Below are 72089 nucleotides of genomic sequence, written 5' to 3' on the forward strand. Positions count from 1 at the left end.
CAAAGATGCTTCAAGCGAAAATGAGAAAAAAACGTCGTAGTGATGTTAGAACCGGATGTCAAGCAAAGCTTCGAATAACAAGACAGGAGGATGGGAAATGGTTGGTGGACTCGTTTAATGACACACACAATCACGACTTGACCATGACACCTACAAAGGTGATAAAGCATCGATCTCATATCAATTTCCACCGTTCAATAGTATTTTGTGAAAAAACAAAATTATGAGGGTACTTTGTGAAAAAAAACAGAAGTATGATGGTTTTTTGTGAAAAAAACGAAATTATAAGGGTATTTTGTGAAAAAAACAAAATTATGAGGGTACTTTGTGAAAAAAACGGAAGTATGATGGTTTTTTGTGAAAAAAACGAGGGTATTTTGTGAAAAAAACGAAATTATGAGGGTACTTTGTGAAAAAAACGGAAGTATGATGGTTTTTTTGAAAAAAACGAAATTATAAGGGTATTTTGTAAAAAAAACAAAATTATGAGGGGACTTTGTGAAAAAATGGAAGTATCATGGTTTTTTGTGAAAAAAATGAAATTATTAGGGTATTTTTTGAAAAAAAAAATTATGAGGGTACTTTGTGAAAAAAACGGAAGTATCATGGTTTTTTGTGAAAAAACGAAATTATAAGGGTATTTTATGAAAAAAACAAAAGTATGATGGTATTTTGTGAAAAAACAAAATTATGAGGGTATTTTGTGAAAAAAACGGAAGTATAATGTTATTTTGTGAAAAAACAAAATTATGAGGGTATTTTGTGAAAAAAACGGAAGTATAATGGTATCTTGTGAAAAAAACAAAAGTATGAGGATATTTTGTGAAAAAAATGAAAGTATAATGTTATTTTGTGTTAAAAATGAAATTTTTTTGCAATTTTGTGTTAAATATGAAAGTAGGCTGTCATTTTGGTTAGTGTTATGTTAGTCTAGACATAAGTTTGATGGTTTTTAAAGTTGTTGGACGATTTTGCCCTTGTCCCAAAGATGGCAATCCTAAAGAACTTAAGGAAAGGGAAGTTCAAGTCACAAACAATACGACCAAAAACAAAAAATTTTAATTGCTAATTTTGATTAAAAATGATAACTTTAAGTACATTTGTCATTTAAAAAAAAAAGGATAAGTACATGCTATACAACAACCACATCTACAATTCTAGAGTTTCTACAATTCTTTCAATTCTTCAAGCTTCAAGAATACTTTGTTTTTAAGAAATTCTAATCACAGACTCTATTGCAGCTATAAACACTTTATCATGAAGAGAAGGCAAAGATTCCAACAAGGCTTTGCAAATTTTACTTTGGACAAAGTTTGTTTTTGTTAAAATCCTTTGATCCCAAATATTTTGGGCTCTCAATATGTCCATTATTATGCAAAAATGATTTCCAGATCATGGAACCTGCAACAAGGGTATTTCAGTCATTAGTTAGTAAGGATGTATATAACTTATAAGGACAAGATTTATTACACGAAGGTATTTAAAGGAAAAAAATGAAATATTATCTTTTGTAATGAGAACTCAAACAAGTATGCGTGGCTTTGTTATGAATACTTTTAAAAAGATAACAGATTTTAAAAATCTACAAAGAAAAAAAAAGTTAAAAACGGGTGTACTATATAACACCATTTTTTGCATTAAAAATAATGCAAACACATGATCTATTTCCAAATATATCCCATTTTTGAAGTAACTCCATTTTTAGTGCAAACAAATGATGAGTAACTCCATTTTCAATGCAAATAAATGAATTGGTGAAAAGTAGTGCTCCAACTTTTAGTAATCTTGCTAGCCGTTACTCCATTTTTGTATTGAAAGTGGAGTTTGATTTAAGTAATCTTAACACCCACAAGGTGAATCTAAAAATAAAACTAGTACAATACAATTTCTTTAAGATCATATATAAGTAATATAACTCAAACCATGTTGGCATTAACTACCTTCCATATCATAATGCTGATATCAAATTGTTTAGCCTTGAAAGATGACCATGGTGATATTGTTGCACCTATAGAATCCTCATCTTCCATCTTACCTCTTCCTTTTTCTACTCATGACCTAGAATCAACACATAAACTGATAATTTTCATTCAACATATACACCTACAGAAAGCACCTGAATATAAAATGAAAAAACAGTTAATGTCTTGCAGGAATGAAGTATTAGAAAGATGAAAAAGGGTTAAAGTTGCAACCTTTTTGGCATGATGTTGACCGATGAAATTTCAACAAAACTGAACACACATTGTTTCAACAATTTGATTCATACAAAAATGAAAAAAAAAAGTGTATGATAGGAGATGACATTTTGTCGAACATTTGGTGTGCTTCTTTTAATATAGTTGTAAATGAAAAATCCTGTGAGATTCACAAATCACAACTTAACATAAAAAATCTATTTCCCATACTCAATCTCAATCATGAATCAATTTTGACTCCAAGTGAATAAGTCTCGATTCTTCAATGATCAAGCTTTCATCCATAAGAAATCAAATAACTTTACAGTTCTACTTTTCTGAATATGTAGCTTCAGATTAAATCAAAAAGAAATTGGGAGATTGGGAGAACAATTTGAAAAAAGAATCGACTTACGATTAGGAGTCTTGAGAAAACGAATTCGTTTGATTTTTTATGACAAATGGAAGTTGTTCTCTACCTCTGTCGTTAGCGTGTAAGCTATGTGTGCCAGCTTTGGGGAAAATCCAACTGTTAGGAAGAATCGAAGGACTCACAATAATCCAATGAGTTGCAGCAAACGCCTATCTTCGTCGTAGGAGTGAAAGAGAGTTAATCATGATCGATTTTGTCTTCTCAATTGATATCCGATAAGGTATGAGGAGTTGATATGTGATAACGTATGAGGAAGAAAGTAAAGCACGGTTAACTTCAAACGACGTCGGATAATTACTTTTGGTACCTAATGTTATATACCCTTAAGGGTATATTCAGTTTTCCATATATATATATATATATATATATATATATATATATATATATATATATATATATATATATATATATATGATACATGTGTCGTATTTATTACCTGAACCTCGAGTGCATAGATGATCCATGGCTCACTATTACTTTTTCCTTTGTACCCTCCTTACCTTGTCATTATCTTTTTATGGAACATCCGCCGTGAACTACCAAGTAACTAACTTTGCTGAGAAAACGCCTGGCGGAATCCGTTTCACCAAAGAAATTGGAATTCCCTTCACAAAGACACTAATGGGTACCATCAACAACTACGTATGGACCACCATCTTTCAACAAAGCGATCCTGCTGACCGAAAGCCTGTGCCCACTATGACCATTTACATCATAGAGTACAAAGGAGCCGAAGCTATCGCTTGGGGTGATAATATTAATGTTAGTTCTGTTTATCTAGAAGGGTATCAAGGGAACCTGAAATGGGAATTCACGTCCCTTTTGTACCATGAAATTACCCACGTTTTTCAATGGGATGGTGAGGGTAAAGCTCCACTTGGCTTGGTAGAAGGGGTGGCGGACTATACGAAATTAAAAGCGAATTATGCCCAAGTTGGTTTTGCAAAACCAGGAACTGGTAATAAATGGGACCAGGGGTATGATTTCACAGCTCGTTTTCTCGAGTATTGTGATGGGATTACCCCAGGGTTTGTGGCAAAGCTAAACAAAAAGATGAGGAAAACTTTTGACGTCAAGTTTTTTCAAGAGTTGACAGGAAAGCCCTTGGATACACTATGGAAGAATTACAAGGCTAAATATGGGAATATAAAACATGGTGATGAAATAACTGAATTTGTTAATTGAAAATATATTAAAACTGCGTTCTTTACGAATAGTAATTATAACAGGTCGCAAGATATCAAAAAAAAAATGTTATGTTGGTTTTTTATTAAACAAGAAACGTAGGTGTTCCTTGAAAGATCTATTTTTATGTGAATACTAGAAGAAATAACAAAAACCTTCACTCGCAACATGATGTCTCGAAATATAAATAATGTATAGGTCGTTGAATGATGAATAATGATGTAATAGATCTTTAGTTAGGAGATAACTAGTTAATGCTTATCAGAAATGCAAATCTAGCTAGTGTTCTTCTATCATAACTTTATTTTTAGCCAGGAAAATTAACTCAACCAATCCCGAGCAAATTGTAACATTATAAGCTGATCCATTGTCCTTATCTGTTATTGTCCTTATCTGTTATTTCATCGACAACGAATCCACGAGCCAAGAGATCGACGTCGTTCATTTTCATCTTCGATTGCAACAGTAATCGTCAAATCACATTTGTAGATCACTTCAATCTGGCGAGGGTGTCTATCTGCCTAACCTCCGAGATCAGATTTTTATGAGCTTGAATCTCACTCTAAATTTGGTATCTACTAATGAAAATTTAGCTATCATCTGTTTCTATTGTTCATTCCTTACGTTTGTTTGACCTTTATGAATTGTTTTTGCCTAATCATTAATTTGAACTTGTTTAGTCAATATGTTTTTAAAAAGAGTTAAATCCTTGTGTTGATTGTATGTATAAAAATAGACACTTGTGTTATTGAAAAATATAGATATTTGTTTGCATTCAACATGTTCGATGAAATGCCTCAATGAGAAATATCACATGTTAACTTCACTTTGACTTCATGAATGATGAACCAATTCCAATTTAGGATTCTGTCCAAGTCAACATCGGAAATGTCGATGAACTCGTTGCCAATAAAGTCATCACACAGGTACTAACTATATCATTCTACCTAAAGTGGCTGAAATTTGAGTTATTGTTTTTTTATAGTGTTATATGACTGGATAAATCTTCATTATATTCATCAAATATGTTAAAGGTTAGTGTCTTGATACATTAATCCTAGTTTTTTTACTTAACTTATTAATACATTGTGTCCAGATTAAGATTAAGTAAAAAAGAAAGTCATAATAGTTGTCTGGATTGATTGAGTTAAAAAGAAAAGGATCCTAAATCATTGAAACTTAGTAAAAAAGAGATATCCTGTAAATGTTTGAAATGGTTATGGTTGCAGCATATTGAGGTATTGACACCAATGGAGAAACTCAACTACTATGTTGTCCAACAAAATCTGATCTTGCTTTGGTTTTTTGATGTAATAGATTCAAGCAATTATTAAAATGTTGATCATGGATATTTAGCAAGTTCTTATCATTCTGGAACAATATCTGGATTTATGCTCTTGACATCATCTGGAACAACAGAAAGATCTTTTACAATCTTTTTCCTTTTCTTTTCTTTTTTTTTTCAATATGGAACTGGAATAAAAAATACATACTTTTCCAGTTTAGGGCGGTTGTAATTGGTCTTGGTGCTCTTTTTATACATATTTTTCTAAGTTAATTTTGTATTGGAAAGTAAAAAAGTTGAATCTTTGGTTACATAATAATTAGGAAACATTATGTTGGTAAAGAACTATAACCTTTTTGTGCTGTTTTGTTATAGAAAAATATTTCATGATCCACTAATCTTATTTTTTTTTCATTACAGAAGTACATTTCTGAGAGAGATTATGAACAATTTGGTATTTTATTATTGTCGTGCAATTTGAAAGTATATAAAAATCATATATTTCATCCATGTAACAGAATTTGAGATTTTTTTGGAAGTTTTGAGTGAAAATTGACATGAGACATTGGTGGATCTATTAATCGTGAGATAGCTTAATTCTTATTGATTTGATTGGCTGATGCGATTTTTGTTTATCCTTATTTTATCTTCTTTTCTAATAGGACCCTTTGGAGATTATTAAAGAATTAGATGAGTAATTTTTTCGGGCCGTGAATTCCGGCGGAAAATGTTGGCTTTGTTGGAGGTTTTGACTTGCACATTTCCTAACGAAACACCCTCAGGTAAAATCTCATAATTTAAATAAATAACTTTCAATTAAATTGCTTGAAACTTTATGTTCCATGAAATGTACAATTGCTATTGCTTTCTGTATAAGTTCTCATTGCATGACTCCTCAGAATTAGTTGATGTCAGCTCTAGAAAAGGTGTTACAATATTATCATGGCAATTTGATGAAGATAGATATGAGTTATATATTATTCACATGTAAATCGCATATAGTTCACATGTAAATCACATATTAATTACATGTGACTCACATGTAAATCACATATGAATCACATGTAATTCACATATAAATCACAAGTGAATCACATATGAATTACATGTGATTCACATGTAAATCACATGTAATTCACATATAAATCACATGTAAATCAAAAGTGAATCACAGATGAATCACATGTGATTCACATGTAAATCCCAAGTGAATCACATATGAATCACATGTAATTCACATATAAATTACATGTGATTCACATGTAATTCATATATGAATCACATGTAATGTACATGTAAATCACAAGTGAATCACATATGAATTACATGTGATTCACATGTAAATCACATATAATTCACATATGAATCACATGTAATTCACATGTAAATCACAAGTGAATCACATATGAATTACTGTGATTCACATGTAATTCATATATGAATCACATGTAATTCACATATGAATTACATGTGATTCACATGTAATTCACATATTAATCACATGTAATTCACATGTAAATCACATATCAATTACATGTGATTCACATGTAAATCACAAGTGAATAACATATGAATTAAATGTCTGTAATGCCCCGATTCTCAGGTATCGATTTTGTAAAAGAATTTCTTTGATTCAAGGTCTACTCGATGAGTTTGTTGCCCTACTCGTCGAGTAGCAGCGAGTTGGTCCACGTATTTTAGTGGCCTACTCGCCGAGTCCAAGAAGGGACTCGACGAGTAGGAGCTGGCAAATGAAACCCTAAATCCCGGGGTTTAGGGTTGAAACCGTATTTTAGTGGCCTATCATTGGCCTTCCCCAGCCTCCCCTTTATAGTTACTTGACACCCTCAAACCCTAATACGTGTGAGCATACCCCCATTTGTGTTTTTAAGCTTGGGAAGAGGATTGTTGGTGGGAAGAAGCTTGGAAATCAAGTGGCTAAGGGCAAGGAACGTGTGGAACCAGAAATCTACTTCAGTTAGCATCCTTCCTAGAAGGTATTAAGCCGTTATCCTAACCCCTCTTCTTTCTAGATCTATGTTGGGTGGATTTTAGGGCTTTTCTAGCTTATTAGGAAGCCTTTCTTGTGTTTGAGCTAAGATCTGAGGTTGCAACTTCAGATCTAAACTCTCTTGGGTCTCTAAGTCCTTAAAGTTTCCAGTTTTTGCAAGAATGAGACTCTCCTAAGGTGTAGAGCTCCATTGAAAGCTTGGATTGGTCATTTAGAGTCTCTAGGGCCTTGCATGCACATAAAGTTTGCAACTTTACGTGATAAGCATGCCCTAGGAGCTTAGATCTGCAATATGGAGTCGTTGCATGGCTTAAAAAGTACCTGAATGGTTGAAGGTCTGGAGGGGGCTCGGCGAGTTGCATAGTAAACTCGACGAGCCACATGAAGATGGTCCTGTACTCGATGAGTTGGATGAACAACTCGACGAGTCCTTTGGAGATTGTCATAGACCCGATGAGTAAGTAGAATGACTCGGCGAGTCGGTTAGGGTTTTCCCAACCTTCGGACACGTTTGAGCACGGTGAGTTGTAAAGGGAAAACTCGGCGAGTTAGCCAAGGAGTTACGTCCGCTGACACTAGGAACTCGACGAGTCACTCAAGTGACTCGGCGAGTTGGCGAGTCATGCCAGGAACTCGGCGAGTAGCTAAGGGTACTCGACGAGTTGAGGTCAACATGGACTATTGACCTTGAAAGTTGACCTGGACTTTGGCCGAGGGTTGACTTTTGGACTTCTGGGAGTATCTTGGGAATTTATGAACTTTGTGATGTGTCAGATATAGGTGGTGGAGTTTGTGGTGGTGATCCGGGAGTTGAGCTTTCTAGTTTCAGACGACAGTTGCGAGGTGAGTTATCCTCACTATACTAAGGGGTCTAAGGCACCAAGGCCGGCCCACTGAATATGTTATCCTAGCAGTGTTAGAATGTTGAGTATGAGTAGTGTTCCATGTTAGTGGTTACGCCAGTTAGGTAGATCTGTATGGCTACTTGTGTTGTTATGTGATTATCTGCAATGTCAGTAGTTATGTTATTTGTTGATGTGCTATGCGGGATGGGTTGAGGTGATACTGCTCCGTGCGGTAACCAACAAACCCGGGAGCATTCCAGATACGTGCTAAGGGAGACTCGTACTGTGGGCTCGATGGCAAGCCTGATGTGAGCTGTGGGCCCGGAAGGCAATCCAGACTTACACTGTGGGCCCAGGGGTGATCCAGTCTGTAAAGCTGTGGACCCAATACATGTTGTTGTTTATATATGTGTTATGTGCAGTGTATCGGTATTTTTGGGGGAACTCACTAAGCTTTCGGGCTTACAGTTCCAGTTTATTGTTTCAGGTACATCAGGGGATCGCGGCAAGGCGAAGGCATGATCGTACAGCTCCCCCGTTCTGTTTATGGTTCTGGGGAAAAACTATGATATAAACTATTTTGGAAAACGAATTTGTAATCATTAATGGATCTTAAATGTTTTGAAAAGTTTAAATTTGGTCTGAAATTTTTGGGTGTTACAAGTTGGTATCAAAGCCTTGGTTTGAGTGAATTGGAGGAACATGCGTGTGAATCCAGTCTCAAATCAAGGAAAGGTTTTCAAAATGATTTCTAAAATGGTTTTCAAAATAAGTAAAGGAGGATGCAGGGTGTACGATCAGCCGGAGCCAGTATGTAGACCCCAAAATACCATACAGTTATTTGATTATGTGATATGTTAGAACAGCATGCTAGAGATAGGCTAGGGATCTTCAGGAATTGCATGATAGAATTGCCTGATTATATGATGCCTGCTAGCCTAGGGTTTTCCTTATATGAGATTGACATCATTACTATAGTTTCTTAGTGTATGCATCACAGTTATACATAAGTAAGATCTTATAGCCTGATAATGTTGGGTTCGACCTTATGTTCTGTTCTCATTGATTAGGGCTTAGGGTAGGATCGGATATTCGAAAGTCTATAGGGTCCAGTGTTATGTATGGCTAGCATACACTAGTGCTACAGGGTTGGTGGAAGTTTCATGGGTGAATGGGTTATGAGATATCTAGCATTCCTCTAGGAGTGAGGATTGAGCGCTCGCTATGTTTATGTATTAGTAGGTTGTTGTGGTGATACTTGAGACAAATATGGGTAGGTGTGGAAGGTAGTATGGGCCCGTACTACTGAAAGCACAAGACCCATACGCGTATCAAGGAAGTCACAACCCCAGGGTTTAGTCGGGAGTTGGCTCCTAGTTATTTATGTGGATTATCTGATATCTTGTGGTATGTTTCAGAATGGTGATGACGAGACGCTTTGTGACTGGATCCGGTTCAGGATCAGGATCAAGAGATGGAGGCCAGGAGGGGCCAACAACACCTGAGCCCGTGGTGTAGATGGGTACAGAGGAGTTGGATGCTAGGATTCGGGAGATCCTGCATGATGAGGTTGCAGCTGCTTTCCGGGCACAACTGTCGGAGATGTTTGGGTCTATTAAGACCACCATGGTTGAGTACTTCGACGAGCGATACGCAGCCCTTGCAGAGATGGCTGTCGCTGCAGCTGCATCGACTGTAACAGTGGCAGGGGGAGGAGGAGGAGCCACTCGGGGCTTCTAGTACAGGGACTTCGATAACACGAAGCCCCCTACTTTTTATGGGACGCAGGACCCCATCAAGGCTATGAGGTGGATCTCAGATGTGGAGGGGTGTTTCTTTACCTTCTCGTGCCCTACTGACCAGAAGGTCAGGTGTGCTTTGAACTTGCTAAGGTCCGGGGCCAAGGACTGGTGGAGGTTGGCGACTGGGTCGTACACTGATGATCAGAGAGCTGCTGTTACTTGGGAGCAGTTCAGGGATATGTTCCGTTCCCGATTCATTCCACGGGTCGAGCGGGAACGGTTGTTACATGAGTTTTTGAGTTTGAGACAGGATGGGGAGTCGGTGACGGAGATCATCCGCATGTTTACAGAGAGGGCGATGTTCTGCCCAGAGTTCGCTTCCGAGCAGGCTCAGATGACTCGTTATCTGAGCATGCTCAAGGTTGACATCCGTCAGTTTGTGTCTACCCAGCGATGTGATACTCTTTTGGAGTTGCAGGAGGCCACTAGGCGGCATGAGTTGGAGATTGAGCTGCAGTCGAGGGAGCAGCGGCAGGCCCCGACACAGTCGCAGCCGGCGCCGAAGCGGTCTAAGACCGCTGATTCTAGGACCGGGGGTCAGCAGATCCGTACTTGTGGAAAGTGTGGCAAGGGTCATTCTGGTATGTGTCGAGCTGGTAGTGGGTGCCACAGGTGTGGCAAGGAGGGGCATTACGCGAAGGACTGTCGCCAGGCAGTCCCGGTTCAAGGTATGAGGTTATGTTATCACTGTGATCAGGTTGGCCACGTGAATGCCAACTGTCTGTTGCTTGCCGCCAAGCCAGCGCAGGTTTCCGCGCCAGCTACATTGAGGATTTCTGAGGGGAGGCCAGATAAGGCAGAGCCTCCGAAGGCTCAGGGGCGTGCCTTCCAACTTACGGCCGAGGAGGCCAAGGCAGCACCGGATGTGGTTGCTGGTATGGTTCTGTCTTTTATCTTATTTACTATATATGTAGTATGCTTATCTGTTGTACCTGTGATTAGGTACGTTTTTTGTGAACTCCTTACCTGCATTGGTTTTATTTGACTCGGGGACGAGTCGGTCTTTTGTATCTCAGACATTTAGTAGGGAATTCAAAGTGCCAGTAGGCGAACTAGAGTGTCCGTTATGAGTCTCTATCGCTAACGAACACGGGGTTTCTGCTTCTTCGGTCTACCGAGGATGTGAGATGGAGATCTTCGGGATACCTTTTCCGATAGACTTGATCCCGATTCCCATAAGGGATGTATGCGTGATTGTGGGGATGGACTGGCTCAGTCGATTCGGTGCCATGATTGATTGCGAGGGTCAGCGGGTGGTGGTTCGAACCCCAACTGGGGGAGAACTGATCGTATATGGTGAGGGCACCAGAGTGGGGTCAGGGTTTTGTTCAGCCGCCAGGGCTCGGCAGGACATTCAGCACGGGTATGCGGGTTATCTAGCGTATGTGGTGGATACGCGGGTCATGGATCAGATTTCAGTTTCATAGGTTCCATTGGTTAGGGAGTTTGCCGACGTGTTCCCGGAGGAGTTGCCAAGGATACCTTCGAAGAGGCAGGTCGAGTTCCGGATCGACCTTGTACCAGGTGCGGCTCCTATCGCCAAGGCGTCGTACCGATTGACGCCACCCGAGATGCAGGAGCTGTCTTCACACCTGCAGGAACTGTTGGGCAAGCAGTTCATTCGACCTAGCAGTTCTCCATGGGGAGCACCGATCCTTTTCGTCGGGAAAAAGGACGGTTCGCACTGGATGTGCATTGATTATAGGGAGTTGAACAAGTTGACGGTGAAGAACTGTTATCCATTCCCAAGGATAGACGATATTTTCGATCAGTTTCAGGGTGCATCTTGGTTTTCCAAGATAGATTTGAGGTCGGGGTATCATCAGGTCCGGGTCAGAGAGGAGGACGTGGAGAAGACCGCGTTTCGGACTCGTTATGGTCATTATGAGTTCGTGGTGATGCCATTTGGGCTCACCAACGCGCCAGCAGTATTCATGGACCTGATGAATCAGACCTGCAGACCGATGCTTGATCGCTCGGTCATTGTGTTCATAGATGATATCTTGGTGTATTCCAAGACTCGTGAGCAGCATGAGGAGCACCTCAGGGAGTTGTTGGATGTTCTGAGACGAGAACGGTTGTATGCTAAGTTTTCGAAGTGCGAGTTTTGGTTACGAGAGGTCCAGTTCCTAGGACATCTCGTGGATCAGGAGGGGATTTTGGTCAACTCGGCCAAGGTCGAGTCAATCATGCAGTGGGAGGTACCGAGATCTCCCTCGGACATCCAGGAGCTTTTTTGGATTAGCAGGGTACTACCGGAGATTTATTCGAGATTTCTACAAGATTGTGGTACCCCTCATTCGTCTGACGAGGAAGGGGGTGGATTTCCGGTGGGGCCCTGAGCAGCAAAGGGCGTTTGAGACCCTCCGTCAGCGCTTATGCGAGGCTCCAATCTTGACATTCCCGGAGGGAGTTGAGGATTTTGTGGTATTCTGTGATGCATCCATCACAGGTTTGGGGGCGGTCCTTATGCAGAGAGGCCAGGTGATAGCCTACGCGTCGCGGCAGCTAAAGCCGCATGAGACGAGATATCCTACTCATGATCTGGAGCTGGGAGCGGTGGTGTTCGCTCTCAAGATATGGAGGCATTAATTATATGGGGTTCGTTGTACCATATATACGGATCACAAGAGTTTGATACACATCATGGATCAGCCAAACCTAAACATGAGGCAGCGCAGGTGGCTGGATGTAGTCAAAGACTACGACTGCGAGATCCTTTACCACCCCGGTAAAGCGAATGTGGTTGCGGACGCTTTGAGCCGCAAGTCAGCTGGGTGTTCAACCCCAGCGGTATGTATGAGGATAGCGGTGGATTCTCCGCTTGTGAGTTTGACGGAGATGCCCAGGTTGAGGGCATGCGACCGGAGAACTGGAAGTTGGAGAGGATCAAGGGTGAGAACACCCAGTTTGTGCAGGATAGCCGAGGATTATTGACTCGGTGCGGTCGGGTATGGGTTCCGATGTATGGTGGGGTCAGACAGACAGTCATGGAGGAGGCTCATAAGTCTCACTTCTCTGTTCACCCGGGGGCCACCAAGATGTACCGGGAGTTGAGTTTGAGCTACTGGTGGCCGTGCATGAAGCGAGAAATCGCTTGGTACGTCGAGAGGTGGTTGACCTGCAGGATGGTCAAGGCCGAGCATCAGAGGCCGCATGGCAAGCTGCAGCCCCTGGAGATTCCCATGTGGAAATGGGAACATATCACGATGACTTCATTACCAAGTTGCCGAGGACGACGAAGGGATTTGATGCTATATAGGTCATCGTAGATCGATTGACCAAGAGTGCCAATTTATTGGCTATTCGGGAGAGTTCGTCGGCCGAGAAGTTGGCCGACATGTACGTCCGCGAGATCGTGTCTCGCCATGGGGTTCCGGTCTTCATTATCTCTGACCGAGATGTTAGGTTTACCTCCCGTTTCTGGCAAAAGTTCCACGAGGAACTGGGCACGCGGTTGCACTTTAGCACAACATTCAATCCGCAGACCGGCGGTCAGAGCGAGCGGACCATTCAGACCCTCGAGGATATGTTGAGGGCGTGTTTCATTGCCTTCGGTCAGAGTTGGGATTCCCACCTACCGCTTGCGGAGTTCGCCTACAACAACAGCTATCATTCCAGCATTGGCGCCCCGCCTTTCGAGCTGTTGTATGGGCGGAGATGTCGCACCCCGGTTTGTTGGGGTGAGGTCGGGCACATGGTGATGGGGCGGACGGAAGTAGTCTTGCAGACTACCGAGAAAATTCAGCAGATTAGGCAGCGATTGCAGGCCGCTCAGAGTCGGCAGAAGAGTTACGCCGACAGACGACGATCTGAGTTAGAATTTCAGGTGGGTGATATGGTACTCCTGAAGGTCTCACCCTGGAAGGGTGTGATTCGCTTCGGGAAGAGGGGGAAATTGGGTCCCCGTTACATTCGGCCATTCAGGATCATTGCCAGGGTTGGCAAGGTGGCTTACATGCTAGAGCTACCGGAAGAGCTTAGTCGGATTCACAGCACTTTCTACGTTTCGCAGTTGCGAAAGTGCATTATGGATCAGGAGACAGTGGTGTCGTTGGATGATATTCAGGTCGATGAGCGCCTGAATTATGTGGAGAGGCCTCTGGCCATACTGGAAAGGAAAATGAAAGTCCTGCGGAACAAGGAGATACCTTTGGTAAAGGTACAGTGGGAACATCGGAGGGGGTCCGAGTGGACTTGGGAGCCAGAGGCAGAGATGCGGGAGCACTACCCGGAGCTATTCGTCGCGGCAGACTTCGAGGACGAAGTCTAGTTCAAGTGGGGGAGAATTGTAACGCCCTGATTCTCAGGTATCGATTTTGTAAAAGAATTTCTTTGATTCAAGGTCTACTCGATGCGTTGGTTGCCCTACTCGTCGAGTAGCAGCGGGTTGGTCCACGTATTTTAGTGGCCTACTCGCCGAGTCCAAGAAGGGACTCGACGAGTAGGAGCTGGCAGATGAAACCCTAAATCCCGGGGTTTAGGGTTGAAACCGTATTTTAGTGGCCTATCATTGGCCTTCCCCAGCCTCCCCTTTATAGTTACTTGATACCCTCAAACCCTAATTCGTGTGAGCATACCCCCATTTGTGTTTTTAAGCTTGGGAAGAGGATTGTTGGTGGGAAGAAGCTTGGAAATCAAGTGGCTAAGGGCAAGGAACGTGTGGAACCAGAAATCTACTTCAGTTGGCATCCTTCCTAGAAGGTATTAAGCCGTTATCCTAACCCCTCTTCTTTCTAGATCTATGTTGGGTGGATTTTAGGGCTTTTCTAGCTTATTAGGAAGCCTTTCTTGTGTTTGAGCTAAGATCTGAGGTTGCAACTTCAGATCTAAACTCTCTTGGGTCTCTAAGTCCTTAAAGTTTCCAGTTTTTGCAAGAATGAGACTCTCCTAAGGTGTAGAGCTCCATTGAAAGCTTGGATTGGTCATTTAGAGTCTCTAGGGCCTTGCATGCACGTAAAGTTTGCAACTTTACGTGATAAGCATGCCTTAGGAGCTTAGATCTGCAATATGGAGTCGTTGCATGGCTTAAAAAGTACCTGAATGGTTGAAGGTCTGGAGGGGGCTCGGCTAGTTGCATAGTAAACTCGGCGAGCCACATGAAGATGGTCCTGTACTCGACGAGTTGGATGAACAACTCGGCGAGTCCTTTGGAGATTGTCATATACACGACGAGTAAGTAGAATGACTCGGCGAGTCGGTTAGGGTTTTCCCAACCTTCGGACACGTTTGAGCACGGCGAGTTGTAAAGTGATACATTGAAGAAAATATGGAAATTTTGATATGAAGAATTGACAACATTGTAAATCTTTGTAGCATTTCTTATTTTTTTTTGTATCAAATAAAATTCTTGTATTATTATGTTTATACTTTGATTAATAAAAATTAGATTTTTTATGATTTACTTACGAATATTATAGTATAAGAAATATGCATATATGCATTTGAAAAAATGTGCATATATGCACTTAAAACTTTGATTTTTTTTATGTTAAAAAAATTAGAGTTTTATTTTTTTTAAATATTCTAGCTTTTTTTAATTTTTTGATTTTTAAATGTTTACTTTTTAAATAAATGCAGTTTTTTTGAAAAAGGTTACAATGTTTTTTTTTAAATGCAGTTTTTTTAGAAAAAACTGCAATTTTTTTTTAAAATATAGTTTTTTTTTGAAAAAATTGCAGTTTTTTTGGAAAAAAATACAGTTATTTTCAAAAAAATGTAGTTTTTTGAAAAAAAAATTGCAGTTTTTTTTTTTTAAAACTTCAATTTTTTTTTTAATTTCATGTTTTCAGAAAAAATTAAAAAATCTCCATATAAAAAAAAACAAATCCAAAATTATTTAAAAAAATTCGAAATTTGATTTATTATGTTAATTTTTAGAACATTTTATTAATATTTCCAATAACAAAAAAAATTAAACATTAAATGAGATCGGTAAGATGACGATCATGCCCTTAATAAGTTAATTTTGATCTAATGCTACACCCCTATATATATATATATATATATATATATATATATATATATATATATATATATATATATATATATATATATATATATATATATATATATATACACTACAAACAAAAATAACGTTTAATGACATATTCTTTTATGTGTCACTCTATCATGTTTTTAGTGGCACTTTCTTTTTATGCCACTATATCATATGTTTTTAGTGCACATTTTATATACCACTATAAAAACTTACATATAATAATTTATATTACGTATTTTATAACACAATAAAAATTTGAATGCCATTAAAAATTAGATATGTTATATAAAAATTGGTTGTTATTGAATTTTAATAAAATCAAAAGAAAAAATTTAATAGCACCTATCAACAAAATAATTTAAAATATCATTTTATGTCAAAAATTACTTAATGCATTTTTTTTAATTTAACAAATTATTTTTATGCCACTGTAGATAAAAGGCCATTTGATTGAAGAGTATATTATATATTTTCGTCCTTTTTGTTTCTCTCCTCTTAACCTCGCCTTTTCCTCTTTGCCTACGTCTTTGCAAAGTCCCAATATTTTAAAAGAGGAAAACCCTAACCATGAAATCGATCACTAAATCGTCATTTGCAATCAGAAATCTTCTCCTATTGTCGTTCATCCTTATCCTCTCCCTCGTCCACCTAGTTGCATTGCTCCGCCCCTGCTCGCCATGATCCACCCCGCTTTCCCTGTTCCGTTAATCTGTGGCAAGTTATGCCGAGATAAAGGTAAATATCACTTTGTATCGATTACTTTATATCCGCTTTATAGATTTTCATTCGGTTATAAGTTCTTGCATTCTAGACAGATTAGTATTTAATCATTATATAATCAACACAAAATGATGATGTTTTTTTATCATTCCTGGTGCGAGAACAATGTTAATCTGATTAGGCTTTGTAAAAAAGTTTATATTTCTATTTGCACCAATCTGAAAGTGATTTGGAGATCAAACATAGACAAATTACTTTACTGAGTATGTTATATCCTCTGTTTATCACTCCTCATTTCTATCATTATAATCAACGAATCATTGGTCTGAGAGAATAGTTTAGTTTATGCTCACCTTAAGAACTCATGGTTCAAATTTTACTATTAACCTATGCTAAAATTTGTTAACCAATGTGTGTAGATAGATTAGATTTCTTTTTATATAAGAGACTAAGAATTACATGGATGCTTAATAACATTTGCTTATGATCAAACACTCATAAAGCTTATGCTTATGACTATTGATGTGTATGTTTATATTCTGGACAGACAACCAGCCACCATGATAGAAGGATATGGTAGTGTTGCTCAAAGTTAATTTACTATGGTTGCACCATATGAGTTGAAAAAGAAACTCTTACTACTATTTGATGTTGAAAAGGGCTTTCTTCCGGATCAGCCATGGATCCTTCTGAGTCATATATGGTAATTTAACATTTAGAGGTAACATTCTAATGCATATCACACCAACTTAACCAATTTTGTATTTACTTTTATGAAACTATCAGATGGTGGAACTGTCAACTTACTTAGTCGATCTTATGGAGTATACAACATTAATGAAATCGTACTACAAAAGTGCATATAAAGATTGACAAATGATGTGTAGATGAAAGAAAATATTTGCAGCTATAAGCAACAGTGCGAGAAATGTAATTTAAAGAGATAATCGTATCCTAACTCACAGAATCATTGCATTAAAGAAGATCAACATATTTGAAAAGAATCATCTTTACAAATAAACAACATTTACATGCCTTACTAATAAACAACATTTGCATCATAATAACAAGCACACATCAAGAATCATCTTTACAAATCAAATTTCATGAACCCTAATGAAATAGAGATTATAGCTTCAGATCCTTGTAATAATCTAACAAAATCTTGTTTGATTTGGAAGAAATTCGATCTCAAGCCTTTGATATCACCTAAAATTGCCCTTGAACTCACCCAAAATTGTTATATTTGATGCAGAGGCAAACAAAACTAGTTCAGGATGAGAACCAATTGTTGGAAAACATTCTAAGAACGCTACTTCAAGAGCTCGTGGTATGTTCCTTACATGCTTTCTTAATGTTCATATTTCACATGGGTTGACTAGTCAACATGTTATATGCCTCAACATCATGTAATTGTTGTTTGACCTAGTCAGCTGCAGTTCAATCAGGGAAACATACTATGCATTATGGGGCATCAATTGATGATGGTGATAACACAGAGGGGCAAGTACCTCGGCTTCTTGGTGAGTATATTTTTTATATATTTTACTCTCATGACTTATTAGTCAATGTTCTAGCACTTGTATTTCCATTTCTTGAAATCTTTTTAGACATTATGCTATATCTTTGTGAAAATGAACACATTGAAGGGGGCAAGATATTCCAGCTTTTGGAAGATTTGACAGAAATGTCCACAATGAGAAACTGTGAAGATGTCTTTGGTTATATAGAAAGTAAGCAAGACATCTTGGGTAAGGTGTGTAAATTCTCTACTTTTACAGGGTCTTTTAAGTAATTTTTTGTATCTACTCTTGTGTTCACTTCCATAAATTCATACAGCCAAAACTTTTTGCAAAGGGAAAGCTTGTAATATTAAGAACTTGCAGTCAACTTCTTCTTCGTCTTTCAAAGGTAATTTTAATTAAGGGAAAATTGCAATTTGCTTTTTTAAATAATGACATTTTTGCCCTCTCAACTTTTCAGTCAAACGATGTGGTGTTTTGTGGACGTATTATTATGTTTCTTGCACATTTTTTTCCCATTGTCTTAACGTTCAGGTTATTATTATTATTTTGTTTATTTTTATTTTTTAGTACTCTACTTCTTTCTCTGATGACATTATTATTTCTTTTGCATGTACAACTGTCAATATTAAGGGAGTTTTCAATGTTTCAAATGAGACAAAGTATCAGAAGCAAGCACCTGATGGTAAAAATCAACTCTTTTTTTGTTGTTGTAAACTAATATATCCCATATATATTTTATAAAATAATTTCTTGATTCTAGATTTCAAATTAACAATTTCTATTTGTGATCAAATGCATGCCTAAAAAACTTATATGGCTTTCAGGAATTTCTATAGACTTCAAGTTCTACCAAACATTTTGGAGTTTGCAGGTCAACTTAATGATGCCTTTTATGCAATTAATTTTTGGATACAGTTTTGTATTTTACTAAGTTATTACTTTATGTTAATTTGCATTATATTATTTTCCTGATAATTATTCTCATATGATTGTATCCTACAATTTTACTGAGTCATTACTTTTTGTTAATTTGCATTATAGATGATTTCTCGTTTGTATGTAATATTATAATGCTACTTATATATGCAATTGTTTTAAAAAATTTAGGCTCCAGGGAAAAACGAAAAAGATTTGCCTTCAGAAACGATGGTTAGTCGGGACTTCAAAAGTTAAATACGTGTAAAATTTGACAAGTGATATTTTGTTTATTATTTTTTAAACATTGTGATAAAATTGCTATTTATTAAATGCATATTAGTACACACTTTTATAGATGATATTCTTATCGGCTAATAACACTCATGAAGCTTACTTCCAACGATCGTGGGAGCTGCATTAGCAGATATTGCTTTTGAACATTTTAAAGCTAATGATTATTAAAAAAATTCTATAATTCTTATAATTTATCAATGTTTTATATGATGTATCATGGTCATATGACAGATATTTGTTCATTAGTTGGATAAACAAGAAGAAATATTATGCAAAGTTCATCTGGAATCAAGTTCTGTGTTTCTTCCAAACAACTATATAGTTTGATAGTTTTAGGTTTTGAGTAATGCATTTGTGTTTTTGGTTTTCCATTTAAGTATATAAATTGTAAGACAAGTTAAGTATAAATTTAAGTAATATTTTGGGTTTTCCATTTATTAAGTTGTTTTTTATTATATTATATTCTATTTAAATTTATAAAAAATGGACCTAATTTTCAAATACAAATATCATTTGATATAAAAAAGTGTAGCTAAAAACTGCAAAAATTGTTTTTATTTTAGTAATTATTTAGTGGCATAAAAAAAGTGCGACAAAAACCAAAAGTCCTATAATGGCATAAAAAAGTGTCACTAAAACCCAAAAGGGTTGCAGCGACAGAACCAAATTGAGCCACTAAAAGCCTTTAGTGGGAGCGTTTGTAGTCACACATTTTTTTTGTGTCGCTAATTGCCAAGAAAGCCTTTAGTGGCACTTATTAGGTTTTTTGTGACATTTTTTTTGTGCCACTAAACACCATTTTGTTTGTAGTGATATATATATATATATATATATATATATATATATATATATATATATATATATATATATATATATATATATATATATATATATATATATATATATATATATATCAAGGTTGTAAAAATCGTTCGACTTTAGCTAGTCGGTGGACTGGGGTTAAAAGATTCATCGGCTAGGCGGAGATTAATCGGTGACCTTTAATTGCTAATTTGTTAGATTTCAAAAAATTAAATATGACTAATATCATATAAAAATTTTTAGTTACCACTAATATCATAACAAAATAAGTTGATATGATAAATACAACACTAATCATACCTCAAATAGTTTCTGTTGTGATATAATTTCTTCAAAGTGTTAAAATTTCATCGTGTTCTACTGTTTTAGTCATTGTGTATGTATGGATTAATCGCTAGGCGCCTCTAATCGGTCGAGTAGCGCCTAGGGATTAATCAGAGATTAATCGGGACCTAATCGGGATTTTTACAACACTGATATATATATATATATATATATATATATATATATATATATATATATATATATATATATATATATATATATATATATATATATATATATATATATATATATATATATATATATATACGGAAAAGTGAATATATCCTTAAGGGTATAAAAGCTTAGGTACCCAAACTCACTATATTACGTCGTTTTATAATATATATATATATATATATATATATATATATATATATATATATATATATACATTGTAATTGTCAAATGTTATTCTAATTCAACTTCTAACTTAATTTAATTCCAAGATTTTTATAAATTTTACATTTATCTTCCTCTTATATAATTTTCATTTTCAACTATAATATATGATATATTATAGCCTAGTAGGTGTTCGACATAAAGATGTGATGTAAAAGGAAGATAATAATGAAATTTCAAAATTTTTGAAAGTAAATCAAATTAGGGGTTGATGTTTAAGAACATTATAATGAATATATAAAATAAAACGACATATTATGGTGGGTTAGAGTAGCTAAGCTTATATACCCTTAAGGGTATATTCACTTTTCCCATATATATATATATATATATATATATATATATATATATATATATATATATATATATATATATATATATATATAGGGCTAGGTTATAATATGGATTAACAACTATTGTGCGGACGTGTGGACAATACTATTCTATGAGAATTACTAAGAGAATAGGTTGTTTAGTAATGTGAATACGTTAAAATTCACACAACTATTGTCATTTTCATGTATTCTCACTAATTCTTATTCATTTTTGTTTTAATACATACATTTCACTCATTTTCATTCTTACAGAATATGACTCAATAAATATTCTGACAGAATGAGAATAATAATAATAAGTCTATAATAACCTTGTAGACAATTTAATTAGTGAGAATGTGTGATAATGATAAAAGTTATATAAGATTGAACGTATTGATATTATCAAACAACATATTTTATTTGTGATTCTCACATAAGAGTACTGTCTACACGTCCGCACAATACATGTCAATCCACATTTGAACCTAGCTCTCTCTCTCTCTCTGTATATATATATATATATATATATATATATATGTATATATATATATATATATATATATATATATATATATATATATATATATATATATATATATATATGGTAAGGTTCAATAGATAACCATAATTAGCCAAGGAACCAATCTTTTTTTTCAACTTTTAGAACTTATTTTTTATCAAAAAGAAAAAAACTAAAAATACAGAAATTCATAACTTTTTATCGTTTTTCCAATGATATCAAATTCGATGAAATTTTTTTTTCGTCAAATTCACAATGTGAATCTAAATTGACACGGTGAATCGGAAAAATATATTTAACATTCACAACGTTAAGTTATGAATTTAGATATTTTTAGTTTTTTTTTCGATAAAGAATAAGTTCTAAAATTGAAAAAAAAAATTTGATTCCTTGGAGAACCAATAATTATGGTTGAACTTTCCATATATATATATATATATATATATATATATATATATATATATATATATATATATATATATATATATATATATATATATATATATATATTATTTACCATATATATCTGTCAATCAAAATATTTATTGTCCATATATAAAATATTTAGAAAATATTTGAGATGCAATTAATTTTCATAATGACAAAATTGAAAAATATCAATTACACATGATACCTATATTTAGATGATGGCTGCATGTGTCGTTTTTATTACCCGAACCTCAAATAGATTATTCATGGCTCTTTATTACTTTTTCCTTTATACCATCTTCTCCTTCTCATTGTCTTTTTGTGGAACATCCGCCGTGAACTACCAAGTAATTAACGATGCTTCAAATACTCCCGGCGGCATCCGTTTCACTAATGAAATCGGAATTCCATACACAAAGCAACTAATGAGAACCATCAACAACTACGTATGGACCACCATCTTGCAACAAAGCGATCCTGCTGACCGAAAGCATGTGCCCACTATGACCATTTACATCGTAGAGTACAAAGGAGCCGAAGCTATCGCTTATGGTGATAATATTAATGTTAGTTCTGTTTATCTAGAAGGGTATGAAGGGGACCTGAAATGGGAATTCACGTCCCTTTTGCACCATGAAATTACCCACGTTTTTCAATGGGATGGTGAGGGTAAAGCTCCACTTGGCTTGGTAGAAGGGGTGGCGGACTATACGAAATTAAAAGCGAATTATGCCCAAGTTGGTTTTGCAAAACCAGGAACTGGTAATAAATGGGACCAGGGGTATGATTTCACAGCTCGTTTTCTCGAATATTGTGATGGGATTGTCCCAGGGTTCGTCGCAAAGCTTAACAAGATGATGAGGTTTTCTTTTGACGTCAAGTATTTTGAAGACTTGACAGGAAAGCCCGTGGATCAACTATGGCAGGAATACAAGGCTAAATATGGGAATGTAGTATGAAATAATTGAATTTGTTAATTGGAAAATATAATAAAACTGGCTTCTGCGTTCTTTACGAATGGTAATTATAACAGGCCGCTAGATCTCAAAAAAATGTTATGATATTTTTTTATTAAACAAGAAACCAACAAAACAAATGTGTTTGTTCCTTGAAAGTTCTATTTCTATATGAACACTTGAAGAAACAACAAAAACCTTCACTCGTAACATAATGTCTAGATATATACATAAAGTATAGATCGTTGAATGATGAATAATAGTTTTTTTAGGTCTTTTTAGAAATTAACCATTGTCAAAAGTTAGATATAACTGTTTTTATTTATTTATTTATTTATTTTTGCCGTTGATTGATTAAGATTTATCAAAATAGAGGTCAACACTTCCAGTCCTATTGAACTAATTTTTGGCAAAGAACATACATATAGGGATTTTAATTATAGAATTGGCTCATTAAGTTTATCGACTAACAGAGTACTCATCTTAGTTCCATTCATATGGATATCGAAGTTGCAAATTACGAAATACAAATCGAAAGCAATTTTATACCAGGTATTATATTTGCTTTATTAATATTAATACAAGTTTCATTACGATTAATAATAATTTTATATAGGTATAGGGATTCGCAAGTGATGTTTGATGCATCGGGTTTTATACCCATCTGGGTAGGAGTAGCAAATCAGGTATCGTGTCGTGTTTTTGTCTGATACGTACGACACGACATGGTTTTTTGTAACACGAACACGACATGACACGATGTCGTGCTTTTTTTAACTAACATGAAAACGAACCCATTAAAAAACAACAAACCTGACACGACACGACAAAGATGACATAATATAACAATTAAGTTATTTAATTAATACTTAATCATAAATAACACGACAAACACGAAAAACACAACTGACAAATGCAAAATCGTGTCGAATTTTGAACACGAACACGACACGACACGACGTCGTGTTTTTTACACGTGACATGAACACGAATTCGAATTTCAGTTTCGTCCCAATTTCGTTTCGTGTCGTGTATTTTTGTCGTATAGTGTCATCAATTGCCACCCCTACACGTGGGGCGTGAGGTTAGGATTTCAATTTTCTTAAACTACCTCTTGTGGTGCCACGTTTGGGGAATTTTTCCCTAGAAATCTCTATGGGAGCTTGCTTTGCCCTGTAAAAGAGCTCGAACTCGGGGTACTCGCTGAAATATTGCAAGTAGGCTTCTGCTTAATTCGTTTGTTGTTTCCAAAAAAAAAGGTATAAGGATTTATTTATTTAGTTGATGGTTGTCATTGAAATAAGGGGATGTATAAAGGAGTTTGATTTTGATTTGGATTCCCATTTATTTTTGTCTACCGATCTAGTTTCCTTATTCTATTTTTGCTTACTATTCAAGAAATATTCAGGTATATATTTTCAATGGTTCTTTAATAATAACACCAAGTAAGGAACGTAATTTTTCCTATTAACCTTTTCTTGTTTTTTTTATGGTATCAGAGTGGGTCTCTTGATCCGTTTGAAAACTTTGAAGCACCATGACCAGACCTATTGTTGAAGCAGGTTCATCTACAAATCCATCAAAAACACCCCAACTCACCATTATATATTCACCCAAACGATTACCCTCGCCAACTACACGTCAACGAAACACTAAATGATGGAAACTATGCAAATTGGTCTAGAAAAATCAAAGACTTTCTATTCGCAAAGAATAGGGTCGGCTTCATTGATGGCATCCTAAAACGACCAACGGAGAACTCACTGAATTTGATATGGCATGGCAACGCAGTGATGCGATTATCGAAGGCTGGTTGACCACTGCTATGGAGAAGGAGATTCGTGATAATTTAAATTATGCACGCACAACAAGAGAGATCTGGCAAGATCTTGAGGAACGCTTCGGAAAAGAGAGTGCACCTAGGGCATACGAAAACAAAAGCTTGCTTCAACGAGACAAGAAGTCCTGTTTGTGTCGGCATATTTCATGAAACTAAGAGGAATCTGGGATGAAATTCAATCCTTCTCCTCGCAACCTAGGTGTACGTATGGAAAGTGTTCTTGCAATGTTGGAAAAAGGCTCACCGAGGACAAGGAGGAAGAACATTCTACGAGTTCTTGATGGGTCTCAACGAAGATTCTGGAACTGTTAGAACTCAAGTACTGAGCGTTAAACCTATACTGACCCTTTGTATTGTTTATCACATGGTTGCAAAAGATGAACAACAAAGGAGTATTACCATGTCCCACAAAATTGTTGTTGAAGTCGCCGCCTATAAAATACGAACCTAAACAAACAAGGACAAAAGTCTCGTTAACAAGAAAGTTTAAAATGCAAACATTGCGGGAAAAATGGACACAGTATTAAAGAAATCGGATACCCAGATTGGTGGGAAACCCTTTAACGAAGACCGACAAATGATTTAAAGAAAAAGCCTAAGGCGAAACCTAAGGCTGATGAAGTTGAACTTGAGAGCAACCCAATACCCGACCTCATCGTTGAACAATCCAAAGATTCCTAATACAACTGAATGATCCAACAAAACCAGAAGTAAACATGGAAGGTAAAATCGGTTTCACTTCTGCTTGGGTTAGTGACTTTGGAGCTACAGAAAATATTTCATGTAGCGATTCCGTCTTAACATCTCTAAATAAATCCAATGTCAGGGTACCCGTTAGAATTCCTAATGGAGACAAAGTAGCAGTAAAAGGCGTTGGGAGTGTACAATTACCAAACAATTTGGATGTCAATGACGATCTATATATTCTTGATTTTAAATGCAACTTGTTATATGTTAGCAAAATCACCAAAGGGCTTAACTATTTTGTAATCTTCTTTCCCGATTAGTGTTATTTATAGTACTTACACTCGAGGAAGATGATTGGCATAGGGATATGTGGGGATGGTCTGTATCATATGGAGAAGATGGACAAAGGAGCTACTTCCATGGATGTCACTATGAATTCTCAAATCAGGCATAGAAGACTTGGTCATACTTCAAATTCTAAACTTCAACAAATTAATTCTATAGGTAGCGTAGCTAGTATTGATAACTGTAATTCCTGTGTATGAGCTAAACAAACTCGGTTACCTTTTTTTTATAGTAATATTAAAACCACTTCATGTTTTGATTTAATTCATTGTGATATATGGGGTGGGTATCGGGTACCTTCAATGAAGGGAGCTTCATATTTTCTTACAATAGTGGATGATTATACTAGAACCACATGGGTCTAATTGATGAAAAAAAAGTTTGACACAAGTTCATTCTTAGTTAAACTTTTACAATGTGGTTTTCACCCAATTCAATGGAAGAATCAAGAGAATACGTAACGATAATGGGGGATATTTCACCTCCAATGTTATTACAAAGTATTATGAAGATCATGATATTCTTCTAGACACCTCATGTGCACACACCCCACAACAAATCGGGGTTGTTAAAAGAAAACATATGCATCTTTTAGAAATTGCAAGAGCGCTATGTTTTCAAGGTAGCCTACCTATAGAACTTTAGGGAGAATGTATCCTTACTGCTACTTACATCATCAACATGTCACCTTCACGAGCTATCAACAACAAGTCACCCTTTGAAATCCTTTTTAATCAAAAACCACAATATGATCATATGCATGTTCTCGACTGCTTAGCATATATAAAGGAAAATAGTGCAGGTAATGATAAGTTTGAAGAAAAGGGGAGGGCTTGTGTCTTTATACGATATCCTCAAGGTCAAAAATGATATCGTGTATATGATCTACAAGAAAAGAATTCCATAGTGTCAAGAGAAGTAACATTCACTGAGTGGTCTTTCCCGTATCAAACTGATAAAACAAACCAAGAAGAAGAGAACAATTGTCACACCCCCAAACCAAGGATGGCGGAAACGTCCGTGGGTGGAGGACTTCATTTATAGTATCATACAACGAGTATAATAGTGATCACAGTACATACAACCAATCATAAATATAATCGAAAAGGTTACATGGTTTCATGTGTTATATGTTTCAAAATCGATTACAATATGATGTCAAAATAATTTGTCAAACGTCGTAGCGTTCCATCCTCAAAAGCTTGTAGTTACCTGATTTGATTGATTACCTGAGAATACAAGTAATTTTGAAAGAGTGTCAACAATTAAGTTGGTGAGTGCATAAGCTTTTGTATGTAGAGTTGGAAAACTTTCTTTGTAAATGTAGTGTATATTCAAGAAAAATACAATATTTTCCTTATAAAATGAATTGTAGTCTTAAAACCCAAAGACCGAAATGTACAAGTAGTTTCCATACTTATGATAGTATATGTAGTTTTAAATAAATAAAACCCCTTTGAATGTGAGAATTCCCATAAACTATATGTGTCGCTGTATCCCTATGTGAGTTATTATAACCTTGCAATTGACATAGTAGACATGTTACGGCGTTTTTCAGGCCTCGGAATGTTTTGACATTTGTCACCCCAGACCTGCCGGTCTAGCTGTTGCATGCAGCTAAGGTGTGGGATTGTCAGTCCCAATATAGATCTATACACAAGTATCACGCTCTCCCTACAGAAGACTAGGGTTATAATACAGGACTTTAACCAATATTCTAAAGAATATAATGAAGTAAGCGTCTCACAACCTTGATTCAACGAGTTTACGTATTATATTCATGAAAACCTTTTTGTAGTTTAAATGGAAACTTCCTTAGTATGTTTGTATGTTAATATACCATAAACTATACCTATTATAGTTTATCATGTGTATTTGTACTTGATGAAAATCCTTATGATGAATAACTAATTCTATTTCATGAAGGGAAACTAACATGAAACACGATTTACATGTAGCTAAACATTGTTATACACTTTGCTCAACATGTTACAAAGTGTTAATGAATGTATATACTATTTTACTAGTTTAACTTTGACTGTTATTATAAAAATCCCAGAAAAATCACTTTAAGTCGAAAATTGAATCCATAAACTATGAGAGTTTAGAAAATGTGTCTAGTTTGTTCATAATTTTTGTCATGATTTTTAGAGGTTTCTAACCAGTGTGAATATGCCCATCTTCACAGACTGGTCCGAAATCATTTAAGAAATGATAGGCTGTCTTATAAAAATCGCCATAAATTGTAGAAAACTTGTATGAACTTGTGCAAGTAGTCATTAGAACGGTATAAACCTGAACTATTTGCATGTTAAACAGTTTTGAAAGACATTAAGTTTAAGTTGGTCAAAATAGTTCGTGAATGAACCTTAACTTTTCTGTTGAAAGTTGTTGGTTGTATTAGAGTATGTTTTTGGTGTTGTAACTTGTATTCTCCCCCTTAAAACTTGAAGAAAACGTGAAAAGATAGGGGTATGAAGTCACCTTGAGTGATTCCCTGAGATGGATGTTGAAGAAATGAGGTTCTCAAGTCAAGAACACTTGGAGAATGCTTGAGGATTTGAAGATCCTAAGAACAAATATGACGATATTTGTGTAAGAAATCCATGATTTGAGTGAAGGAGTGTAGAATATTCAATAGTGGAAATGAAGAACTTACTAACAATGGGAGAGGAGCTCGTGACTTCCAGGAGTTCTTGGTTCCAGGGAGAATTAATTGAGAAAGAAAGAGAGAGAGTATTTGATTGAAGAGTGTGCTAAGTAGAACTTTTGGGAAGTGTCTGGGTGATATAGATTTTGTGTGGATTTGGTGTAAGGAGAACTGGTGGAGTGTTAGGAAGTGTAAAAGAGTAAAATGATTTGACTAGGTAAGGTGTGAATAGTGACATAAAGTGGGTATGGTGTCATAGCTTCTTGGAAAAGTCAACAACTCTTAGATAATATCTTGTACAAAAGATATTATCCATAGTAAGAATTTCCCCTAAATACGGTTAAAATATGAATTTATGGGGTCTAATATGTTAAAATATGAGTTTGGGTGAAAATCCCCCGTCAAAATCATAAAAAACGAGCTTAAGAAGAGAAAGTGGTCGAAAATCGGGAAAGAGAGGCGAACCTGTGAAGTTCTGAAGGTCTCGGTCCATGAGGCTGAGGACCGAAGGTAGGTTCAGACCGAAGGTAGTCCGAACCGAAAGCGAGATGAACCAAAAATGGTTGAACCGAAGATAGGCTGGACCGAAAGTAGGTCTCGGACCGAAGGTGGGTTTCGGTCTTAAGGAGGGTTCGGTCCTAAGTGGTTTCGGTCCTACTTTGCTGTTTTTCATAACATCTTCCCGTTTCGAGTGGTTTTTGATTAAGTTAAGGGTCAGGGATGCCCCCGGGTGTTCATAAAAAGTTAAAAGAGAGATTTGGGAGATAAAGTGAGAGAGATTGAGAGAGACTTTGTTTGTGACCTTTGTTAGTGTTTAGCCTTGTAATGCAAGGTTTGTAAACCCCATTATGCCTCGTTATGAGTGTTATACGCTTCTTAGGGTTTAGATTTTTCGAACATATGAAATCGCTAAGTGGTACTTTGTATTAAAATATAGAATTGTTCACTAGAATTTTTAGAGTAAGCCCTAACATACAAGAGGTAGTTGAGTGGACCGGTTTGACCCGTTGACTTTATTTGACTTTGACTTGACCAAAAATTGACGGTTGTCACAACAACGAAAAGGAAAATGATGATTTCATAAGTGAATCACTTCTGGAACCCATAATGAAACGTCCCAAAAATACAGTCCAAAAATTTCGTTTTTAAATCATTAATAAAACCATAAATATCTTCATCATATAAAATCATAAGTCATGTATCACAGTCACATGTCAACATATATCAGAGTGAAAACATCCCAGGTTAAACAAATGGTGTGTGCACTGCAATATTCCTGAGCTCCTCTTTTGAAAACTGAGTACCTGAAACCAAAATTGAAAACCGTAAGCACGAAGCTTAGTGAGTCTCCCCAATCTACCACATACCATGCACATATAACACACAACTAGGAGATACAAGCCCCGCCCACACTCATGGAGATACGGGCCCCGCCTACACTCCGATAACTAGGAGATACGGGCCCCGCCCACACTCCTCTATCTATGAGATACGGGCCTTGCCCACACTCAGCTACTTCGAGATACGGGCCCCGCCCACACTCGACTACTGCGAGATACGGGCCCTGCCCACACTCAGATGCTATGCCAAAACATAAAAGTATCACACAGACAATATGTATAGCTAATTTATCGTTCAATCATATATCATAATCGTATACAGCTACGAGATACGGGCCCCGCCCACACTCGACTAATAAGAGATACGGGCCCCGCCCACACTCAGCTACTATGAGATACGGGCCCCGCCCATACTCAGCTACTATGAGATACGGGCCCCGCCCACACTGAGGTACTATGAGATACAGGCCCCGCCCACACTCGACTACTATGAGATAGGGGCCCCGCCCACACTAGCATATAAATATGTACCATATCAGCTATCTATGAGATAGGGGCCCCGCCCACACTCGACTACTATGAGATACGGGCACCGCCCACACTCGCATTCCTAACAAGACATACAAGCATCAAACAGACAACAAGTATAGCAATCCAATAATCTGACTGATATCTATACTCAGATAATAATGAGATACGGGCCCCGCCCACACTCAGCTACTATCACATCTCATATACGGGCCGACCTTGGTGCCTTAGACTCGTTCCTATTGGAAGAGGACTCACCTCGTACTGCTGAAGTCCCGCGACTAAATCTCGGGCAGCTGGCTGACAGATCATCAAGCTGTCAACATCCAAATAAACCCAATTAAAAGTTGGATCCCAAATACGTATCCATAAGTCCTTGCTTGGGTAAAAGACTACTTTACCCCTAACTTAGCTTGATTCAAGCCCAAGGCCCAATCCAAAGGCCCAATAGTCTGATAATCAACTAAAGTCCAACTATGGCCCAATTTTATAAATTGGGCCCAAATCCTTCACATGGTCTTACTTTAATGGACCAACCATCTATTTTGGTCCAAACACTTGGAAATCCAATAGTCCAATACCTCATAATCTTCAAGGCCCATCTATGGACCAATTTTCCAAATTGGGCCCAAACCTGTCCAATGGGCCTTATCATGTAGCCCAGTCCAATACTCTATTCCTTATACTTGTTCCTCGATGGTCCAGCAATAGTCCAAAACATCTAGGCCTAACAGGAGGCCCAACTCCAACCCAACAAAATTAGGGTTTTCACATGAAATGATGATTAGGGTTAAGTGTTCTCACTTAACCCATTAAGTCCATTATTCCTCTAGGTCATCATACAATGGAATCAGCATGAGTCATAACTACAGTCCACTGGTCCAAACACGGGTCCGAAAAGGCCAAAACCATCAAACTCACAATTAGGGTTTTCTAAACCCTAATTAGGGTTTCTAGCCCAGTAGTGAACCAACCAAGCCCAACATTAATCTTTTAGGCCCACTAGGGTTCTACTAGGTCGGGCACCACCCACTGCCACCTTGGGCAGTGTTGGTCGGCAGCGGCTCACGGCGGCAGTCGGTGGTAGCCACCATTTCCAATGGTGGTGGCTTGGAATCTTGACTCAAAAATCGCATATTCAAATTCATATCCATAAAATACCCACTCCCACACACAATAACGCACACAGCCACCTCTCACGGAGGCTGGTGGCGGCAGAAACAATGATAGTGGTGGCGGTGGGTTTTCTGGCCAATAACTCGCATATAGAACCTCCCAAACCGTGAACAGCCTAACTACTTGACCGTTCCTATATTCAGCCACCTCACAGGTAGCTGCCGTCACCGCAAAAAGGTAGTAGACGCGGTCAGAAAGTCACCGGCGGCAGCGGTGATGTGTTTGACGTCGAGCATGCACGAAAAAGGACGGAGGAGAGGGGAGAAAGAAATGGCAGAGGGTCTTACTAGGGATTTCCAACCATTTGCGAATCCAATACACCAAACACAGCTTCGATTGTGGGTCTTGGTGATGTCTCCGGCTGCCACGATGTCTCCGGCAGCAGGCTTCGGTGGCCTTTAGACGGCAAAGGTGCGACGCTACAATGGCGAGGCAGCAGCTGTTGACGGCATGGAGACGAAGGCGGCGACTGAGGCTGTTACGAAGGGTGGTGGCGGCTGGAGTAAAATGGTAGGGTTAGGGTTTGCATCTCCAACATAACGGGAGGGAACAGCCGCCAAGTTCTAATCCCACATCCCTTCAAACTTTAATTCAATTGTCCAACTTTAGTCCCTCCTCCCAATTTTGTATTCAATTTAAATCCGAATTTTTACCTTTTGAACCCTGACTTCAAAAGTCCGTTCATATGAGGTCCTTAGATTTCCAAATCAGCCCCCCACGCCTTCAATCTTTTCAATTTAAGTCCATTAATTACCAAACGCACCCTGACCACTGAAAACCCTTTTCAAATTAAATCCAGTTATTACACTTTTAACCCCCAACTTCTGAAATTGTAACAATTAACCCTCGAGACCAATGCCTTGCTATATAATTATTGATTTTAGGGCTACTATACACTCATCAATTTATTTATTTATTTATTTAATAAATGGGGTGTTACACATAACATCCAGCCCACGACGTGTTGAGTATACTTTTCTACAGTTTTTGTGTTTGATCCAAATTCCTAGCTTCCAGCTTCCTGCTTCCAACTTCCAGCTTCCCTTTTGTTCCTTATCCCTACAACACAATATTCAAGAGATTAAGTTCCTTTTGTTCTATAAAGGGCAAAAAAAACTAGAAATATTAAGATATGATGTACAATTATATGTATAGATATGCACATATCAGTCACCTTTAGTTCGTCTACTTTTAATTAATCAAAGTAATCCTAAAATTAATTCTAATTAATTCTTAATTAAATAATACTATTTCTCGTTAATATATTATTTTCATAATATATTAATAAATCATCTATTTTATTTCTAATTGACTTTTTAACAATAAATTAATAAATCAGTCTGTCTCTCCAAATAGCGTTCTAGTCTTTTACTAGGTTTGAGGGCAACCCAAAAGGACTATGTTACTATCAATTCAAGTACATACCAATTATAATTATGTGCTTAGACACCTAATCCAATAGTCTTCCACTTGGATAAGTCTATAACTATAACTGCTAGTATAACTTCTGAATCGATCAGCAAATTGTAGCTTCTAAAAGCTGATGTCGACGTCTGATTCAGTCAGTTACATGTCGTAAGATAAGTGATCAAATATTCCTCTATTCTTCTAGATATCGTAAAGACATGAGACATGGATTAGAATCAATCTTATTGTCCAAAATTTTGTTTCCCGATTTTTGGTTTGTGATGACGTCATAAGACTTCTATTTGAACACATCAATTTAGTCTTGGCTAGGCCTAGCACTATAAGTAAACACCAAATCACCGAGGGGCCCAAATGTGACATCCCCATTTTCACAGCCAGAAAAGACCGATTTTTTTTATGCTTTTTAAAAATAAGAGTACCTCTTTATAAAAATGTTGTGGAATTCGTTCCCAGTAAAACATGATAAATACGTTATCAAAGCATTTCTGAAGAAATGTATTTTTATTCATTTTAAAACATTTGGGATGTCTTTGTCAATACAGAAACATAAGCATAAACGGAACTTACATTCATTTACACTAGTGATCTACATCTCTTTAATCTCTCAGTGTAATGTAACTTCGTATCGACACTTGTGATACAAATAAGCTTAAGTGGGTCAGGTTGGGAAACCTGGTGAGTACATAGGGATTTCAATCCCATAATGTTATAACATATATATATATATATATATATATATATATATATATATATATATATATATATATATATATAATTTAGAACTCTCACAATATACAATTTCCAGGTATATATAATCAACTCTTACTCACCCCATCAACTCACAACGAGACTATCCATACTCACGGACCTTAAATTTTACCTCTTACTCCCGGATGTAATCCATGCTCTCGAGTCCATGATTTTGCCCATTCCATACTCTCGGGTTAGGGACAATTGGTCTATGTCTAAATCCATACTCCCAGATTAATGACAAATTCTATGTCCTGTCCATACTCCCGGACTAAGGACAACTGACTATGTCTTAATCCATACTCTCGGATTAAGGACAACCGACTAGGTCTTAATCCATACTCCCGGATTAATGGCAATTGACTAAGTCCAATCCATACGCTCGGACTAGGGACGAATGACTATGTCTAATCCGTGCTTCCGGATCAATGATATGTTTAAGGGTTTTATTCCCCGTGTATATCTCACTCGTACTCATAAATAGATACTACCCAATAACCCTCATAACAAATGTTAGGTTTACTCTTTAACCTAAATCATCATAAATAATCAGGTATGTTCTTTAACACGTAATTCAGACAACATCAAATAACTCGCACATAAACATATATTTAATACTTCAAACAATACTTGTATTAAAATCATGTTCATGAAAGGGATTATGCACTCACTTGTTAAGGTGGTGACTCTATACTCGGGCAGCGCTTCGTTTACTCAAAACAATTTTCCTTCGACGAAACCTAGTATCATTACCACTAGAGTTTAGTCTAATGTGCAACGAGACTAATTAATAGTCTAACTATTATTACTTTTATACAAGCGTTAAACAATACTCTTCACCCACTATGTACAGACAGGGGCCAGACATGAAACACCGGAGGGCAGGATCATTTAGGCATATAGCACTTCTGAATCCAGCAACCTAAGCGGCCCTTCAAACCGGATTCCCCGTACCGCAAGTGGTTAAAAAGATATTAGAACGACACTTATATAACTCATAGTAATAGCCCAAATACTCATTATAAGTTCCTAATAACATTACTATATTTAAACATAAGTTATACTAAAGATAGGGTAGGTGTAACTTACTTATAGGGAGTTTTTCTCAAAACCGGGCTCCACCGAAGCAGAGTTTCTGAGCCGAAGGCTCTTCTTTTCGGAGCCATCGGGCGCTCCGGGGCTTCTGCCTCGTGCTAGGGAGTTACCCTAGGCTTTGGGGGGGGGGGGGGTTGTGGGGGTTAGAGAGAGAGTTTGGAGAGAGAAAGAATGGGTTGGAGGTGTGAGGAGAGGCTTCACCCGACACCTCTATTTATAGGTTGGCTGATAGCCTGACTCGCCGATTCGGGGTACTGACTCGCCGAGTCCATGCCACATGTCGCCATTCTGGGGGCAAAACATGGGTGGCCTATATTGTGCCACGTCATCAATTTTGCAGCAGCACCCTGCCGATTTCTAAACCTCGTAACTTTCGCATACGAGCTCCGTTTTCGACGTTGTTTATATCCACACGTAGGTAAAAACAAGATCTACAACTTTCATTTTGACTCCATTGGCTAATTGTCGACCGATCTTAAATTTAACAGTAGGAGGAGATTATACTGTTAAATGACTGCGTAAAATTCATAACTTCTACGTACGGACTCCGTTTTTGTCTGTGTTTTTATCGTTGAGCTCCTATTAATGAGATCTTCAATTCTCATTTAGGTCTCGTTGGCCAAAAACCGCTCGATCTAAAATTCGAATTCCGGGTTGTGCACTATTATGCCAAATATTAGAAAAATCATAACTTCCTCATACGAAGTCAGATTTGGGCGTTCTTTTTATGCATGTTCTCAGTTTAACGTATACTACAACTTTTGTTTAGATCACTAAGGCTAAAAATCACTCTATCGTAAATTCACTATTTACGTCGCGTAGTGTCGTGTCGGTTTTGTCGCGAAACTTCGACGGGCCATAACTTCTTCGTTATAACTCAGATTTCGGCGTTCTTTATATGTACAGAACCCTTGTAACATATACTATAACTTAGTTAAGATTAATACTTCTAATTAATCTTCCATCAAAAACTCATTTTTGATGTTTATTGTCTCTAAATTGATTAGCCCAAATCTGCGGGCGTTACACCAAAGATATTGCTTTTCCCATTAGGGCAAAAGGAACGAATAAACTTTGACCTATATGCTTGCATCTTTTACTCATCAAATCATACATGGATGTACGTTTTATAACATCATGTTACTGATGCGGTTACGCATTACCAATGTACAACCGACTTGTAAATTACAAATCATATATCTCCATTTTGTGAGACCATGAGACCAAATCTAAAAATAATTTTAAAATGCCAAATAAAAGGAAAAAATCCGAAAATTCTTTTTTTAATTATTATTTTCCTCACTTTAATTACCTAAAAAAAAATAAAATTTTTTTCCATTTTTTTGAAAAATACGTGAAATATTCTAATAGAATATTACATTGTAAATATTCTAATGTGATTTTTATAATGTTAAATATTCTACTAGATATGTAGAATATTCTAATATTCTACTAGAATATGTAAAAAAATGTATTTTTTTTTTAAATTTTTTTTGGAAATTATAAATGACGAAAATAATATTTGAATTTTTTTTCGAAAATTTTCAATTATTTTTCACTTTAAAAATGTTTTTTTTATCTACCAAATGAGTGGCTAGGATTGCGTTTCACGGTCTCACAAAATCAGGTCGTCTCACATGAACCTAACCATATATATATATATATATATATATATATATATATATATATATATATATATATATATATATATATATATATATATATATATATATATTTATATATTGTCACACCCCCGAACCTGACGGCGGAAACGACCCGGGGCTTGGGTGACTTTATCTTAAAATATCATCGCAGTGAATATAAATGAAACATAACATCATCATCATCACACATACAATAATACAACTGTCATTGTTTCCATCAAGTATTTTAATTCAATATTACATGCCAAAACACTGAAAATATGATGATTCAAAACATAACATAATATCATTGAATTCTTTCTGCATACCTGCTCAACGGTTTCCTAAGAATACAAGTTAATTTAAAACGGTCAACATAAAAATGTTGGTGAGTTCATAAGCATGTTTGTAAAAATGTTTTGTATTTCTTTATAAACACCAGAAAATCCGATATTTTTTGAAAAACAGTTTGATATCCTTTGTGTCAAATCTTGTATTAATGCATGTGTGTTATTATTTGATAAGTGTAAGTTGAGTATAAAGAGAATGACCAAGAGTATATGAGAATGCCCCAGACAACCCGATGTTGTCTGCCAAGAGAATGTTGGTATATTACCATGTTATCCAACGAGCAAGAGAATGACTTCCTGTAAATTTAAAACGTTAATTCCTCTAAGTGAGTCGTTATAACCATACTAATAATGACGTTTCGCCTGTCTTGGCGTCTTTTAGACGCCGACGGAAATATAATAAGGATTTTTGTCACCCTAGACTGGCCTAGTCTAACTGTAGTGAGCAGCTCAGGTGTGGGGTGTCATCCTCATATAGATCTATACACAAACTCTCGCTCTCCCTCCAGCAGACTCTGGTTATAACTACAGGCTACGATCGTACACTCAAGAGGTGTCAATCGACATGTGTCACTAGATCCTTAATTGAATTTACGCGGAGAGAAGCATGTAAAATCATTCCAGGCCCAATGAACCATGTAAGTGACCAATTACGGCCCACTAAACATGTAAGTCATTTTCAGGCCCGAAAGGAACGAGATTATCTAACATGGGCCCAAAATATGTAAAAGGACAACTGAGGCCCATTTCACATGTAAGGTATTTACAGGTCCAAAATAGTATGCAAATAGTATCTAAGGTCCGTCGTGCATGTTAATGGGTCAATGAATCCCAATAAACAAATAAAGAGTATTTAGGACCTATCAAGTATTTAAATGGGCCACTAAGGCCCAATAAAGATGTAATTGTCGTGTTTAGCCCGTTTGTTATTACTTCGCTTGTTATAATCTCAATTATTTATCAAAATGACACAAAAATGCCACTTTTTGTAATAAATACATTTTTGGTCCATTAGACTAAAAATTTACCATTTAAGCACTATTTTGGTAAAAATGGCACTTTAGGCCCCCTTATGACCAAAAATTTACTTTTAAGGGCTTGCTTCAAATAAAATGACGTTTTTAGTCCACTTTTGTTAAAAATATAGTTTTCGGCCCAGCTTTTGTGAAAGTTGTCATTTTCGGTTCAAACTTATAGGAATTATCATTTTCGGCCCAAATTCTTATATAATGATACTTTTGACCCATTTAACCAAAAATTTACATTTTTGATCCAAATAACAATTTAAGTCCATAAAAGTCAAAATTTTCACAAATAAGCCCATAGAACCGTGAAAGCACATTATGAGTCCCATTTTTATGAATTTTACACTTTTAGCCCTTTTAAAATCGTGATTATCATAAAAATCCATATTTACTCAAAATAATCCCTTTTTATCAAAAATTCACATTTTTGACACAACTTTCTTGAAAATGACAATTAAGCCCACAAAAGACCAAAAATTACAATTTTTGGGCCCAAAACAGTAAGAAGCCCAAATAAGGTCCATTTATGAAAATATTTACATTTTTGGTCCTTATAAGTCCTCAAATGTCGATATTTGCCATGTTTAGTAAAAATTTCCTTTTTGAACCCCTTTCTAGCCATGAGTTACTTATGTAACCCATACTTTGCCTTTTTGTCGGTTTTAGCCCCTTTTATGAAGTTTTTCTTAGATTCAAGTAACATAAGTGTATTTTAAATCTTTTTCTTGTAAGATAAGTTGAAATAAGTATTATGTTATACCAATATCATCATCTTTTGGTAAATCTTTAAGTTCATGAGGTTTACAACACATAAACACATATGTAACCAAAGATAACACACAAAATCATGCATATATATACATGGATCTACACAAACAACTTGTATTCTCCCCCAAAACAAGGTAAAAATCAAAAATAGGGGGTATGAACTCACATTGGGTTGTTGTTCTCGGTTTGATGAAGAGTTTGAAGGAGATTTCGGTCCTAGATGTTTCCTTGAGGAGATTTTCGAGATCTATGAAGTTCTAAGAGCATGGATCATGAAATGATATGGGTTAAGAAGAGATTTCAAGACTAAACTTGAATCAAAAGTTATAGAGTTTCATAATAAGTTACCAAGGATGTATGAGTTTTGATGGAGAGACCTTGATGTACCCTTAAAACTCACGAGAATTAGGAGGATGGAGGAGAGGAGTTCTTATGCTAGAGAGTGTTTGAAGTAGTTATAATTGATAGTAAAAATGTGGTGGGAACCCTTGGCCAAGACTAAGAGGAAAAGGGGGAAAAGAGAGGTGAAAGGAGATGTGATGTTTGCATGGATAAATGAGATTACTTGGTTACTTGTGGGATAATTAGCATGGAAGTCCACAAGGTAATTATGAGGTGGCACCTCAAATTATCTCCTTGTTTTTTTTAAGTTGGGCCGAGAATGAGAGAAAAGTGTGAAGGAAAAGAGAGTTTTAGGCTTATATTGAATATTCTTGAAATTATGGGGCCCAAGTTGAAGGTTTTTGGCCCATTGGGCCATTCTTGAGGGTTCACGACCCAAAGGTGGTGAAAGAGTGTGGTTTACGACCCAATCACCATGAGAAGATGGGTTCACGGCCCATTATGGATCATTAGGATGGTTCACGGCCCATCATGGCCCATGATAAATAAGTGAGTCATGTTAGGCCCACATGATCCAAAATGCTTTAGTTTCATGAATGTGGGTCCAAATTAGGGCCCAAATAGGGTTCCTTGGCCCAAAATAGCCAAATTGAGAGTTTACTGGCCCATTAGGCCCAATAAGAGGATCCTGGTCCATCCTGAGTTTGAACCGGAACTTTAGGGTTACAAACCCACAGTTAAATGTGTGTCATGTATTGAATTAGGTTTTGGACTTCACGAGTGAGTTTTGATTCAATACTTTGTTTTTGGAATGAACATTTGTACATAATATCAACTTAGAACTTCAGTTACACAAGAGTTGATTACATGAATACAGAATTTCCTAGCCAAAAATGCTAGTTGTGACATCATCCCCCTGTTAAAGGGAATTTCGTCCTGAAATTCTTCTTGGAAAGGTAGAACTATGAATGAGAAAATAAGTGAGGGTACTTCTGCTTCATCTGGTCTTCGCGTTCCCATGTGAATTTCGGTCCATGCTGCCTTCCATCGAACTTTCACAATCGAAATGCGACTCTTCTTTGTACACTTCACTTCTCTGTCCGTAATCTCGACCGGTTCTTCGATGAACAGGAGATTCTCGTTTATTTCTATTTCTTCCAGAAGGATGACAAGGGTTTCATCAGATAAGCACTTTTTCAGATTTGAGACGTGGAACACGGGGTGTACATTGCTGAGCTCCGTAGGTAGCTTCAGCTTATAAGCCACTGGACCAATTCGGGCAAGAATCTAGAATGCCCTAATATATCGTGGGTTCAGTTTTCCCCGTCTCCCAAAACGGATCATCCCTTTCCAGGGAGAGACCTTTAGTAGCACTCGATCCCTGACTTGGAATTTTAGTGACTTTCTTCGTTTGTCAGCATAACTCTTTTGTCGGTCTCGCGATGCTTAGAGACGACCTTTGATTTGGATTATCTTCTCTGTAGTCTCTCGAATGATTTCTGGTCCTGTAAGGGTGCTATCCTGTGATTGCCCTTTTGCCAGCTGGGTGTCACCCACCTCAGCCCAGCAGAGAGGCGATCTGTATTTGCGACCATATAAGGCCTCAAAAGGAGCAACCTTTATGCTTGTGTGATAGTTTTTGTTGTGCGAGAATTCAATCAAGGGCAAGTGGGTATCCCATGACTTGCCGAAATCAATCACACAGGATCGAAGCATGTCTTCGAGTGTTTGGATGGTTTGTTCGCTTTGGCCATCAGTTTGAGGGTGGTAAGCAGTGCTCATGTCTAGCTGTGTTCCCATAGCCTTCTGGAGCGACTGCCAAAATCGTGAAGTAAATCTACTATCTTGATCCTAGATAATAGACACTGGCACCCCATGAAGTCTTACGATATCTTTTATATAGATTTGTGTTAATCTTTCCATCTTGTACGATTCTTTAATTGGCAGGAAATGAGCGGATTTAGTTAACCTATCGACAATTACGCAAATAGCATCCAACCCATCTGTTGTCTTAGGTAATTTGGTCACGAAGTCCATAGTAATCCTTTCCCATTTCCACTCGGGTATCACTGGTTGTTGTAATAGTCCCGAGGGCTTTTGGTACTCCACTTTCACCTTGGCGTAAGTAAGACACTTGCCCACGTAAGTGGCGATCTCTTCCTTCATATTTGGCCACCAATAATGTTGCTTAATGTCCAGATACATCTTATCCGAACCCGGATGGACGGAATATCGTGTCTTGTAGGCTTTGTTCATGATCATTTATCTGAATCCCCCAAATTTAGGGAACCAGATTCTATTCATGAAGTAGTAAGTTCCGTCCTCCTTGGCTTCAAAGTTCCCATCCATCCCACGCAGTTTTTCATTAGTGACGTTCTCCGGCTTTAATGCATCCGATTGGGCTTCCTTGATCTATGAGGTTAGGTGGGATTGGATGGTTATTGATAGGGTTTTCACCCGGCGACCTGAGTATTCTTTTCTGCTCAGGGCATCGGCTACCACGTTAGCCTTTCCTGGGTGGTACTGAATCTCGCACTCATAATCATTTAGCAGCTCAACCCACCTTCGCTGCCTCATGTTTAGTTCCTTTTGGTTTAGAATGTGCTGGAGGCTTTGTGATCGGTGAAGATGGTGCACTTTGTACCGTAGAGGTAGTGCCTCCAAATCTTTAGGGCGAAGACCACAACTCCCAACTCGAGATCATGGGTGGTGTAATTTACTTCATGCGTCTTTAATTGCTTGGATGCGTAAGCTATCACCTTTCCACGCTACATAAGGACACAGCCTAACCCTTGATTCGAAGCATCGCAGTAGACTACGAAGTCTTCGGTTCCCTTGTTGGATTAATGTCTAAGTCCATAACTATATTTGGTATGTACTTGACCCGACCCGGCATGGTCCATTTGGGTTGCACTTCACCGGCACAATTTATATGGACAGTCTTTTGAGAATAGTATATGTATGATTTATATTAATATATTATAAGTTCTAATATATTAATATGGAATCATATTATTTAATTAGTATTGATCAAGAATTAATTTAGAATTAATTAAGTGATAAAAAAGAACTAATTAAATATGGACTCTTATATATACGGAATGGGCCAAGTTCATTTAGGTTGGGCTAAGCTTTCATGGATGGTCCATGGAGCTTTTAACCCATGGATCCTATGTAAATGAAAGGTCATGGGTATTAGGGTTTACATGGATGTAACCCTAATCCTCCATAATATATAAAGGGGTCCTTGGCTCACAAAATTGACACAAGTGTGTGAAAATAAGAGTGGGCCGATTTTAGTGTGCATACATATTCTCTCAAGTTCTTCCAAGGTGTTTTGGTGATTTGTGATTCCATTTGAGGCTTCCACACTATTGGGGCTAAGCTCTTAAAGATTGAAGACATCAAGCTACATCAAAAGGTATGTCATCTAACTAGAACTTTGTAGTATAGGTGCTTCATAATATGCTAGTTAGGATGAAACCTTGGAATAGTTAATATTTGCATGTATAATAGAGAAAACATAGATCCAAGGTTTATAGGGTTGCATGTACACCATAGGAGTGTTAGAATGCTCAAAACCCAACAGTGGTATCAGAGCCAGGTTGTTTTCTGTTATATTGATGCAAATGTTTTATTTTCAAAGTTGAAAAAAAAAAGAAAAAAAAAACATGACGTTTGTCAAATTTTAAGATAATTACTTGTTTTTGTGAAAAACTAATTATTTGTAAAATTTGAATCATTTGCTATATGAGTTGAATTAGGTCAAATTTAGTAAAAGATAAAATGATATGATTATTTTATTAGTTTTAAAAGTTTGATCTAAAGAGTTTTTTGAAACCTCCATAAGTTATGGATATGAAAAGGTTTTAAAAAAATTGATTCAAAGTTTTTTATGGAGTTACAAAACTTGGTCTTAATGTTTTAAAGAATTCCATAACTTGTTCTTAAGTTATGGAACATGAAAAGTTTCATCATAATACAAGTATTTAACTCCATAAGTTATGGAATCTAAAAGTTTTCAAGAGTTACAAAACTTGCCCTCAAGTTTTGCAATTTGGAAAAAGTTTTTTTATGATAAAAAAAAGAATTGAATTCTAAAACTCTTGGGTTCATAACTTAAACAATTAATTAAATGGTTTTAATTTTGAATTTAATAATTGGAATTATGATGTTTTTATTGAATAATTCAATTAACTCTTATGGACTTTATTAATAGATAATTAAAGTGTTTAATTAAAAGAGAATTAATAATTCCATAATGACATGGTTTAAATTTAATTAAATTAAGAGTATAGTTTAATTAATAGATTAAACCACCAAGTATTTTAAATGTCTAAAATACACCCTTATACTATTATAATATTAAAAGTTTAATATATTATATGTATAAGAGCAAGTCGTCTTACCATTAGTAGGCCTCATTCACGAAGCCGATCTATAAGGGGGGTATAAGGTTACTGCCTATAAAATGGCAGTTTAATGGGTGTCCACTCTCACCCACCGCTTCCTTGGCTGGTGGAGGGTCGTTAGCCGAATAGGTAGGACAATGACTATAATTCTCCCTTCATTAAAAGTATTAATGATAAATACTAAGTAACTAAACTTTTTATAAATTCCCAATCTTAGTTGCTTAGGAAAATGTGAATAAGGTGCTAATCCATGAAATTACACTTTGCACTTTGTTTAAGCTGTTAGTGGAGCGTGTGTGGTTAACCGGCACACTAACCTGGACTTAACAAGGTAGGCAAAGGGTAACTTAATGTTTATCATAGTATCGTTGGAGCGTGTGTGGTTAACCGGCACATCGATTGAGGGGTAAATATTAAGGGTACCAAGTATATTTGCATGGTTACTTCACACCTTGTTTTGTGATCCTCGGCATCCCAGTCACAAAACCTGAAGGGCACACTCGAGATTGAAACATGCCATTGAAAAGTTCAATGAATCTCAAAAGATTCTAGGAGTTTCAAAACCAATTAAAACCTAATAATACATTTCGTTTATCTTGGTGGAAATTGGTGAATCGTCATTCACCTACCTTCAAATATTTTATAGCTTGGATTACGGCATCCCTCTTCCAAGTTATAAAATAGTTTGTTGGGTCCTAGCCTTAATATATCATATTGGGTGTTATATTAAGGACTTAAATCAACTTTACGTGAATTTCTCCCATTGTTGATGTCTGGTTTAGACAACAATGATCTTCCCAAACCAAGCTTTCCTAATGAATATGACTTCCCGAGTTTGGCTCATGGAAGTCATACTTCTCTTCCTCCACCTCCTCCAATTATTCTCCCTAACCCACAAGTTCAAGGTCACTCAAGCCCTAATGGCAAGCAAGGTCTATGTGTGATCACATCTTAGAGATGAAGTCACATATTGACAAGCCGGGAGAGTTGGGTGTCAAAGTCTTGAGAAAGTTGGATGTTCAATCACTTTCTAAGTCACATAGTGAGTTCCTTTGGGACTACTATGAAACAGACTATGACATGAACCTTAATGATCATATCTATTTGCTTGGTGCTGCTGAATCAGCAATGATTTGGAACGATAGTAAAGCAAATTTGATTAGAAGATCAACTTCCCAAAAACTTTATGGATAGTGACAATGGTGACACTGGAAATCCAGAAAAAGCATTCTCTTCCCAATGGAAAGGGATTGGCCATAGTCAACCCGGGTGACCAAATGGTAAAGAGAAAGGCTAAGTCTGAGATAGTCCCATTACCAAAGGGTCCATATGTTTATTTTGCCAAAGGAAGGGGCGTTGATTGCAAAGCTGCCAAATTTACTTAAGGATGTTAAAGTCAATAAGTTTGACTCTACATCAGGTAGAGCCCATTATCTAACTCTGTTAAGTTCTATTCTGAAATCCTCATTACATGATGTGACTGGGTCACATGTTGATGTTTTAAGAATCAAAGAATAGAGAGAAATCTTAAAGGAAGTATATGCTGATTTTGATCGCGAAGGTGGAGTTCGATCGCATCAGAATTTTGAGCAGTTGCTTAAGAAGTTATGATATATTGCTAAGGAATAGATAACAACAATTTTCCATGTGGATTGTAAGGATAAGTTTTTCCGCAAAGTTTTAAAATAAAAGAAAATTGTTTAATTTTATTTATTTGAAGTATCCTTACAATGGTATTTGTGGAAAATTATTGCTTATATGATTCCACTGACAGCAATATTGGAAAATGGATTTGATTCTTTCATTTGTGGTAGTGTCTAAATTTACCAAATCAGGAAAGTTCCTCATCGCCCAAGTTTCAATTGGACCGAAACTTGGAATCATGCAAGTTGAATAGTATGATGAATGAGAACTTTCAAGCATTGGAAAATCAAGACTAATTACTTGTTCACATGGATGTGTGAGTCAAGTGAAGGACTAAAGGGATCGAGTACACATTCTTGTGCACTGGTCATGTCCACCACAAAGCTCGTTAAGACTATTTGATTTACTAAAGTTTAGTAAATATGGTTATACTTACAAGTTTAAGTATAATTCTGAAACATTGGAAAAGTCTCAATGTATGGCAGAACGAATGGGAAGAATCAAATTAGGCAGAAAGATAAAAGTTTCTCAAATCTGAAAAAAATGGAAGAGTACTTTAGTATCATGTTTGTGATCATCTTAATGATTTAGGAATCATATCACAATTAGTCCTCTAAAGGTCATCTTAGTGCATTCTTATGACTAAGAAGAGGATTCATGAATTGTTGAAATGGTTAGATCAGGAAGATGAGTCATACTTCGTTCCAAAACAATTCTTAGAGTCATACTCCAAGATTGTAACTTGAGTGACATATCTTAAAGAAAGGTTTAAAACACTTGTCAAATGTAAGAGTAAAAGTGTCCTACTCTTGTACATTTGAAATTGGTAAGTTGTGATGTTTTGGATAAAACAAAGACCAACTAAGGCCAATTGTGTGAAGTGTTTGTCTTGATAAAGAATCCGCACTATCTCTTGAATATTTGGCAAGATAGTCTTATATGTCAAGAGGATAGTGGGAGTCTTAAAGATCCTAAAAAGAATTTCAAGAACTAATCAAGAATAAAACTTGAGGTTCTTCACTAGCACACGACTTGAGGTTTATAACCTATCGTGTTGACATATTCTGTGCCCATTTCAGTTAAAGTTGGCTTTGCATAGGAGTTCTGAAAGTTCTCAATCTGTTGCATAACAACTTGGAAGCAATGGCAGGCCCTGTATTGCCAGGTGGCAAGAAGTTAAGATTGCATAAGTTCAGTCCATATGAGTTTGGATTTGTCATTATCCTTGTCTTGTGACTATGGTTTTGACGATTCACATGGATAAGAACACATACACCATAAAATCTAAGGGTCATAAGGTTTCTCTCCGATTCATGAAAATGATGGTGAGGAAACACTTCCACCAAGTAGATTTGAAGCAGGTGGCAAAAGGTCTAAACAATTGAGACTATGATTACGACATCCCTTTTCATAGTTCTGAAATTGTTTAGACACACATGCATGCTATCTAAGGAAAGGTGTATGATTTTGATAAAGTCTTATCAAAGAAATCTAGTATCAGAAATCTGAACTTTGGTAAGAATGTCAATAAAGTATTGACTTCTAGAGGTCCAGCTGTTTTCTGGATACATGTCAAAGCTAGTGGGAGCATAAGTGTTATGCTAATAATCATCATGTTAGTGGGAGCATGATAATTATGATAAGTATTGCAAGTTAGCAATGTTAATTATAGAAAACAAAAAGTTTCAATTCGTGATGTTGCAGGGGTTGAAAAAGTTGTTTTTCTATAATTAAGGGAGAGGAAATTATATTTCATTTCAATTCTAAAAAGCTTAGATTGAGTTTATAATCATTCTAAAGAGCTTATATTGAGATTTTAATCACCTTTAGTCAAGAATATATATATGAATTTCATGTTGGATTGGTTCAACTTAAGAAAATTCTATATATTGCGTTCTCAAAATTCGATTATGATTACGACATCCCTTTTCATAGTCAAATTTTGAGAATATGGCAAACAAAAAATTATTATGGCAAAAGACTGGTCTAGAACCATGTCTTTATGTGAGACATCATGAATCGTGTACCATTTGCTTTGGGTACAGGATCGATTGCATGTGCTATAATATTTGTCATTTCTAAATTTTTCCAAATGCCCAGAGGCATTAAGAAGGGAAAAGGTCTAGAATTGGATATGACTAAAATGATTAAGCAATTGTCGAGGACAATCTGAGGTTTACCAAAGATTGGTTGCTCAGGGACAGTTGGAAGTATAGTGCTAATTTTGGAAGGACCATATTGACATATTCTGAAAAGAGGCATCTCTTATTCAGAAGTGATAGTTAAAATGAGAATATGGAGTTGTCTCCATAGGTGGAAGTTATCTGTGTAAGATTAGAAAACTTAATGCAAGAAGCATGTCCAAAGCAATGTACTTTGAATATGAGACTTAGTTTCCATGGAGTTGATCTCCATTGGAATACCTTATAATGACTGCTGACAAGTCTTTGTGACTTTGTACATATTCATTACAGGAGGGTCAGTGCATATAAGTTTAAAATCTAAACAGATTTCGATAAATGATAGGAATTTGAAATTCTCACATTTTTCGATAAGGATTTGGGAGTGTGAAATTAGAATCATTGAAATTATGTTCAATTGGTTTATTTCACAAAGTAAGGATCATAGACAAACATAGAGTGCATACTTGGTGTATGGAAAAGCTATTGTTTAAGAAAAACATAGTGTACATGCTTGGAGCATGGGACAACTAGTGTTTTTAATTCAAGTATAAAGTTGATAAAACCGAAACAATGAATAATGAGTAATCAGTATGGTGATAAATAAAAGTGTTTATTTATATTCATAGGGTTTGATACCATATTTGATTCATTTATTCTTGTGTTTCACTTTGCATGTTTTGACTTCCAAAATAACTAAGTCGCTCTTCCTGAATGATTAAGTTATTCAAACCATCCACAGTCGGTCATATGTTGGAAGTAGATATGAATCAAGACTGTCATAGGTTGGTTTGTAGAGGTCCAAGTTGGTGGACAAAGTGGTGCTACAACACTCATGAGTGCTCATAAGTTCTGAGTATTGGATTCAACCCACGCTCATTTGAATCACTTCATGGATTTTATCACGAGTGATCATGAGACGATAATATCTTATATTCTTAAAACCTAGAGATATGAGTTGTTACTATGAGTTGGTTATACATTGATTGCACGAAAACGCATTGGTAACTCGATGTTATAAAACGTGCCTTTGTGTATGATTCAACAAGTAGTAGAACAAGCCATATGAGTCGAAGTTTATCCATTCCTTTTACCTTCGGGATAAAAGCGATATCTGTGGGCCCCTCGATGATTTAGCGATGACACATGTGAGTGCTTGGCCAAGCCAGGACTGATTTGATTTGTTCAATCAGTCAGTCATCATAAATCGAAAATCGGGAAACAACAATTGGACAGAGAGAATGATTATAATCCATGTCTCAGTCCATATGATATCTAGAATGGAGGAATATATGATCCCTTATCTAATAGACAAGTCATTGACAAGGTCAGAGTTCGACAACGGCTTTAAGAGCTACGATTGCCAGTTAGGTTTTGAATTCATACTCAATAATAGTTTTAGACTTATCCAAGTGGGAGACTGTTGGATTAATGTCTAAGTCCATAACTATATTTGGTATGTACTTGACCCGACCCAGCATGGTCCATTTGGGTTGCACTTCACCGGCACAATTTATATGGATAGTCTTTTGAGATTAGTATATGTATGATTTATATTAATATATTATAAGTTCTAATATATTAATATGGAATCATATTATTTAATTAGTATTGATCAAGAATTAATTTAGAATTAATTAAGTGATCAAAAAGAACTAATTAAATATGGACTCTTATATATATGGAATGGGCCAAGTTCATTTAGGTTGGGCTAAGCTTTCATGGATGGTCCATGGAGCTTTTAACCCATGGATCCTATGTAAATGAAAGGTCATGGGTATTAGGGTTTACATGGATGTAACCATAATCCTCCATAATATATAAAGGGGTCCTTGGCTCACAAAATTGACACAAGTGTGTGAAAATAAGAGTGGGCCGATTTTAGTGTGCATACATATTCTCTCAAGTTCTTCCAAGGTGTTTTGGTGATTTGTGATTCCATTTGAGGCTTCCACACTATTGGGGCTAAGCTCTTAAAGCTTGAAGACATCAAGCTACATCAAAAGGTATGTCATCTAACTAGAACTTTGTAGTATAGGTGCTTCATAATATGCTAGTTAGGATGAAACCTTGGAATAGTTAATATTTGCATGTATAATAGAGAAAACATAGATCCAAGGTTTATAGGGTTGCATGTACACCATAGGAGTGTTAGAATGCTCAAAACCCAACATCCCTCTGGTAAGGATAGCACCGGTGCATTACAGAGGGCTCGCTTCAAGGTTTTGAAGGCAGCTTCTTGTTTTTCTGTCCAGTTGAAAGACACACCTTTTTGCGTTAATGTGGTGAGAGGTTTGGCTCTCTTGGAAAAATTCTGAATAAATCTTCGGTGGTAGCCTGCGAGACCCAAGAATTGACGGATTTATGTTGGTGTTTTCGGTATCGCCTAGACTTCAATGGCCTTGATCTTGGAAGGATCTACATAAATCCATTTTTCACTGACTACATGACCCAAGAAGTTCACACTGCGGAGTCAGAACTCGCATTTGGAGAGCTTCACATATAATCTTTCAGCTCTTAGAGTTTCCAATATTTGACGGAGGTGTTGACCATGCTCTTATTTGTTTCGATTACACAAGCTCGGAGCATGTCTTCGAGTGTTTGAATGGTTCGTTCGCTTTGACCATCGGTTTGAGGGTGGTAGGCAATGCTCAGATCTAGTTGTGTTCCCATTGCCTTCTGAAGCGACTGCCAAAATCGTGAAGTAAATCTACTATCTCGATCTGAGATAATAGACATTGGCACCTTATGAAGTATTACGATCTCTTTGATGTAGATTCGGGTCAATCTTTCCATCTTGTAAGATTCCTTTATTGGCAGGAAATGAGCAGACTTAGTCAACCTATCGACAATTACCCATATAGCATCCAACCCGTCTGTTGTCTTTGGTAATTTGGTCACAAACTCCATAGTAATCCTTTCCCATTTCCACTCGGGTATCACTGGTTGTTGCAATAGTCCAGAGGGCTTTTGGTATTCCACTTTCACCTTGGCGCAAGTGAGACACTTTCTCACGTAAGTGGTGATCTCTGCCTTCATATTTGGCCACCAATAATGTTGCTTAATGTCCAGATACATCTTGTCCACACCCGGATGGACGAAATATCGCGTCTTGTGCGCTTCTTTCATGACCAATTCTCTGAATCCCCCAAGTTTAGGGACCCAGATTCTATTCATGAAATAAGAAGCTCCGTCCTCTTTGGCTTCAAAATTTTTATCCATCCCACGCAACGTTTCATTAGTGACGTTCTCTGGCTTCAATGCATCCGATTGGGCTTCCTTGATCTGCGAAGTTAGGTGGGATTGAATGGTTATTGATAGGGTTTTCACCCGGCGACCTGAGTATTCTTTTCTGCTCAGAGCATCGGCTACCACGTTAGCCTTGCCTGGGTGGTACTTGATCTCGCACTCGTAATCATTTAGCAGCTCAACCCATCTTCGTTGCCTCATGTTTAATTCTTTTTGATTCAGAATGTGCTGGAGGCTTTTGTGATCGGTGAAGATGGTTCACTTTGTACCGTAAAGGTAATGCCTGCAAATCTTTAGGGCGAAGACCACAACTCCCAGCTCGAGATCATGAGTGGTGTAATTTACTTCATGCGTCTTTAGTTGTCTGGATGGGTAAGCTATCACCTTTCCACGCTGCATAAGGACACAATTTAACCCTTGATTCGAAGCATCACAGTATACTACGAGATCTTCGGTTCCCTCCGGTAAGGATAACACTGGTGCACTATAGAGGGCTCGCTTCAATGTTTGGAAGGCAGCTTGTTGCTTCTCCGTCCAATTGAAAGACACACCTTTTTGCGTCAATGTGGTGAAGGGTTTGGCTATCATCGATTCGTTGAAGCGGATACCGATTTTTGATGGTGAGTTTGTTTAATTCTCTATAATCGATGCACATTCTGAAGGATCCGTCCTTTTTCTTGACAAACAAGACCGGAGTTTCCTAGGGTGAAAAGCTAGGTCTAATGAATCCTTTATCCACGAGTTCGATCAGCCGGCTTGATAATTCTTGCATCTCAGTGGGAGCCAACCTATAGGGTGATTTGGCAATTGTAGTGGCTCCTGGTACTAGGTCGATTCGAAATTGGGATATCTTGAATGTTTAATTCTTCTATGGTCTTATCCACAACATGAGCGAGGAATGCGTAGTTCTTCTTGTGTAGGCACTTCTGTGCCTTGATGCACGAGATAAGGCGAAGGTTGGCACCAGGTTTATCACCATAGATTATTAGGGTTTCGTGATTGGGGAGATGAAGGCGAACGGCCTTCTTGCGACACATAATATCAGGATGATGGGGGTTTAACCAATCCATGCCGATGATCACATCAAAACTCCTAATATTTACTGGCATCAAGTCTATTTGAAAAGAGTGATTGTTTAGGGTTAACGTGCACCCTACATAGACATCTTTGGTTGTTTCAGTTTTCCCATTAGCCATTTCCACCGTGAAGGCTTCGTTGAGCTTCTGGGGTTGTTGATTTAGTAAGTGTTTGAGTTGGTTACCAACGAAACTTCGCTCGGCTCCGCTATCGAATAGGATGCATGCATATGTGTTGTTAAGTAGGAACGTACCCGTAACAACTGTCGGGTCTTGGACTGCTTCACTTTGACCCAGGGTGAGGACCGTTCCAGATCCTCCTGCTCCTTGATTGTTAGCCATGGGCAATTACGCCTGAAGTGACCGGTTCCTCCACACCCATAGCAAGTGTGACTGGCCCCAACATTGTTGTTGTTGCGGTTGTTGCTGCTGTTGTTGTTGTTGTAGTTGTTGTTGTTTGGCTGCTGGTTCTGTTGAGGCTGAGTTCTACAGTACCTTGCGGTATGAACCCTTCGATTGCAACTTGTGCAACACATCTCTCTGCATTCTCCGTGGTGGTTGAAATTGCATTTGCTACACTTGGATAGGGTCCCTGAGTACTGTTTGGGAGCATTTGTTGTGGATGAGGCTGGAGCATGTGGTGTGGAAGCAACTGGGGTAGTAGCTGCATAAGTTGCTATTGTTTGTTGCTTTTTAGACGACCCTTGGCTCTGTCGCCCTTTTCGTATGTTTTCTTTGTTCTGTTTGTTAATCTTTCCCTCCTTTCCGCCTTCAGTTTCTACAGCATTGTCACCTTTCTTGTTGTCGTGGTCATAGAGCTTCTTGGCTAGCCTCTTAGCGCTATCATAAGTTTCCGGATTCGCTGCTATCATATTTCCCTGAATTGGGGAGGTTAATCCCCAAATGAACCTCTCAATCTTCTTCCCTTCATAAGTTATCATGCCTGGACACAGAAGAGACAGCTCACTAAACCTCGAGATGTAAGCGTCAATGTTGGAGTTTTGGACTGTGAGGTTCCACAACTCTTGTTCCATCTTCTGAATTTCTCCTCTTGGATAGTATTCTGCCATCAACATTTCTTTCAGCTCCTCCCATGGCATAGCATTCGCCACCGGGAGTGTCATGGCCTCTACGTGTCCGTTCCACAAGGAGAGAGCTTGATCGGCAAATGTGCAAGCTGCAAACTTCACCTTGCACTCCTCGGGGCATCCGCAGATCTCGAAGATTGATTCAACTTTTTCTATCCACCTCTTTAGAGTTATTACGCCTCCTGTTCCGTTGAAGGTTCGAGGCTTAGCGTTCTCGAAGTCCTTGTAGGTACAGACCTTTGTAGGCCCTTGGTTTAACCCCTGATTTGAACTTCCGGCTCCATTCCCGTTACCTCCATCGTTATTTCCATTATGAATGTGTGCCAGTGCTGCTGTGACTGCAGCCGAAACTGCTGCTTGGAACGCAGTCGAGTTTACTTCTGGTGGGGGCGGTGGTGGTGGTGCATCTGTGTTATTGTTAGCTGGTGGTTTCCTTCGAGGCATCTTCTGTCATGGAACAGAAAGATGATGAGTACATAGCGTATCTTAGGTTTGGAATACTACGGCCTAGGTGAATCGATTTATGCATATAAGTGATTCCATATATTAGCATGAAATAAAGAATTTAAAACACATAACATATGACAACATCACGATAAAAACATATAGCATTTCCACTAGCAATAACCGTTTTAATACATGATAATTTGCCTAAAAAAGACATACAGTACATAGGAAAATACATGATCCGACAGCATGGCGACCTTATGAGTAGTGTAATCACTTAAACATAAGGTCAATAGTACACAGAGTAGCATACATAAAAGAAACATAATAATAGTAGAAGATACGGCTGATCCTAATCGTGGTGAGATGTGCCAGGGGATTGTGAAATCATATGCCAAAATGTTGTGCCACAAGATTAGCCATCTTGGTCATCTCCCTGATGACCTAATCCCTCTCGTGCTCTACCTGCACAGCTCGGTTCTCTGCTGCGAATAGTTGTTGCCAAAGAGTGGCAACTTCCTCTTCCCAGGAGTGAGTCCTATCAATGGGATCCCGTGGTGTTGCGGTGTGATCCTGTACTATTTCTGAAGTGGGAGGCGCACTGGAAACTTCATTAGTGTTTCCCTCTTCCTTCATATCCTCATCAGAGTTTCCAAACTCGTAGTCTGTTTCCATGTATTCCTCGGGCTCCACTCCGGGTCCTGCCTCTTGGCCCATTGCAGGGTCTCCTTCAGGATTTTCTTCGGGCTCTACCTCCAGCTCTTCCAACCACCCACCATTCCCCTGGTTGGGGAAATAAGGATCTCCTGGATGATCGAATCCGGCCATAGCGTCTGCACGTAAATGTATAAATACTAGAAATAAATAGCACATCGATTACTTCTATGGTACTTTAATTATTTAAGTTTCGTTTTATATGCTCCTTTTTGGGTATCGAAAGGGTAAGTTTTTGATTCATTGACCATCACGATTACTCCCGAACATATGTTGGTCGTACTCTGAATGAATGTAGTTGATCAAACTACATTCATCCCCAATACGATTACATAACTGCCCGGTTTTAACCACAACGTTCAAATCCTCCAAAGACTTTTATTGTTCATTATTATGCTCGTTATTCTAAAATGCACACATAGGTATGAATATTATTTGTCTTGTTCAAAGTTATTTAGTCCCAATTGCGTTTATAGTTGCATATCATGTATGATTAGATATGCCAGTTCACTATAAACAATGCTCTGATACCAATCTGTCACACACCCGAACCACACGGCGGAAACGTTCGGGGGCTCGAGTGACTTTGTCTTGGAATATCATCACAATGTATATAAATTAAACATAACATCATCATCACCATGCATTCAATAATACAACCATATAGGTTTTACATCATTGTATTGTTTACAAAAGTTACATCCAAAAATATAAGTGTATGATTGTTACAAAATGCATCACATTCCGCATTTTCTCGATGTCCACCTGTGTAACGATTACCTGAGAATACAAGTTATTTTGAAAACTTCAACATAAATAATGGTGGTGAGTTCATAAGCATGCTTGGATGAAAGGTTTTGTATTGTTCGTAAAACACAAGAAAATCCGATATTTTCTGTAAAATGATTTGAAAGTGACGTTTCAAAATCAAGTATTAATGCATGTGTGTTTTCTGTTTTAGAAACGTGTATGAAATCAGTAACCCAGAAATCCTGTATTTTTCTGTTGTAAGTAGAAGGAAGTGTATAAATGTATTTTCCCAGAAAATCCGATATTTCCTGTTTATAAAAGTATCGTGGTCTTAAAACCCTAAGACCGAGTATTAGTGTATGTATGTTTTTGTATCGTCATGATTTGTATATGTATTCCGTAAATTTATGGAGTTAAACTCTAAGTGAGTCGTTATAACCATGCTTGATAATGACTAATTTGACTGCCTTGACGTTTTCAGGCGCCAGTTTGTTTATGGTAATGTTTGTCACCCTAGACTGGCCTAGTCTAACTGTAGCGAACAGTTCGGGTGTTGGGGTGTCACCCCCGTATAGATCTATACACAAACTCTCGCTCTCCCTCCAGGAGACTATGGTTATAACTACAGGCTACGATTGTACACTCAAGAGGTGTCAACCGACATGTCTCACTAGATCATCAACTGAGTTTACGCGAATATTGTATTACAATGTATATAATGTTTTCCGTGTATGTTTTAAGTTTGTAAAGCCCAACAAGTATGTATGTGAATGTATGAGGCCCAACAGACATGAAGAAGGACAACTAAGGTCCATTAAACATGTAAGTTATTTCCAGGCCCAATAAGCATGCAAAAGGACATCTAAGGCCCACTAAGCATGTAATGTATAGTCCAGGCCCAATAAGCATGTAAATGGACCACTAAGGCCCAATAAACATGTAATGTATAATCCAGGCCCAATAAGCATGTAAATGGACCACTAAGGCCCAATAAACATGTAATGTATAATCCAGGCCCAATAAGCATGTAAATGGACCACTAAGGCCCAATAACCATGGAATGTATAATTGAGGCCCAATAAGCATGTAATCGATGTATTTAGTTTGTTTGTTATAACGTTGTTCATTTTAGCTCGATTGTTTACCAAAATGACGTAAAATGCCCACTTTTCTAATGATGACATTTTTGGCCCATTAAGCCATAAATTTACAATTTAGGCTCATTTTTAATAAGATTGACACTTTAGGTCCCTTATAACCAAAAGTTTACATAAATGGGCTTGTTTCCAATAAAATAACATTTTTAGCCCACTTTTGTTAAAAATAACAATTTCGGCCCAAATTTATGAAACTTGGCATTTTCGGCCCAAATAAATGAAACTTGGCATTTTCAGCCCATATTAATAGGAATTAATATTTACGGCCCAAGTTTAGTAACATTTACAATTTCAGCCCATTTTTGATAAAAATGACATTTTCGGCCCAAGTATTGTGAAAATAACATTTTAGGCAAAAATTCAAATAAAATGACATTTTCAGGCCATTAACCGCATATTTACATTTTTGGCTCAAATTTTTGCTAAATGACAATTTAACCCATAAAAGTCAAAAATCTACAATTTAGGCCCATAAACCGTGAAGGCCCACATTAAGGCCCATTATGTGAAAATTTACACTTTTGGTCCTTAAAAACCAAGAATATCATAATGACCCGTTTTTATATAAAAATGACTCTTTTGGTCCTTGAAAAACCGTAAGTGTCATAAAAGTCTCATCTTTTTGTTTATTTGTCAAAAATGGTCCCTTTACAACATTTTGTTTAGTTTTTCAATAATCTTCACATGTTTAACACTTTCATCTTCATGGTATGTTGTATATAGTGTTTTAGTTTACAAATATCACCAATATTTGTTAGAGTTTTCGAGATTTATGAAGTTTCATCACACATTTGCAACTTATACCAAGAAAACACACATAAACATGCACACATACATAGATCTATCACATAAGCAACTTGTATTCTCCCCCAAAACGTATTAAAACTGAAAACAAGGGGGGGTATGAACTCACATTGAGGGTTGGATTCGGTTTTTGGTGAAGATATGAGAAGATCTCGGCCCTAGCAAGCTTCTTGAGAAGGTTTTCAAACTTAGATGGTTCTAAGAAGCATGATTCACGATTTAGAATGTTAGCAAGTGAGAGGTTTGTCATATGAAGTTAAACACTTTGAATAGAAAGTAGCTTACCAAGTATGAACTTTGATGGAGTGTTCTTGAACACACACAAACCACGATTTGATGAAGAAGAAGAAAGTATCTTGATGTTTCTAGAGTGACATGAAAGGATAGTGTTTGAAAGGAAAATGTGTGTGTTTGAGGGTGCTCTCGGCCGAGAGTAATAAGGGAAGAGAGGTAGAGATGAATTGGTTAATACATGGAGGATTAGGATATAGGATTTAGATACATGAGATGTAATTAGCATGGAGATCCTATATGTAAAGATGAGGTGTCACCTCTTTTCTGCATGTAATTTCTTTTTTTTGTTGGACCGAGAGAGGGGGAAAAGAGAAGAAAGGAGAAGTAGTTTGGGCCTTTCATGCTTGATTTCGATATTATGATGCCTAAATGGATGGTTCTTGGCCCATTGGGCCCTTATGAGGGTTAACGGCCCAATAGAAGCCCAATAATGTAGTTTGCGGCCCATTAGGGCTAATGAAACTAGTTACGGCCTATCATGGCCCACTAGGAATAAGATGGATCATTCTAGGCCCATATGACCCAAAATACCCTAATTTCATGGATGTGGGTCCCCTTACAGCCTAAATAGGGTTCCTAGGCTCAAAGTAGACAAACTGAAAGTTTATTGGTCCATTAGGCTCAAGAAGAGGATCCTAGTCCATATTAACTTGAACCGGGATTTCAAGGGTTTTCAACCCATAGTTGACTATATGAAAACATATATTTGTAAAAATTTCAACTATATAGGTGTTTCTGCGCAACACGCGGGCATTCGCATAGTAGATAATATAGAGGCTGAACAAATACTAATTTGACATTACTTTGCTACTAATTCAATCTTTTCTAATGAGCAATTTTGCAGAAGTTTCCAGATGAGTAAATATTTGTTTATGCATATTGTTGGTGCCTTGGAGATGAATTAACCTTTTTTTTTCAAACAATTTATGATGCAAAACATCAAAGAAGTTTCCGTTCACTACAAAAATATAGCTCAAAAATATGTGAAATAGCATACGGAAGCAACCTAGACTCGTTGGATGAGTATCTAAATATGCCACAAAGAACTTCATGTGAAAGATTTCAAGACTTCTGCTATGGTGTTCTCCACCTATATAAGCTTGAATATTTGCATCATCCAACATCAACTAATATTCGACTTTTGTATGAAGCACACGAGGCCATACATGGATTCCCTAGATTGCTTGGTAGCATTGACTTCACACATTGGAATTAGAGGAATTGACTGATGGGATTAAGAGGTCAATACATGAGGGGTGATCATGAGTATCCAACAATTATACGAAAAGTGGAGGTGTCACAATATTTATTGTTTTTGCATGCATTCTATGGTGTATTCGGTTCAAACAATGATATGAACGTCCTCTACCAAACACCATTGTTTGATAAAAAATATAATGGAACAACACTCGAGTTTTCATTTATTTTAAATGCCAAATATTACAATCATGATTACTATCTTGGGGATGGAATATATCAAACTTGGGTTGTATTTGTGAATTCATATCCACATACAATAACCGATAAAAAGAAACGATGTAAGGCGGCACAAGAATCAACAAGAAATGACGTACAACATGCTTTTGGAGTCCTTAAAGCACGTTGGGTCATATTACAACAACTGACACAGTCTATATCGTCGAAGAGAACAAGAGATATAATACACACTTGGGTCATACTAGACAATATGATATTGTAAGATAAGGGTGTTGCAATATCTCATGCGCATCAATCTGATCCCCCAATGACGGATTCGCTGACGCATAAATACTACATTAATTGTGCAACGCTGAAACCCACAAGCAACTTCGATATGATCTTTCTGATTACATTGAATATGCATACATTCCATATTTGGATAACTAGTTAATTTTAATTGTATTTTTAGGATTTTAATTGTCGTTTTAGGATTTTAATTATTATGTCTTTTTTTATTTATATTAATTTATTTAATTAAATTTTTTTATGTTTTATTTAATTTTTTAATTTTCTAATTTAACTAATAATAATTTAATTAAAAAATAAAAAATGAAAACACCAACCATCTCAATCGCATTCTCAATTTCACATTGTTGCTCTCTCTCTCTCTCTCTCTCATAAAAAACAACGACGTGTTCTTCTTCAAAGCACTCTCTCCCGCTTCCATCGACATTACTTGATCCACCTCCGGCCAACACCTCCACTCCGCCAACACCGCCACTTCGATAGCACCCTTTCGGTAAGCTGTAACAATTGAGTACTCCTGTTGCAAGCCCTAGTTTTTTTATTCATACAGGGATAATAGTATTGTTACTTTTGTTTTTTGGTTTAATGTCCGACCTTACTTTAGGGCTCATGTCGTTGTATCTTGTTGATATGGAAGTTCTTGCTAACTTTGGCGTTCTCAAAGATCGTAAATACGCATGTAATGTGTATATACTTAAAATAACTACAACTGAACTCTATTTTCTCACAAACCCACTAGATAAATCACTCAAATTCTTTTCCTGGTCTAGTGAGAATTAGGCTCATGTATGTTTTTTCTTGAGTATCTTTGCTTAGTTGCGACACAAGGTTTTTACAACATCTAATAGATTTGCATTTGGGCTAAAGTCTTGTTTTTTAATCTTCAATCTATAATCTTTTTTTCTCGGATATATATGTGTGCATCTCAGAATTGTTTTTTATGATTATTAGGTGTTATCTCCATGAACTGGAATATGCACTAGTGAAGCATGTGATGGTTACCTCTAAAGAACTTTTCATGAAAAGCCTGGATCATACAGGTGCATCATTGGTGGAGACGGTCTTAGAGAAAATCTTACATTCTTGCTTATCTGACTTGTAGCTTCAACAGTTCATGGGTATAAGATTTGGTTCACCTTTGCACTATATTTAGATAGATTATTTGCACTATATTGATGCATCGGAGAACTTACAACTTCTTTACTTACAAAGTAATAGAACATGAACTTTATGCGATTTATTAATTATTGTTCCATTTGTCTGAGTAAATCAATATGTAAAGTGAGTGTATCTAGCTCTAATTTCTTATTCGATGTTAACGCATCTATTAGACATGTTGCTTGATTTTTGCATGATGGGAATTCTTCGTTTTAGAGTTACTACCAAGATTAGGAGCATTGTACAAGTCAACAAATTATGACATACTACCATCCCACCGATCCGAGACTATGCACTCGTTCAACGAGCTTTTTTGGTGATTAAATGGATACGGTTGCTAATTGTAATCCTATAGAAGTTTGTTATCAGGTATGAGTTGCCGTCAAAGATTGTGTATTTTGTTGCATTAAGTTTTTTTTTAAATGTTTGTCCAAATTTTTTTATATTTATAATAAAACCTACTAAAATGGAACTACTTTTAAAACATAAACAACAATATTAACACATCTGATGTAATTATTTAATGTGTTCTTTTAGGTTGAATTTGGTGTTAAAATTGAAGAAACTTGAAAAATGATGTTCATAACAATACATTCTACACACAAGAAACATAGTAAGTCCATTTTTATTGTTTCTTAGAAGATAAGTTTATACTTATTTCCTATTATAGCACATTGCATGTTGGTTGACATGATTGTTTAAAGGTAAAGCAAAAATAACCCTTCACCAGGTCAGTGTTTTTTTATATGTTGAAAATACATATCATTAGAAAGACAATTCATTCATGGAGTTTCTCTACAAGATGATTTCTATAAAGTTTCCATTGATTAAGTGGTAATAAAACATGCATTTCTACCCCCCATAAAACTGTAGAATTCACATTAGTTGAGGATGCATATAAAAGTTTTGTTTCATGGCCAAAATACCTTGTGCAAACCGAGTCAAAGGTTTGTTTATTTATGCTCACTACTTTGTGCATTACACTTTATTTTCTTCATAAAGTAGTATAATAAGTTTATGATGAACTCATTTTTTTGTTTCAATGTTGTTGTTATAGGTACCAGAAATTATATCACATCAAGAACATCAACATCAAAACTCAAAGAAAAGGAAACCAATTTACATATCATCTGATGCCCTTCTCAAGAAGACAATGAGCAATACAAATAAGATGAATGCCTAGTTAGGTTTAGGGTTTTGGTTTATGATGTGTTTGATTTTTTTACCATTATTTAAATTCTTGAAATTAGGACAATTTTCGTTTTTTTGGTATTTTAATTAGGAATTTAATGTATGGATTTAGATTTCAATTATTACTAATATCAAATTATATTGAAATCACTACAAATATATGCTTTTTTTAAATATAATAATAACGTTGTTGTTAAATTTGATATAATAATTCGTATACTAAATTGATATAATATATGATTATTTTTAATTATATGATAATATATACATGTATTATAGTTGCATAATCTCAACCGTTTGAATGACTTCTACCCGATAACTAGTCATGAATAAAATTAAATATAATATATGGTTTAATGTTATTTAAAGTTTTTGTTATTATTAATTATTTTTTTTAAAATTTTTTGCTTAACATTTAATTTCTATCATTTCATATAGTCAACTATGGGTTGAAAACCCTTGAAATCCCGGTTCAAGTTAATATGGACAACTATGGGTTGAAATCCCGGTTCAAGCCCATAACCTAATACATTACATTTCATATAGTCAACTATGGGTTGAAAACCCTTGAAATCCCGGTTCAAGTTAATATGGACTAGGATCCTCTTCTTGAGCCTAATGGACCAATAAACTTTCAGTTTGTCTACTTTGAGCCTAGGAACCCTATTTAGGCTGTAAGGGGACCCACATCCATGAAATTAGGGTATTTTGGGTCATATGGGCCTAGAATGATCCATCTTATTCCTAATGGGCCATGATGGGCCGTAACTAGTTTTATTAGCCCTAATGGGCCGCAAACTACATTATTGGGCTTCTATTGGGCCGTTAACCCTCATAAGGTCCCAATGGGCCAAGAACCATCCATTTGGGCCTCATAATATCGAAATCAAGCATGAAAGGCCCAAACTACTTCGTATAATTCGTATACTAAATTGATATAATATATTGATTATTTTGAATTATATGATAATATACACATCTATTATAATTGTATAATCTCAACCGTTTGAATGACTTCTACCCGCGGGTTACTCATGAATAAAATTAAATATAATATATGGCTTAATGTTATTTATAGTTTTTGTTATTGTTAATTAATTTTTTTAAAAATTATTTTCTTAACGTTTTAACTTCTATCATTATAATTATTTAAAATATCAGACATTGTTTTTTGATTTTAAAGGTAACAATATAATAATTTATATAGAGTTATTTTTAACTATTGTTATTGTAAGTTATTTTAAGCTACTTATTTGAAAACTTTTAACGATTATACAAATATCTTTAGAAAATATTTTAGTTAAATTGTTATTAGAATTTAATTTTTGCATTTAGCACTACAATTTATCACTTTTAACTATTCACAAAATATTCATTGAATTTTTTAAGTGGAACTGAAATTTATATTAAAGTTGACACTGTAATGTTATATTTAAATTAACAGTTTAAGTATTGTGTCCAAACTGTTCCAAAGTTGTAGCTTTAAATTGATAATAGTTTATATACAACAACATATTAAATCTAATAAATTAAGTATAATATGTTAAAAGTTAAAGACATAACTTTATAAGTAGAAATAAAGATATTATTTTAATGTTGATACGCTTTAGGTATGATATTTATTTAACATTATTAACCCAATTATAATCATTATTAGAAAGACACTACAATTTATCACTTTTAACTATTTACAAAATATTATTTGGGTTGTTTAAGTTAAACTAAAATTTATATTTAAGCTGGTCCCATAATGTTATATTTAAGTTTATAATTTAAATATTTTATACAAATTGGTTAAAAGTTGTAGCTTTAAAATGATAATGGTTACATCCAACAATATATTAAAACTAATAAATTAAGTATAATATGTAAAAAGTTAAAAAACATAACTTTATAAGGAGAACTAAAGATATTCTTTTAATATTGAAATTTAGTTTATATATGATTACACTTTAGGTTTGATATTTATTTAATCATATTAACCAACATATAATCATTATTAGAAAGAAATTGAAAAGTCATGGGAGTTTCAAATGAATGTGGTGAAAGGAAAAATGCATGAGAGTTTCAAATGAATGTGGTGAAAGAAAAAATGTTTCCTTTATAATATAGTATGATATGATATGATATGATGATATGATATGACATGATATGATATGATATGATGATGAGGCGAATAACCGCGCGTTGCGCAGGAATACAACAATATATTTGCTTTTATATAATAAATCTTATAATAAGTTGGTATAAACATTGTTTGTTTTGAAATATATGTTAATGTATATATCTTTTAAAATTGTATAATCCTAAGTGTCTTAATGACGTCTACCGGCATGTTACTTATTAATAAAATTAAATATAATATATGATTTAATGATATTTATAGTTGTTGTTATGATTAATTAATTTTAAAATTTTGCTTACTATTTTAATTTCTATCATTGTAATTATTTAAAACATCAAACATTGTTTTTGTTTTAAAAAAAACAATATAATTTTTATATATAATTTTACTTTTAACTATTGTTGTTGTAAGTTATTTAAAATAACGTATTTTGAAACTCTTAACTATTTTAATTTGGTTTTAGAAATTTAATATTTTTAAAATTTATTTGAAGAATATTGTTAGTTTCTATGATTGTAGTTATTTAAAACAAAAAACATTGTTTTTGTTTTTAAAAGAAAATATTATAGTTTTTTTTTACATAATATTACTTTTAACTATTCTTATTGTAAGTTATTTTTAAGATATTTATTTGAAATCTGTTAATGATTATAAAAAAAAATAGTTTCATGGTTTTTTTTTTTTTTTTTTAATTTATGGTTACAATTTAGGTTTAACACTATAATTATAACCAACTATTTATAAAACAGTTTCTCGATTTTTTTCAAGTTTAACTGAAATTTGGATTTAAGTTAATTTGTTTAATATTATATTGAAATAAATAGTTTAACTATTTTTCATTAACTCATAAATTATACAAATGTTGTGACATTAAAATGATAGTTGCTCACATACGACAACATATTTAAACTAATAAGTTAACTATAATATGTTAAAAAATTAATGTCATAATTTTATAAATAGAAATATAATATGAGATTTTAATATTGTAGTCTAGTCAATCGTTTCAATGACTTTTACCCGCGAGTTACACATGAATAAAATTAAATATAATATATGATTTAATGTTATTTATAGTTGTTGTTATTGTTAATTAATTTTTTATAATTTATTTCTTAATATTTTAATTTCTATCATTATATTATTTTAAAACATCGAACATTGTTTTTCTATTTTAAATGTAACGATATAATAATTTATATAGAGTTATTTTTAACTATTGTTATTGTAAGTTATTTTAAGCTACTTTTTTGAAAATTTTAACGATTATAAAAATATCTTTAGGAAATATTTTAGTTAATTGAGATTACAATTTAATTTTTGCATTTATCACTACAACTTATCACTTTTAACTATGTACAAAATATTCTTTGGTTTTTTAAGTGGAACTAAAATTTATATTTAAGTTGATATTGTAATGTTATATATATATATATATATATATATATATATATATATATATATATATATATATATATATATCTTACTATCTTATAATACATACATATTGTGGGTTCCTTCTAATTTTAAGACTTTTATCTTAAAACAAGGAGAAAGATTTTTGATCATTTGGATAAAAAATGAAGGGTTTAGGATGAAAATCCTTGTAAAAAGTTATTAACCAATCAAAAACACGTATCAAATATACTAACTTTAATGCCCAAAGTATCACATTTTATGCATAAAAAAACACACTCACTTGATAATCAGAAAAATTTACACTTACAAACACTCGATATATAAGTAAATCTCGCAAGTTATACCCTCATTTGAAACCATCTATTTCTCTCTCTCTCTCTCTAAAACTTTTCTCTCTTCGTTCAACTTAAAACCTGAAGACCATCCCTTTGTGACCTTCCACCTACACCACTACCTCCGGCAAAACAATCGGTTCTCCAATCTGCACCACCATCCTTTTTTCTTGCTTCTCCAATAACCACCAACCTTACACAACTGCTGCTCTTTAAAGCCATGCACCACTGCCTTCAACCTGCAACTGTTGCTCCCTAAACTCAACCATAGATCTGAAAACCATATATGTAAAGTTGTCACCATAACCAGAAGTCGAATGCAACCAGCTTACTCCCCTCTTCCACCAACACAACATCGACATTGAAATAACATTCCACACAACCACCATATCTGAAACCAACAAGCCGCAACTCTCTCACTCTCACAACCGTTTCTAAGAAAACATACATCTGGTCAATCTGAGTGTGTAGCCACCTTCACATCTGTAGGATCTGAGATAATCGTAGAAATAGTGTTGTAGATTGTGTTTTGTTATTCTTATAGTTTGTTTGTAATATAAATCTGATAATAGTGTTTATGAATTTTGTTTTAAAAAATAGATATTTTTGTTGATACATGTATTTTGGAATCAGTTATATTTCGAATCCACAAGATTTTTGACATTTAACATTTAATTTTCTAATTTTTAAGATGATTGTTTAGGAACATCAAACTATATATACGATTTAATCAGAAGTAATTAAAAATTATAAATAAGATTAAATTGATTTCCAGATCTTGTGAAACGAAAATAAAAAAAAAACAACTCGGAAGTTAAATGAAACAAGATTGAATTGAGCACTAAAATCGCTTCATGATCCAATGGTTGTTGTAACAGTTTTCCCTATTTGATTTTTTTTGTTACAAAAGAAGATAAGTACCATTATTATTATTTTTTTATACAAAATAACGCAAAGTGAATTTGACATGCAAAAGAAAGTGGCGGTTTTGTCATTTTTTGCATATAGAATTGATATATGTAAATACTAATATATTTAAGCCTACTTTATTTATTCATTAAAACTTAAAAAGAAATATTATATATATATTTCATAAAAATTCTTTAAATAACCTTTTTTTGAAAAATATTTAATATTCTTTGTTGTTATACTTTTTTATTGACTATTAGTGTTTTTTGAAAACATTCCAAATATATACCATTTTATAAGTAAATAAAAAAGTTGTAGAAAGCTATCAAAATTAATATACACTGTAGTTTTCAAAACTTTACGGACCGAGAGGCACAAAAATATTTCTCAGATATTTATAAAAAACATAGATTTTGGATTTGGTTTTATTTTGCTGTGCTATATTATTTGTTAATTAGTTATTATGTCCATGACCATCGTATGTATGTAATATTTTAATTATAAAGAAGGTTGACATAACTCTTAACATAATATTAAATATAATTCCATTCAAATCAAATAAACTAAGTTATTAATTATGTAAAGTTTTTAGTACAAACTATTTACATATTTTTTGTATCCAGTTTACTGACCAATCACAATAAAAATTGATTTGTTTGACTATATCTTCTAACAAGTAACAAACAAATAAACACTTACACAACTAAAAAATAAATTATCTACTTCTAACAAGTAACAAACAAGTAAACACTTACACAACTAAAAGATAAATTATCTATTTTAGTTTGATCAATTTAAATATTTCTATATCAACAATATTTTTCGCTTAAATTAGTATTACATGTCGACAATGTCGTTTACGAAATAAAATTTATTGTACATTAATGTAATTTACAAACTATGAGATTAACAACATTGAGAAAGTTAAATAATAAAAATAATATGAAAATATGTATAAGAAGGATTTGGCACATCTCGCACACTTGTTAATGCAAACCTTACTCTATTCCATTCAAGAAAAGTTGATACAATGCTAACCTACCAACTTTTGTAGATTTTAGTTATTAATTATACTCAACACACAATTAAAATATTTAATTATTTAAATTCTATTTTTATAATGAAAATAATAATAATTATTTGTAAAATACAGATTAATTATGTTCAAGAATAGGTTTTACGATGAATTATCATTAAAAATACTTTTCATATATAAAAGTAGCATTTTAAATTTTATTTTCCAAAATGTTGATTATTTTACTATAGTTTTCAAATGAAAACCATTTAATATTTAGATATAGTTTCTTTTCATAGTTTTAATATTTACTCTAATTTTAAGTTTTAGTTTATTTACTTACGAATGAATGGTATAAATCAACGAATAATTATTACTTTAACAACTAATGTTCGTAAATGATATTATTTGATGTATCTTTTTTATTAGTTTTTAGACTCGAAGGTGTGTGCGTAAAAAACCCCTCATTGTTTAAAAAAAATACTGACAAATCACATGAGGAAAGAGAGTGAGGGATAGACTCCCTTCACATTTTTCCCTCACCTACGATATGGTGTTCGGGGGGGGGGGGGGGGCTTTCCCTCACTCATTTCCAGCTCCACACCCGCCGCCTCAAACTTTTAAATAAAATATTTAGATTTGGTAGGTAACATCAAAATACCTAAAAATGAAACTAAAACAGAAAAATTGATACCAAACCAAAAAAGAGAACACAATGTTAAAATGAAAGTGCACTAGAATGAAATCCAACCGAAAAACATGTAGAAAATAGAAATGATTGAAAAATATCGGTAACAAAAAAAGAACATTCGAGACTGCTCGAAATAGGTCGAAAACAATCTATTCTTCGTCCAAAAAAAAACTGATCGCAAGAATGAAACAATTTGTCATCCGTAGAAATAAAGAAAGAATAATAATTTTATTTCCAACACAAAAAACAACGTACATCTATTTTGAATATAAAACAATGTACTTTTATTTTCTAAACACTAGAAGCAATATATACTTCAATTTGTAATAGCAACTTTAACTTTAATAGATAAGAAAAGATGAATACCGTCACTTCATTTAATGTGGTATTTTGTTCACATAATATCCAAAACCGAACTATATATATCCTGTTAAAAAAAAATTAGAAACCACACAACCTATTTTAAGAATGGTTCATTAAATTAATGTCGTTTTGGTTTTTAGATTATTATATTGATGTTTACTATAAATTGAGACATATTTCATAAATGGAAACTAATCGTCACAAATAAACTATTTGTCGGAAAGAATTATCTGACGTCTGCCGAAAGTAACTTAATTGCAACAAAGAAACTATTCCCAAAACAACATGCCGAAAGAAAACTAATCGTAAAAAAATCTATTTTCTGCCGCTGCATCGCGCGGTTATCCTACTAGTATATATATATATATATATATATATATATATATATATATATATATATATATATATATATATATATATATATATATACGGTAATAAATTTTTTTTGGTAGGAAGGTAAGAAGTTTTTTTTGTACATATTTTTTTGACGAACAAAATAAATGAATCACTAGATGATTCATTTGTAAGATGATTCACAAGAAAAAATTTCCAAAAAAACATCTTTATGATTCATTTTTAAGTAAATTAAGAAAAAATTCACTTTTATGACAATTTTAGTGAATAACAACAAAATCATTCTATAAATGAATCATCGAGATGTTTTTTTGACAATTTTTTCTTGTGAATCATCTTACAAATGAATCATCTAATGATTCATTTTGTTTGTTCGCGAAAAAAATATGTAGAAAAAAACCTTCTTACCTTCCTACCAAAAATTTCCTTCTTATTTGATCTTGACTCTATAGGATATAGATCCGGTAAGAAATTTTTTTTGGTAGGAAGGTAAGAAGTTTTTTCTACATATTTTTTTGACGAACAAAATAAATGAATCACTAGATGATTCATTTGTAAGATGATAAGAAAAAATTCTCAAAAAAACATCTTTATGATTCATTTTTAAGTAAATTAAGAAAAAATTCACTTTTATGACAATTTTAGTGAATAACAACAAAATCATTGTATAAATGAATCATCGAGATGTTTTTTTGAGAATTTTTTCTTGTGAATCATCTTACAAATGAATCATCTAATGATTCATTTTGTTTGTTCGCGAAAAAAATATGTAGAAAAAAAACTTCTAATCATCTAATGATTCATTTTGTTTGTTCGCGAAAAAAATATGTAGAAAAAAAACTTCTTACCTTCCTACCAAAAATTTCCTTCTTATTTGATCTTGACTCTATAGGATATAGATCCGATAAAAATCTTTTTTTGGTAGGAAGGTAAGAAGTTTTTTTCTACATATTTTTTTGACGAACAAAATAAATGAATCACTAGATGATTCATTTGTAAGATGATTCACAAGAAAAATTTCCCAAAAAAACATCTTTATGATTCATTTTTAAGTAAATTAAGAAAAAATTCACTTTTATGACAATTTTAGTGAATAACAACAAAATCATTGTATAAATGAATTATCGAGATGTTTTTTTGAGAATTTTTTTCTTGTGAATCATCTTACAAATGAATCATCTAATGATTCATTTTGTTTGTTCGCGAAAAAAATATTTAGAAAAAAAACTTCTTACCTTCCTACCAAAAATTTCCTTCTTATTTGATCTTGACTCTATAAGATATAGATCCGGTAAGAAATTTTTTTTGGTAGGGAGGTAAGAAGTTTTTTTCTACATATTTTTTTGAGGAACAAAATAAATGAATCACTAGATGATTCATTTGTAAGATGATTCACAAGAAAAAATTTCCAAAAAAACATCTTTATGATTTATTTTTAAGTAAATTAAGAAAAAATTCACTTTTATGACAATTTTAGTGAATAACAACAAAATCATTGTATAAATGAATCATCGAGATGTTTTTTTGAGAATTTTTTCTTGTGAATCATCTTACAAATGAATCATCTAATGATTCATTTTGTTTGTTCGCGAAAAAAATATGTAGAAGAAAAACTTCTTACCTTCATACCAAAAATTTCCTTCTTATTTGATCTTGACTCTATAGGATATAGATCTGGTAAGAAAATTTTTTTGGTAGGAAGGTAAGAAGTTTTTTTCTACATATTTTTTTGACGAACAAAATAAATATATATATATATATATATATATATATATATATATATATATATATATATATATAGGGTAAAGTTCATAGAGAACCATAATTATTGGTTCTCCAAGGAACTAAAATCTTTTTTTTTCAAGTTCTAGATCTTATTCTTTATCGAAAAAAAAATCTAAAAATATCTAAATTCATAACTTAACATTGTGAATGTGAAAAATATTTTTCGGATTCACCGTGTGAATTTAGATTGACATTGTGAATTTTCAAAGATTCACATTGTGAATTTGACGATTTTTTTTTTCGAATTTGATATCATTGATTAATTGGAAAAAGGATAAAAAGTTATGAATTTCTGTATTTTTAGTTTTTTTTTTGATAAAAAATAAGTTCTAAAGGTTGAAAAAAAGATTGGTTCCTTGGTTCCTTATTTAATTATGGTTCTCTATTGAACCTCACCATATATATATATATATATATATATATATATATATATATATATATATATATATATATATATATATATATGGTTTTTCATATCCATTTATTATTTACTATATATTTGTCAATCAAAATATTTATTGTCCATATATAAAAACGTAATATAATTTCAGATTCAGTAAATCGACCAAAATATTTAGAAAATATTTGAGATGCAATTAATTTTCATAATGAAAAAATTGAAAAATATCAACTACATGATACCTATATCTACATGATGGCTGCATGTGTCGTTTTTATTACCCGAACCTCAAATACATTATTCATGGCTCTCTTTTACTTTTTCCTTTGTACCCTCTTCGCCTTGTCATTGTCTTTTTGTGGAACATCCGCCGTGAACTACCAAGTAACTAACGATGCTTCAAATACTCCCGGCGGCATCCGTTTCACTAATGAAATCGGAATTCCATACACAAAGCAACTAATGAGAACCATCAACAACTACGTATGGACCACCATCTTGCAACAAAGCGATCCTGCTGACCGAAAGCATGTGCCCACTATGACCATTTACATCGTAGAGTACAAAGGAGCCGAAGCTATCGCTTATGGTGATAATATTAATGTTAGTTCTGTTTATCTAGAAGGGTATGAAGGGGACCTGAAATGGGAATTCACGTCCCTTTTGCACCATGAAATTACCCACGTTTTTCAATGGGATGGTGAGGGTAAAGCTCCACTTGGCTTGGTAGAAGGGGTGGCGGACTATACGAAATTAAAAGCGAATTATGCCCAAGTTGGTTTTGCAAAACCAGGAACTGGTAATAAATGGGACCAGGGGTATGATTTCACAGCTCGTTTTCTCGAATATTGTGATGGGATTGTCCCAGGGTTCGTCGCAAAGCTTAACAAGATGATGAGGTTTTCTTTTGACGTCAAGTATTTTGAAGACTTGACAGGAAAGCCCGTGGATCAACTATGGCAGGAATACAAGGCTAAATATGGGAATGTAGTATGAAATCATTGAATTTGTTAATTGGAAAATATATTAAGAGTAGCTCGTGCGTTCTTTACTAATGGTAATTATAACAGTCCGCAAGATCTCAAAAAAGGTTATGATACTTTTTTATTAAACAAGAAACCAACGAAACGAATGTGTTTGTTCCTTGAAAGTTCAATTTTTATATGAACACTTGAAGAAACAACAAAAACCATCACTCGTAATATAATGTCTAGAAATATACATAAAGTATAGATCGTTGAATGATGAATAATAGTTTTTTTTTTAGAAATTAACCATTGTCAAAAGTTAGACATAAATGTTTTTACATATAGGGATTTTAATTATAGAATTGACTCATTAAGTTTATCGACTAACAGAGTACTCATCTTAGTTCCATTCATATGGATATCGAAGTTGCAAATTACGAAATACAAATCGAAAGCAATTTTTTCATTACGATTCATAATAATTTTATGTAGGTATAGGGATTTATTTATTTAGTTTATGCCAATTTTTATAGGGGTAGAATATGGAACCAAAGACAAGAAGATGACTCAACAATGGCTGCCTTTAAAATATGGGAAGTATGGTGTCTGTCCATGTAAGGATTTAACCCAATATGAAAGTGGCAGGTGAGATTCGAACATTAGTGTTCGAATAGTATTGTTTATGGTTCAGAGCATACATTTTATTTCTTGTTTTGTTGTGTAGGCAAGATAAACGAAATTCAGTGTAGTTGGATGCAAACAATTCATGTAACATTTTATTATCATATCCCACCATTGTCGCATTGAAAAGACTTATGATAGACCCAAATTCAGTTTTAAGGAGAGTTGTAAAATGGAGAAATTTGTCAAGGCATAAGATTTTCCATTTAGTGGATAGACCCGTAAAA

The 72089-nt window shown here is 35.1% G+C and overlaps 4 protein-coding genes across 8 annotated transcripts; all 4 read left to right on the top strand.

Annotated features, from left to right (window-relative positions):
* The first annotated feature begins 3043 nt into the window (after positions 1 to 3043).
* Positions 3044 to 4014, top strand: LOC145121109 (uncharacterized). The gene has a single exon (XM_079056891.1). It carries the CDS (start codon positions 3073 to 3075, stop codon positions 3793 to 3795), a length of 723 nt encoding a protein of 240 aa, XP_078913017.1. The 5' UTR covers positions 3044 to 3072; the 3' UTR covers positions 3796 to 4014.
* Positions 4015 to 16230: 12216 nt separating this feature from the next.
* Positions 16231 to 19257, top strand: LOC145119014 (THO complex subunit 1-like). Of its 5 annotated transcripts, none has more exons than XM_079054651.1 (10): positions 16231 to 16474; positions 17007 to 17162; positions 17715 to 17789; positions 17889 to 17982; positions 18070 to 18215; positions 18299 to 18370; positions 18443 to 18516; positions 18616 to 18667; positions 18810 to 18856; positions 19093 to 19257. In XM_079054651.1, exons 2-9 carry the CDS (start codon positions 17139 to 17141, stop codon positions 18819 to 18821), a joined length of 549 nt encoding a protein of 182 aa, XP_078910777.1. In that variant the 5' UTR covers positions 16231 to 16474; positions 17007 to 17138; the 3' UTR covers positions 18822 to 18856; positions 19093 to 19257. The 5 variants fall into 5 exon arrangements, with proteins under 5 accessions (XP_078910777.1, XP_078910774.1, XP_078910775.1 ...); XM_079054648.1 differs by having other exon boundaries at positions 18070 to 18210; XM_079054649.1 differs by having other exon boundaries at positions 18109 to 18210.
* A 3017-nt stretch (positions 19258 to 22274) lies between these two features.
* Positions 22275 to 22967, top strand: LOC145121849 (uncharacterized). Its single transcript, XM_079057543.1, has one exon. The coding sequence runs from the start codon at positions 22275 to 22277 to the stop codon at positions 22965 to 22967; it is 693 nt and encodes a 230-aa protein (XP_078913669.1).
* A 47549-nt stretch (positions 22968 to 70516) lies between these two features.
* LOC145121850 (uncharacterized) lies at positions 70517 to 71209 on the top strand. Its single transcript, XM_079057544.1, has one exon. It carries the CDS (start codon positions 70517 to 70519, stop codon positions 71207 to 71209), a length of 693 nt encoding a protein of 230 aa, XP_078913670.1.
* Positions 71210 to 72089: the final 880 nt, after the last annotated feature.

This window comes from Lactuca virosa, chromosome 6, assembly GCF_052849685.1.
Source record: "Lactuca virosa cultivar CGN04683 chromosome 6, Lactuca_virosa_CGN04683_v6, whole genome shotgun sequence".
In the NCBI taxonomy this organism is placed as follows: domain Eukaryota; kingdom Viridiplantae; phylum Streptophyta; class Magnoliopsida; order Asterales; family Asteraceae; genus Lactuca; species Lactuca virosa.

Bases quoted from the DNA above. Each gene is read 5' to 3' on its own strand.
- LOC145121109 (XM_079056891.1), top strand. From the start codon at position 3,073: ATGGCTCACTATTACTTTTTCCTTTGTACCCTCCTTACCTTGTCATTA.
- LOC145119014 (XM_079054648.1), top strand. From the start codon at position 17,139: ATGGATCCTTCTGAGTCATATATG. The intron at 18,211-18,298 runs GTAAGGTGTGTA...AAATTCATACAG, and splicing joins AAGTAAGCAAGACATCTTGG to CCAAAACTTTTTGCAAAGGG. The intron at 18,668-18,809 runs GTAAAAATCAAC...TATGGCTTTCAG, and splicing joins TCAGAAGCAAGCACCTGATG to GAATTTCTATAGACTTCAAG.
- LOC145121849 (XM_079057543.1), top strand. From the start codon at position 22,275: ATGGCTCTTTATTACTTTTTCCTTTATACCATCTTCTCCTTCTCATTG.
- LOC145121850 (XM_079057544.1), top strand. From the start codon at position 70,517: ATGGCTCTCTTTTACTTTTTCCTTTGTACCCTCTTCGCCTTGTCATTG.